The following is a 72089-nucleotide window of genomic DNA, read 5'->3' as shown; positions in this document are numbered from 1 at the left end:
TTCAATGACGTTCACATAAAGATGGGGCTTTGGGGATTTTTCTCCCCCAGTATTTTATGTTGGTATTTATTATCTGAATCACCGCTCCATCCAGAAAACAAATACACATTAAAAAATGAGGGAGGTTCAAAGAATGCACGACAAATCACAAACTCCACATGCCACTCTGCTGTATTCACATTTCCCTTCATATAGGCACAATATGAAGGGGGAAAAATAACCCTCAACACATTCGTTGTTAGCACTGACCTAACATGAACATTTATAATTTGAGACGTTTTAGGCAATGGTCCTTCTTCACGGCAAATAGTGAGTGTGTTATAAAGAAGGGACGTGGCCTAGAACGTCGCCTATTTTTTATTTGTTTCATTTTTAAAGCCACAATGTTATTGATACATTTGTGACGTTTTATAATTATTATAATTTGTGATTGTGCACCACTGCCAATGCAGCATAACCAAACCATCTACGATATGAATTTTCACTGCAGTGTCATGAAGGGATTTGCCACTGTCTATAGATTAATCAAACCAGAAGTGAACCTGTGGCGCTGTGAAATAGTAGCTGTCACAGTGGAAAGGTTATCGCACTGGACATACAATCCAGAGGTCACCAGTTTGATCTCCCAAGCGCGACAGTTTAAACAATGGTACAAGTGTCTTAAATCCCCCACCCAGCAGCATAAATGAGTTCACCACAGTTAGTCGACCGGTGGGGTAAAGTGTGGTGGGGTAAAGTGCGGTGGGGTAAAGTGTGGTGGGGTAAAGTGTGGTGGGGTAAAGTGTGGTGGGGTAAAGTGTGGTGGGGTAAAGTGTGGTGGGGTAAAGTGCGGTGGGGTAAAGTGTGGGTGCTGCCACCTACTCCAAGACGTCTGACCAGTGTGGTAGAGTAGGCCAAAATATTCTCCAGTGGGGCTCTGCAGAGCTCGTCTTAGCAGAGGCCCTTCTGCCAGAAATGGCGCGAGAAGGCAATTGCAGGGCTGCACCTTTTACCTTTTGAAGCATTCGCAGCCTTGTACATCTTTGCTTATCTCAGAACGTGGGCTGGATCAGACACCTGTCCACACAGATTATTTTTTCCAATAACAGCTCCCCTGGCAGCGCAGCACCGAGCGTCTACCGCCCGCCCTCTGAATCAAGGGTCCACATCCGAGGTGCGGTCAAACGCTGAGTGTGGGATATTAAGAGTACGCATGGACTCTCGCTCGCTCTGCAATTTTTCATTACAGTCACCCCGATTTATAATTTATGATCCTATAATATTTTATTATTGAGACATAAAGGCGAGTCATCAATATCAGCTCAACGATAGGTCGGCGGGACTTTGTTCTCAAATATTTTTGACCGCTTGCCACATTATTTCCCATTGCCAAACCCCTCCACCCCCCCCCCCCCAAAAAAAACTCAGCTGCCATCAATTTCTCTGCGGAGGATTGCACCTCAAATATTCCAAGGATGTGTGTGGGAAGGGAGGATGCGGGCTTGCTGGTCAGTACCGCCTCGTGCCAAAGCACTTTTGGCGAGTGAAGATGAACCGCACACCATCCCAGGACACCCTGCCACCCAAGAGTTTCAAATCACAACCTCTCCGTGCAGGAGGACTGGGTATATTCTAAAAAAATTTCCTTCCTCCCTGTGTTTTGAATGAATAAGAATAAATGCTCCCAAGTGGTTTCAGAAGGCCACCCAAACAATTCTATATGCTGATGGCATCCTGCAGCTTCTGCTGAAATGGGATGTGTGCACGAGTGCCGAGAGCGGAAACCCGAAGCTCAACAACGGCGCTTGTCAGGGGTTTGTGCGTGTGTGGGTCTGTGGGTCTGTGGAGCAGTGGGGAGACAAAGGCGGCCAGGCGTGGAGCTACCGCACCATCTCCTAGTGCACTGTGCTGGCCTTAATAGGTGCGTGCTAACAAAACTTGCTCCAGCTGTCCGTAAAGGCTACACGTGGGGTATCGTTGTTTTAGTCGCGTGCTGGTTTGCGCACTGCATTTCGCCTAAGCAGCCCAAGTGCGATTCTAGCTATGACTAGCATCAGTGGTGGGCATATGTATGATCAGGTTCTATGCCTCTCCTAGGTGAATTGATCCTTACTGAGCATCTTTTGCAGTATATATATAATTTCACTTCTGTTGTTTGGGACAAAAGTGGCCATGCATGTTGGCCAGCCACACCACCCCATCGTGTGCCATTGAGGCCTTACCAGTCGCTCGCTAACGGCACTTCTCACAACCAGTCTACAAGGCTATACGAGGGGCTATCTTTGTCTGTTTCGTACGTGTGGGTGTGCGTTCATAATTTATTCATTTGTATAATGCCTGGAGAAATGTTAATAATGCATGTAATCTTCAATTCGGAGAGCAGACGGTTTTCAACACAAATAATTAATGTCCTGTTTCCGAGACATAATTTAATCTGGTACACTTAGTGGGCTACCTGGGTGGATGAGAGGTCACTGTGGTGTGGCAGGGCGGGCACGGCTACTCCCCAGCGTCCACGTTTTGCCCTTTCCCCGGCAGGGTGACGCGTGACGAGTGCGCAGCGTAAATCCGCCGCGATGCGACGCGTTGCCACGTGGTTCACGGACGTGACACAATGTGACACAATCGCCCCCTGGGGGAGGAGGGGCGGGGGGACCAATTTACATAAACATGGATTATGCAAACCAGCCTGCCTCCGTGTTTGTCAGGACATGTTTACATATTTCATAACAGGGATTAATCAAATTTTGAAGGGTCGGGGGGGGGGGCGAAGATAAACATGGAGTGTGCGTGCTGCAGGGAAGAACTCGCCAACACGCGTCGTGATCGTTGCGATAGTTTTAAGAGCCTGAGATGAAATACATTTATAGTGCTTTTGTTTTGTGTCGGATCCATAAAGCCCGAATGAAATTTGTACCCTGTAGAAAAAAAGTCGAATAATGGGAGTTGTGTAAGACGGTCTTGTGTAATGCTACTAACAGCCTTGGAAAATTCTATCCCAGGGCAAATTTTAAATCGTTTTTTTTTTTCCAGAGCTAATAATGGCAATTTATAGAACCAATATTTAACTTGTCTACCCAAAGTTTATGTGGAGATTTAGCAGTGTTTTTTTTGGGCGGGCAGGGGTAGGGGCAAGTAAAATCCCCTTGCTTCGCCAAATTGCCGGCTTCTTAAAGTCCCACTGAAATCAGCCTCGCTTGACAATTGCAGCTGTATGAATAACCCCAAGGTTAATCCCCACACACGATCCTCCGTAATGGAAAAAATATTAATACGTCTTCTCGGCGCGACCTTCAGTTGACATTTTCTGCTCCGGGAATCAGACAGCTCATAATGGCGCATCAACAGCGTGAAGCCGAGGCAGACAATTATCTTTTGTCCTCAGCGCCGCTTCCACCGAGCGGAATAATGCACGTCCCCGGGCAAAATTTATGAAAAGCAATTCCTCTCTCCGCGCCCCGTAAATGAAGTCATGAATAATTCAGCGGGCCGCGTAGTAGCTGTCAAGAAGGCTCGTGTATTCACTTGCTTCCCGGAAGGTGCTCGTATGTTACAGCGCTTGCGTGTTGTCGAGCGGGCGGGGGGGGGGGGGTCACGGCAGATACGCTGCGATGGAGTGAGCTCGGGCAATCCAAACATATTCCGCCGCGCTAATGGGCACACGGTCTCACTTCATTTTGCTGCAATGGTCCTAATGTGTGTGTTCACTCCAGCCGTTAATAACGTGCGTGCCTATTGCCACTGGAATACATTTTTTTTTCACCGGAGCTTGCAGAGGGGGGCAGGGGGGGAGAGGTGGAAATAAGGGAAACGTGTACGTAACACTGGCCTGAATTGATAACCTACTTATCAGTGTTCACTACTCCCAATGAAATACGCAAATATATTACGCGCAATATTGCATGATGAGCACATCGCTTAATTTTAATATCTCGACCAGCCGTCTGCAATGTGCGTGCACCGTAAGAAGAGAGTGTCACTTTTAGCTTATTGTAGAAGAAGGGGAAAAAAAACTCCATCGCCATGTGAAGGGATACGCGGTAGCTGCAAGCTGTTGGACAAATGCGGTTCTTTTTTATTTTCCTTTCACGAATGGATTAGAGACACCACGTGTCACCCTGCCATAGATCTCTGTATTTTGTAGGGAGGAAAACGGTTGGCCTTGAAGCTGGGGCAGACCCCGTGTGAACTTTGTGATGGAGTCGCGTTGTCATGGCTTCACGGTTGGATCCCTGTCTCCTCTCGCAATGCCCTCTTAAGCCGATTACCGTTTCCTATTTTTTTGTGAAGGGTGAAATGTTAGAGGGGGGGGGGGTTGATCCGTAGGATGAGACATCAGCTGACATTGCGAGGCTCCGTTGTTTTACACAATGCAATTAATTGTAAAACATAAAAAATGCTCCAAGTTTCACATGGAATAAAATTTAGATTTAAAGCATTCGTGACTGCAGGGATTCGTCTTCTTGGTTCTTTCGGTAAAGTCACGTAGAAGGGAAATAATAAAATAAATAAAACATTATAAAAGTAGATTAATTTATTATTTCCTTCTACGTGACTTTACCGAAAGAACCAATAAGATGGAATAAAATGTTTGCCGTCGTGGTTTTTTTTTGTATTCATGGCTTTCAGTCTAACAGTCGTTCTGACACTTATTGAAAAGACTGGTCCCGGGGTGGGAATGACAGCGAAAAAGGCGTGGGGGGAGGGGGGCCTCACTTCGCCACACTGTGCATATGGGACGGGCAGATATTACGGAAGAGTAGTTTTTCACGTGTTTACTGGAGACCATATTTTTTTTTTTGCAAAAAAATTTCTCCAAGACGAATGAGACGACTTGCAATATCCCAGAAAACGCTCCCACTGGTGCTCATTAAATGGGTGCCACCACCGTTTGTTATCCGAAAGGTGGACAGCTCATGTGGCTTTAATCCATTTACAGCAACGCAATCGGAGCTGGCGAGAAAAGAAAAAAATAAGTTGAATGCGAACCAAGCTTGAAAAACGATGTTCCCGCAGTAAGTGTAAAATGAGACACTGCAGGGCACGGTTAAAAATTGCAGACGTCAACAGCATGAATGAGGATACAAAATTGCCTATTGATTGCAATTAACTTAGTGCCGTTTAATGCTACTGAAAACACTTGCGTGCTTAAAAGTGGTCGAGAGCTAATTCATTGGGTTTAGTTGAGCATACAGAATTATAATTTCGAATCAATCATTTAAGATGATGCTACACTTCATTGTGAGTAATTAGCGATAAGATTACAATTTTGGTTTCAAGGAAATGAGTTTCAGAAATTCCACAAATAATAAAGCAGACATTTCGCATGATTTTATGCTAACAATGACTGAACTTATTGTGTTATTTAATATTTGTGGCAATTATTTAATTTCCCCACAAGCTCACGTACCTTTATATTATTTAAATTGTGTTCTGTTTCAAGATATACAGTACAATATACTCGTGTTTCAACCTAAATAACAATGTTATAAATGATACGCATGCACGTATGTACGTGCCTTTTTTATGACCATTGCCTCTTAATAATGTGCACTCATTTTTAAAGCTAATCTAGCTGAAATGAAAAGCTAATCAGCCAAAATATAAGACCAGCTTGGTATGTAATTATAATTTTTTAGATTCAATATGTAATTAATTAAAGCTAGCAGAAGAGTTATGAATTCTTTTGTTGGACTTCGAGATAACTCTTTTATATGATGATCAACCAAAAATCCCTGCTTTATTATAGCCAAAGAAAGTGCACAATGACAGCTGAAGCCTTTATAATACGACTACTACCGTTTGATGTAAACTCTAAATCAGCGAGAACCAGGATAGGTAGTTTAATGTCACTGGGGGATGTGTTTTATGACTGTAATATTTTACAATCTTTAATCTACTATCAGAAGTCCTGAAAAGGTTATTTTTTTATGTACTGCCATTACAGGACACGGGCTGGGTGTTCGCTGTTGCTTGGTCAGTCAGATAACGATGGTGTAATAAATTGTTTTCATACAGTCGTGAAAATAACTAACAGGATGCATCTCCTTCCCGCAAGGGAATGGGGTGGGTGGTGCGGGGGGGGGTCAAACTCCTCCTTGAATTTATTTGTAACAAAACGCATCATTTAAAAGTTAGGTCTGTTATATATTTCTCTTTACCAAAGTGTTTTGATTAAATAAATAAAAACAATTTAAAAGTGATTTTAAAAAATGCTCCCCCTCCCCACACCCACCTTCCTTAATAATGTAAGGATAAAACATTTTTTCTCATTCCAGTCTCCTGAAATACCCACGGCGACACTTTTGTGTCTCACCCTAAATCACCAACGACTGCACCAGAGACCTTCGGAATCCAGCAAGTGAAGTCGGCTATTAAAATGTCAGTTTTATTCAAAAAACCTGGGCCTGTGTTTACGCGGCTCGGATCCCTGCTGTCGTGGGAGATGTGTTTCCTTTCTAATCTCCAAACGAGATTTGTCTTGACACCGTGACATCAAGCCCTGAGTGCCGAGGCTCTGTCCATGACAGACAGTGGCAGCATGGCCCATGGGCCACAGACCTCATCTCTGCCTCTCGTGACATCTTTCATTTACTGAAACAATTTCACGTTGACTTCACGTCGCATCAATGCATCGTCATGTTTTTTTTTTCTTGGTCAGTGAGTGATGTACGGATTATGTTGGAAAAAAAATCTAAATTAGAGGCATTTTTGAGGCTCGCTAATGAATGCGGCTTGAGGTTTTTGAAATTCAAATTTTGGCCACTTTGTCCCCGTATTCCAGTCCTCTTTATTGACAGTGTAGCATTGCTCAAATTTGGGTTATCAGCCACCGAATAGTTAATGCAACTTAGGCTTGGAGAACAGCACCAATCGGAGTGATTTTTGAAAGTGGCGGTAAGATTAGATTAGAAAAACTGTCTTCTTGAAGTTGTAGCGGGGGTGAAGCGTGGGACTACATGCGGATGATGGCTCCTCCCGCCTGGCAAAAATGTTGACTCTTTTTGGCATGCATTAATTAATTATTTCCGTGGCAGCCGGAGTTTATGTTCCACAAACGGTCACTAAGTGAGCGTGATAGTCAAAAGCACAACGCGATCGGCCTCGGCACCCGTGACAATGTAATCTTGGCAGAGATGCACGGCAGCAGTTATCCAAGGGGTCATCTAAATGTTAATCATTTCATTTCACATCCAGTAAACTATGAGGCAGACAATGCACTTAATGTCCCTTCCTTTCCTTCACCGGATGCTTTTGTTGGCTCTGGCTCAAGCCAAATAGACCGTTTGACAGCATCCTCGCTATGTCATGGAGCTAATTTTTTTCAGGAAATACAATCCGTCTGAGGGGGCTACCTCAGCTCATTGGCAGGATCCTTTTTTCTTCTCTTCATCTTCTCTTAAGAAAAAGTGCGTGCAGGATTTCTGCCTGCAGCCTTCGCACGAAGCGGCTGCTGTATATATATATATCTGCATATATTTTTTTATACCAAAGCCACGGGCTGGCCTTGGCCAACTTGTAGAAGTTTCAGGTAAGCATTGAGAGGGAGAGCCTGGCTCATGCTCAAAGAAAAATGTCTCTTGCGGGAATACAAATGACATGCTTGAGAGGAGGAGACTTTTCATTCTATGAAAGCTTGGTGAATTATATTCATTCGCAAGTTGGTCCAAGTTGCACGCTATTTAATAAAGCCTGCATTTTCACTTATTTAAACGAGATTCTATTTTACCTGCGTTACTTATTCACAAGCGTAATTTTTTAAGCTACACGATAGCTTAAAAAATAGATGGCATTTTAGAATGTTGCGAAAATGGTATCAATGGCCTGGTGTCTTCCAGCGCTGCAATTTCAAATCTACAAATGTAGACTGGATGTGTTATATCGTGAATGTGAAGTTTTAAAACATGAACGTAATTGATTTTAGCGTTTCGTTGGAACAAGAGAACATGATTTAATTATCACCCACGTTATAAACCAAGCAATCCTTCCAGGTGCCACGGTGGCAATATGTTAACTACCTTGCCTGGTATACAGGCGGCTGTGGGTTCGATCCAGACCCTAACATCTGTATATTTGGAGTTCGCATATTCTCCCTGTGGTCACGTAGATTGTTCTCTGGGTCCTCCGGTTTTCTCCTCAAGATTTAGAAACGTACGTTTCGAGTATTTGGCTGCTTTAAATTTCCAACATGAAATGCCACATCACATCGTCGAGCGATTATCTGTGGCCAGGTCGCTTCTGAAAAAGATCTATTTATCTCAGTGGGCCCTTACCTGGTAAATAAATTTCGTAGTTTTTGTTTAGTTTCAGCGGTTGGGCACATGTCTGACAATCGGAATGTTTTGATTTCAAATCCAGGTCAGTTTAACGTGTAGGCTTTCGCGACCAATATTATTAATAATTAAGGTTTTTGGAATATATTGCATCAATATAAATGTGTCGTTAACCGACCACCACCAGACACAGCCAATTAGTAAGGTTTGTCACGTGAGCAAAACGTGCCAATTAGCTGTTACTCCAGCACATTGGTGTGATGGCGAGTGACCCCACACCGTTGACATGGAATACATTTACGATTGAGCACTGAATGGAGTACTCAATTGTAAATGTTGTGGGTTTACTAACCCAAACATCTTTATTACGAAATCCAGGTTAGTTGGTTGACTCAGCCCACCATCCAACTGGAGTCAAATAATATAAGTACCACTTTTTGGGGAAGTCAAGAGTGGTTGCCATATGGATAGAATCATCCCAACCAATATTTTACTGTTTCTGCAATATTTTACTGTCTTTTCTTGGATTTTCTGTTTGCACTCAGTCACATATTCACTTTAAGATGTTTTTTGTTCATGTTTTTGTTTTTTGTTTGTTGCGGTTACACCCGATTCAAGAGCCGAATGGCTCACAGGGCTATACCAAATAAATGAACTTGAACGTGGAATTTTTGCCACAGGTTCAGGGCTGTAACCAGGAGCGAACTCAACCGCTCATTTGAGCAAAACATTTCCGTGACTTTTATTAACCTAGCACCTCGTACATTGGCATAGACAATGTTAGTATTGATTTACATTCGTCTATATATGTACACAGTCCGTAATGACATCTTCACCATGACCGGTTGAAAAATGTGAAACGGGAGCACGTGGATCGTAGAACAAATACAGGTAAGAGACACGATATTGACTGTTGATAAACGTAAGTGGGCCTGGGCAGAACATGACTCTGGAAGGGATGATTGCCGGCGGTCGAAACTAACAACAGAGTGACAGCCGATCGAGGGGGGACCGCACACAATGAAACGTCTCCTGTGGAGCTTGAGCAATGAAATGAGCTCATGTACAGGCTCTAGGTGAGTTACTGCATGGCGGGACTGTGCGAGACGGCAAAGGTCTCTCATCCAGCAGTGGATTGACAAACGACTGTAAATTATTATAGTTATTATTGCTTAGCTTCTTTATTCACCAAGCATTTAAGTGCAGCAGAAATGGAAATGTCCTGCCTCGGAGTTTGGTCGTCTCAACCCGATGTGTTCCAACTGCTGCTGTTAGACACGAACGGCAGTGCAGGGATTCATAGTCTTGGTTCTTTCGGTAAAGTCACGTAGAAGGGAAACAATAAATAATAAAAATATAAAACAATAATATTCTGCACGGAATCATAGTCTTGGTTCTTTCGGTAAAGTCACGTAGAAGGGAAATAATAAAATAATAAAAATATTAAAACAATAAATTAGTTTTTAATGTTTATTCTTTTATTATTTTCCTTCTACGTGACTTTAAATAAAACATATTTCTATTGTTTTATATTTTTATTATAGTATTTCCCTTCTACGTGACTTTACCGAAAGAACCAAGAATATGAATCCCTGCAGTCACGAAAGCTTTAAATCGAAATTTAGGAGTGCAGAAAGTTGTCGTTGGGTTCCTACGCTGCACACAGTCACTGCGTTAGAGACATCAGTAGCCAATCGCATTGACCTCTTAAATTGCCTATAGAGGCATCAGTAGCCAATTATATCGACCTCGTACAATACCTAAATAGGCACCAGTAACCAATCGCATTGATGTCATGCATTACCTATGGAGGCATCATTAGCCAATCCCATTGATTTTACGTAAATGGATATGAGTTTGACACGGTTACGCTATCATATCTGAGGCAATAATATTGTTATACAGCACTCCATAAACAAACATTTAGGAACTGCGTTGGCTGTCGTGCAAAAGCACAAATAAATACTTTAAAAACCCCACCACGATTCATCACCAACACCGCCGAATAACAGAAACACAAACATATATAGTAACGGTTGACGTTTTGGGCAATGGCCCTATTTAAAAATCAGTTGAGCCATTTCATGAAACTTCTGGCTGGTGTCAGCCTATCCTATACTCATCACGAGGCTATGTATGTATGTATGTTGAACGTCTTTCGCATCGTACGTAGCCAACCTTGCTAATCGGAGGTGTGGCGAAGGACAATAAACTAAACACAATGCATTTCTAAAAAAATGGAGCTTTCAATCTAGATTTAAAAGTGCATAGCGCCAGTGGTTTCCTAATATCTGAAGGAAGAGCGTTCCAGACGGCCGCAGAAGTGCATCTGAAAGTGCGTGATGCAGTGACTCTCTTTGTTCGATGGCTAAGCCAAAAGCCGCCGCTGCGAGGATAACCGGAGTTCGCGTGATGGGTTATGCTTCTTGACAAGATCGGCAAAGTATTGTGGGGTTCATTTGTGACAAACACTTTGTGTGCGATGAGTGCATTTGTTCGGAAACCGAAAGCCAATGCGGCTCGGCGAGCACTCGACCACTCGACGGACATGGTCGGATCGTGCGGTACCCGTCACGACACGTGCCAGATAATGTTGTCCATGCTGCAGCTTGGTGACTTTTTTTTTATGTCAGACCTCCCGTAGAGCGGCGAGGTGAAATAATCGAGCCTCGTCGATAACCACGCGACACGCCACCGTGTTGGGCTATGCAAACGGGTACCCGTACCCGGCCGTACCCGTACCCTACCCGTACCCTACCCGTACCCGGCTGGGTACGGGTAGGGTACGGGTATCGGGTACCTGATTGCGACCTCTGGGATGAAGCCATGTTGCAGGCGCGGGTGGGTTGATTCTAGGAACTTGAATTGTGAGAAGAGACAAGACGTTGGGAAATGAGTGACAAACTGTTACTCACCAGTGACTCACGGTCTACCCGTACCCGGCTGCACCTTGGTCGCAAACGGGTACCCGGCTACCCGTACCCGGCCGGGTACGGGTAGCCGGGTATCGGGTAGGGTACGGGTATCGGGTACCCGGTTGCGACCTCTGGTTCGTGGCCACGCACCCGGCCCCCTCCACGTGTGCGACTTGCGTCAAACGCCGAAGCGCTTTGCCGTGGGACCACGCACACGACGCACGAGACGCACCAGTGACGGACACACGAGGCTTCGGACCGTTCTGGGAATTCCATTGAAATACCCTTTCAGCCTCAGGCGCCGCCATTCATTGCTACGGCACCGTGCAAACGAGAGGGGGGGGGGGGTTAGCAGGTGATTGCCAACGCTTCACAACAATAGCACAACGATTTGCCTCCAGACTGCCCAGCCGTGTCAACGACGAGTGATAGATCGTCACGCACGTGTCGTGCCAGTCCCACAGCTCTTGATTGCTCTGGTTGCCTGCAGCATGTGTGGGGATTTTTGTTGACTTAAGCTTCCTTTGGCATGTATCGGAACGGCGGTTTCGCAGTTTAAATGTGTTTTACGTTAAAACATTCTTACGGTAACTCTTTTTTTTGTTCCCTTCAAAGAGAAAAAACATGTGACGCGTGTTTGCTAGAGCAGGGTTTATTATGCGCGGGGAAATGTAACCATGAACTAGCTACAGGATTTCAGCTGGTGGCTCCCGAAAAAAAAATCGTCTACACTTACCGCCGAGAGCCCGCTCATACGTAAACATCAAAACGACATGCACGTACACGGAGAGAGGGGGTGGGGGAGGCGGAAGGATAGGGTGGGGGGGCAGTATTTTCCAGAGACCAGCTGCCAGCTTCCTCGATCGCCACCGGGTCAAAACACCCGTGGTGCAGTTTTGAAGACGAAGACGAAGAAAAAAAGTGGAATGATGCCCAGGGGAGATGGCTGCGGTGCCCGTCTTGATCTGATTGCGAGGACTCCCGGCGGAGCGCGCTTTAGCGGCGAAGGGCCATGGTCGATGGGTGCAGGATGATCCTTGCAGCTACGGTCCAAGGACTTGTCGCTGCTCGGTCCGCCAGCTGGGAGGGCGAGAAAGTTGTTGAGGCCACGTGTGATTTCTCAGCGAAGACGGGGAGAGGCTGCACAGGAAGGGTCTGTTTTTTAAATCCTTTATATTAAGTTCACTTGCTTGCTTGCTTGCGCGCTTACGACCGTGCAAATCTTTCGGTCGTTTTTTAACCCACTTCCCGTGATCCAATGGAGCTGACATTTTCCACACAGACTCGTTGTGCGTGACAATTAATTTTCGTGAAAATTTTTTTCCAAAATGTTACACTTTTTAGGGAAAAAAAAAGATATTTAATTACCAATTGCTTAATGGTGGCAGACAATCATCTGACCCATAGGTGGCAGCCATCTCAAGCCAGAGGACGAGAGGACTCTAGCCGCCACGCATATAAAGGATTTATAGTGAAAAACTTAGTTTTTACGGGTTATACTTGTTTACGTTAAAGATCTGAAATCCGGCCACATTGGTGCAATTGAAAATATTTTAATTGAACGTGACGGTGCCAGTAGTGATGTGACGTCACCATGATAGTGGATTATTTTTACCCCTTCGTCCAAATTCACTTCTGTGAAGCGTGGAATTGCAAAATGGTCTTTTCTAAATATAGGATAAGGTTTGTTTTTTTTCTGTGCTATTTATGTACGATGCTGTAAAGCATCTTATAATTGGTCTACCCACCACAGCAAGCTGGAGCCAAGAAAGTGTGGAGTTCCTGGTTAGATCAAATGTTGACCACAGAGTGTAATGGTAAACCGTCTGGGGTATTACTCACTATATGGTTTCTTGCTGTAAAGACAAATAACTGAATCGAGTGCATTAACACTGTGCGGTTCGCGTTAAATAAATAATGAAGTAGTCGCCAAGTCAATATGATTGACATAAGCCACTGCTCCTCCATTAGCCACTAAGTGGGTTTCATGGTCTTCCTGACGGGGGAAGCATAAGGCAGCACAGGGGGCTGGCCCAGGTCCAACAAGGCTTCATTTAAATTTGCAATGGGGCAGTGGAAAGCCTTGTTTGCTAGAGTGGAAATTGACCAGGCTCCATTAATCCTGGGCATGAGCTCTGGGGAGTCTTTGTATCTGAATCTGAGCAAGCTCTTGCCTTAGCCAGGGGCTTGCAAACTAATTAAGGTCGCCCACCAGGGACCGCTGGATAAACTGCATAAAAAACTGATTGACATCGGTAATGGATGCATAAAAATGGTAGAAAAGCTTCTTGAGATGACCTTCACATCGAAGGGGTAATTACAGCCGAGACGAGCCACAACAGAGATTGGTCAAGAAGTAATGAGTCGAATAAACACGAGCCGCCCTCCACATGTTTCAAGGAAACAAGAGGGCACTCTTTTTTGCTCGATGTGCTCGTTTCACGAAATTCATTTTAATTGTGACAATAAACCAGATAATAATTTTTTTCATCCTACCATCTAGGGTTAAGTATATCAATTAAACAAAAATGAATTAGGTAAATTACGGCAAATGAGGAATGCACTGCTTGTTATTAAATACACAGATTACCTGCGATTACCATAATTATCTGTATATAACGTGCACTTGTGTGTAGCATGCAGACAACAACATGTTAAAATACGCAATCGTACTAAATACATATTTAGCGGTATATTTGTCAATCCACTGCTGGATGATGACACTGCGATCTGAACCCGATGATGGTTATTATGTAAGTGATGCAGTGGGGGGCAGTGGGGAGGATGACCATACTTCACCACGTTGGTCAGTGCAAGGTCGGTAATGTTGGGGGAGGGCCAGTTTTGTGAAGGTATCACTCATCACTGATATTAACCATGACCAGCAACAGGACTTAGGTCAAGACTTAGGTCACCAGGTTCAAAGTGCAGTGCATTATGCAGCACTCTCCTTGTTAAAATCAAATTAGAATTTACTCATTTCCCCATGTCACCCGCATTAGATGCAGACCTCACAACACTACACTAATATCTTTATACAGTATACACACAGGGTGGCCCAAAATTTAGGACAGTGTTATTATATTTAAACAAATCACATAGGGTCATTTATTTTATTTTAACAAATGTTCACACTGATTTCCTTTGGCATTAATGCGTGAATGATTTTTTTTATTTTTATAATTTATAACTTAAAAAAGAGAGAATAAATACATAAACGCTCATTAAACTCGTTCATCTTTCATTAAAAAAAATCTACGTTTAAATGTCATCTGAAAAGGAAGAATAGATATTAATGATAGGTAAAATATTAACTCATAAAATAAACAAAAAAAATGTTTTAATGCCAGCGTTCAAATAAATGCACTCACCATTGAAACCTCCTTTGCCAGTAGCAAAATATGATAATTGTTTTTTTACCCTTTTATCTGGCAACAAAACTGACACCTTTTTTTACAACTCTGATAATGTATGCACTGTCCGAGACAGCTTTTCTTAGAGCCTAGTCTCACATGGCGTTGGACCAGATGATGCCGAAAGGCACACAACTCAAATACAATGCACCATCAGAGTCTGAGAGCTAAGGGTAAGCATTTACACAATCAATTTCCAGGACAGTGCATACATTATCAGAGTTGTGTTTTTTGTTTGCATTCCGACTGCAGGTATTGTGGTCAATGCAAACATGACTCTTGTAAAAAAAAAGGTGTCAGTTTTGTTGCCAGATAAAAGGGTAAAAAAACAATTATCATATTTTGCTACTGTCAAAGGAGGTTCCAATGGTGTAAATGCTTCCCCCGAGCTCTCATCCTTTGATGGTGCATTGTCTTTGAGTTGTGTGCCTTTTGGCATCCTCTGGTCCAACGCCATGTGAGACTAGGCTCTAAGAAAAGCTGTCTCGGGTGTGGACCAATCAATTTCAAGGACAGTGCATACATTATCAGAGTCGTATTTTTTGTTTGCATTCCGACCGCAGGTATTGTGGTCAATGCAAACATGACTCCTTGTAAAAAAAGGTGCCAGTTTTGTTGCCAGATAAAAGGGTAAAAAAAACTATTCTCATAAATGAACTCATCCTGTTTGTCCTGACTTTTGGGCCACTGTGTAAAAACACTCACTTGCGTTAAGGCGTGCTTGCTTATATTTATGTTTAAAATAATAGGATTATAATGAGCTTTCAGGACATCATGTTGAGCAATGTTACTTTGTAGTTTATCATTGCCATGGTCAGTCCACTGCTGGATAAAGGCCTCCCAAAGCCTTCGGCCACCTCTCACGATCCTGGGATGTAATAATATCCCTAGCACCTGCACACGAGCAGATTTCATCACTCCATCTCCTCTTGTGAGCGTCCATTCATTTGCTGCAATTCCGTCACTATTCCTGGTCATCCTTCGTCATCCCTGCTCGCGATTTGTCCAGCCCAGACCTAATTATACTTTCATGAACGGTTGAATTATGTAATTAACGTGCGTGTGTTCTCTAATCCGTGCGTTCCTCTTTACGTGGAAATTGTGCAATTAGCGGCGCATTACACGAAGCATCAGAGAGCGTCAGGTTCGTTAATTTCGTGGGAACGTCTCTAATGTCCCGAGAGAGTCAAGCGGATACACTGTAACAAGGCAGGACACGAAGATGTGTCAAACTCACGAGAAACACAGGCGCTCACTGTGCCCGTTTGAACCTCGCTTTGTTGCCAAGTGAACTTGAGATTCATAACACGAACTTGAGAACTTTACTTAACTTCATTTACGCTTACATTCCTGAAGAAATGGAGAAAGGGCTATAACAATAAAAGTATGCAAAAGAACATGGCAATGCGATCATGTAATTACGATAAGATATAAAGAGGAGCACAAGGTATCCACTCGAGCGAGCTTAGAGAGCCCCTTTGGAGGGAATGTGGCCTACTCTACCATGATTAGTTGAGTTACTACGAACTGAAATTAAATGTTTGCTACAAAATGGGAACCTCATTTGCCAGTAAAAATATGATAATTGTTTTTTTACCCTTCTATCTGGCAACAAAACTGACACCTTTTTTACAAGGAGTCATGTTTGCATAGACCGCAATACCTGCAGTCATAATACAAACAAAAGACATAACTCTGATAATGTATGCACTGTCCTTGAAGTTGATTGGTCCACACCCGAGACAGCTTTCCTTAGAGCCTAGTCTCACATGGGTTGGACCAGATGACAATGGCCCAATAGTTTCAACCCAAGGCAGTTGTGATGAATGCTTGATATGGTTTTCTATTTTCGGACAGATGGTGTTTCAGATCTGCGTGTGAATGCACACGCAATCTGCATTGCAGTGTGTAAAGTGCACATGCGTAAACAAAATGTGAGGGAACTAAACAAAGGATGTATAATCGTCAAACATCTCGAGTGAAGCCGCGGTTATTTTTGGTGCATTCCAAACTGGAAAGTTTGGCGGCTTATTTCATAGCAATTCAAAACAATTACACCCTTTACAAGGAATAACCACCGCCGTGATTCCGACACGTGGAGAGAGGTGAGGAAGCTGTGTTACATGCTCAAACTGACAATACGATGCGGAAACTAAGTCTTTTTTTTTTAAACAGACCCCCTTTCTAATCTCAATCAAGCTGGAGACAGTAAAAAAAAAAATCAAAGAGGCTTTTAAAAAGTGACCGATTTTTTGGGGGCAGGAGTCCAGGCAGACAGGAAGGCTATGGGGGAGAAATGAGAGCCTCATGGGTAAATCGATACTTGCCATTTTTACAGCTCTTGTCGGCTTACTGAACCAAAATCGTTCAAACACGGTGACCTTCCCCCACTCGGTGCCACACACGCAGTGCTTTCATGTCCAGGGGACCGGAGCTAGGCTCACTGATCTATTATTTATTTACTGATAGCATTACAGAAACCCTTCTGAATAACTGCGATCGCAGTCTTTGTGTGACACAGGTAAAGTGCAGTGTCCCTGCCTCACAATACAGGCACTTAACGTGAAGAGAGAGAGAGAAAAAGCAAGCTAGTGTGTCTGCAACTTGCCAGCCAGCGATTGCAGAATTCTGTTACACGAATGACTTGACTTTTCCACGGGCTACAACATGTGCACAGCATTGCCACCAAAATCACAGAGCACTCGCCGTTTAATAATCACCACAACGATGCGATGTTGAAACGTAATCATGACGATTACGTGTGCTGTTCGCAGAGGTGTGGACTCGAGTCATGTGACTTGGACTCGAGTCAGACTCGAGTCATGAATTTGATGACTTGAGACTCGACTTGGACTTGCATAACAATGACTTTGTCCCACCTCTGAGGTGTGGACTCGAGTCATGTGACTTGGACTCGAGTCAGACTCGAGTCATGAATTTGATGACTTGAGACTCGACTTGGACTTGCATAACAATGACTTTGTCCCACCTCTGGCTGTTCGCAGTCCATTTGGCCGATGTAACGTCGTTGCTGTGTATTTACTTACAAATACCCTGCGTGTATGTTGCCAATACTGTAGTTTCATACCGCGGGGGTCGCCTTTTTTATAGTGCGGTTTGTTTAAATTGCCGACTCCCATTTCCATAGCAAAATATACAGAGCCGCTATTAGCCATTAGCTCGCCCTCTTTAGCTCCCTACATATCCCTCTACCCATGACAAACCACATAAATCCAGTTTGACTTTTCTCTCACTTCCTTACACAAACAGCGGGCGGGGGACGGTGTGAAAGGATGTTGACTTTCTCATGGTTCAACGGAGCGGTGCGGATTGTTTTGGTGAAAACAAACACGAATCTCCAGCCATAATCTCCAGAATGAGCGGCGCGAGGCGGACGCTCCTCAAATGCCAAAGGGCTCTGTGGTGCTCCAGCTTGCATTGGAAGAGGGGCCCATGGCTTGTTGGACCGAACAAATTCGGCACTCGAGTTTACTCAAACGTCGTAACAGAGATTCGAGCACTCTCTGCTACAGGAGGCAATGAGCAAGGCACCTTCCAGAGAACGGCACGAAAGTCCCTCTCCGCCCAATGCCTAACTTCGTTGTGAGCCGACGTTGTGAATAGCACGCCACTGCACTTTACACGACTCTTTTGGTGGCGTGTGCAGTCGCATGTAATGAGATATTTTGTAAGCCCGAGAGCTGAACATTGACGGCAGGCCTGTGGGGGGTGGAATAGACAACCTAAATAATTTATTTAATGATTTATTATTTATGTATTCCACCATGATTTTTGAGTACTATGCATCCACAACACAAACACCGCTGATTTTTTTTACTGCCTGTTTATTTATTTAAATCCTTTTTGGTATTCCTTGCAGTCGAGCCCATTTGCAATAACATCCTGTAGGCAAGCCGCAGTGCAGAGCATACAATGAAGAAAATCTGCGCAGCTTTTTAACGCACAATACTCAAAGGCTACCAGGTGAATGTTATTTTGTTTTGCATTTTTGCCACAAAATGTATCATATTCATCTTTTTTCTACATAAACCAATATCCACGTTGTGCGGGTATTTATTACTTTTAGCAGACATTTGTTGAAGCATAACATTTTAAGTAAATTTAGGTAAAATTTTAAGAGAATGTGCACACCTTTGCAATAATTGTATGTTTTTATTTTCATCTTCATTATTTAATGCAGAGATTTTAGGCCACGTAATTTGTTTTCTCCCAGTGTTGAAAGAAATACATGATCATGTATTTTCATACATCTCTGGAATTTTTATTGGTTTGCCATGAACGTTTGTTACATTTTACGAATGGAAACTTACATTTATTTTGGTCAATCTTGGTAAAAGCTGCATTCGTTCAAAAGAAAATCTGGCCCAACCAAATGTGGCTAGCTTTGGTGACCTATTCCCAATTTGCAGCGCGTGTTGTTCGGCACCGACGTCCGTCGTTTCACTCCACACGCGAAGAGCTTCTTCAGGAGCTGAACAGAGCTCGCTTCCTCCGCAAGCGAACAAAGTTGCCAGCAGCAGCATCCGCTCAGTACTTGCGCGCATGTACATGACGCTGGAGAAATGTCACTCATTATGCACGCAAATTGTTTTCTTTTTTTCGGGCAGTGTTATCGACAGACGTTTTTATTCGCGGGAAACACTCGAGTGGCAGTGCTATACACTGTTGGGTGTGAGAAGTGCAGAAGAGGCATCTGCGTAGGATGCGTCCTCGCGTTCATTCACATCATCTGTCCGTCTGCAACACCCAGGTGCTAAACAGTGTGGCCACCGTCAAGCTTTTACTCGGCGGCATCCTCCCAGCCCCTCCCTTGACCTCCCAGCCCCTCCCTTGACCTCCCAGCCCCTCCCTTGACCGCACGAGTGTCAGACCGCGAGAATCGCTGGGCACGTTGAGAGGCGCGCAAGAGGGCAAGAAGGGTTCTCTTCTAACGCACCAAGCAGCAGGTTCACCACTTTTACACCTCGCTTGTCTAAACCGCCTCCACCACCCCTCTCCCCCTACCAAAACAAACTTCAATTGGTTTCGTACTTGGAAGCGCACGTAAAACCCAGCCGAAAGTTGCATTGGGTGTAAGGTCGGAGCAACGCTGTGGTCTCACGCAGCTCCTGGCAACGCGTAACACTAACGGCGAATGCAATGAACCGACTCCTCTCTACACCACAAGGGCTATTCTCACCAGGTTGAGCCAGCATACAGAGCACTGTGAATATTGATGGAATGCTGTGTGAAAAAAAAATCTGTAAAGGTTATCGTTTACAAGTTAACCTAAGTAGATAAAAAAAAAACACTGCATGAGTTTAAACAGAAATTGCTTCGGTGGTAAGTACTATTATACAACATTTACAGCAGTTACATTTTATTGATTTAATAATTATGTTTTTGACACGGTGATTTCTGGAAGCCGACACTCGATAAAAGGTAAAGGGGCAGCACTGCAGCGAGTCGCTCAAGCCACTGCTGACAGAAAGGCCTCCAATAGGGGGACCCCTCTGGAGCCCCTATAGACGACATTTGGCCTACTCTTTCACGCCGGCCAGACGTCTTTGATAGAGGTGGGAGCACCCACAATTCATCCCACCAGACACAACCTGTCAATCACACTACTGCGGCGTGTATTCGTTTATTCCGATGGGTGGACAACTGCGGCACCGGGATATCGAATTGGACGGGCGACTTCTGAAGTCGAAAACCAGTGTACTGACCTTTTCAGAAATAACCGAGGTCTATATTGTAGCAAAATGAGTATACTCGCATTATAAGTTTAACACGGGGTTTAATTTTAAATTATCGTGCTGCGAATGTTGAAAAAGGCCCCCCCACCCCAATTCATTTTTGTTCCACATGCAAAAGACATTCAAACCCTCTCATTACAAAACAGATCACGATGGCTCCTTCGTCCAAACAGCTTCTCAGAAACACCACGGCAGCTAGCTAAAGCAGATTAAAGGATTCCATTAATCACCCGTTGCTAAAGCTTCTCAAGGGCTTATGCTAAGCCGCTTTCACACCAGTGCATGATGGGACCGGTTAGGATTTTGATCATCTGACCACCTCGGGGAATTCGGATTACGCCCAGGCAGTGCAGACAAGAACCTATCTCTATAATCCTACCTTTTGGCAGACTGCAGTCACAAAGCCCTACTTAAAAAGGTGGTTTTAGGCAATGAAATATTTAAGGACCATTCAAAGAGTAAGCTCTGTTCAAAGATGTTTTTGTTTAACCAACGAAACTGTAATGAATAGCCAACCTTCCCCGAATTTTTTTTACATTTCTCCCCCTATATTGAACGTCATATTGAGCAGCAAGTGACACTAAAGCTTCCTACTGTGATGATTCGCATCCCATCAAATACGAGGGTTAATTTGTTTCCTTGACAAATTCCACTTTTGTGTGCAGAAGCACATGTATTTTAGTTTGTTAAACTCAGAATTAGATCTGGCAGGGGGAGCTGGTTGTCTTTTGGCTCTTATTGACAAACACTTGGCACGAGGATATTGATGTTTTATATTATCATTGCATTAAATTAAGAATGGATACGTCAAAAATCCCATGACGTAGACTCCATCATCTGCAGTCACATGGTCTGCCCACACGCCTGAACAGAGCGCAGGATATTCAAGGTGCAATGTGGCATGTGCTTCAAAGCCACACATCCTGGGAGATCAGCACTCTTCAGAAACGACGAAATAAATAATGAAAGGCACTTGACGCTTTGTTAAATTATTTAAAGTTTGACCACAAGGGTTACGATTTGCATTTTGTGTACGAGCTCATGAACACAATGCATACACAAACAACACACCACAAACATTCCCTCCAATAGCAATCATAATTGTGCATGCATTTCGTCCTCTCATTTTAACACGTTTGCTAAGTTAACTCACCCTCGGACCAAATCGCCCAAAATGTGTCCAACGTCATCAGACCTTTAGGACTCTGAGCTGGTTTGAGCCTGGATAGTGCCTGGTGTTGGGTGACCGCCATAGAAAAAGCAGATGGTGCAGGCTGTTGTGATGTTTGTCAGAAGTGGAGTGCAGTGCAAAAATATCCAATATTCTTTGGGTCTTTCGGTAAAGTCACGTAGATAGGTTAAAATTAATGAAAAAAATGTTTACCTATCAACGTGACTTTACCCAAAGAATATTCATTCCTGCAGTCACGAAAACTTTAAGTCAAGAAGAAATGGCCAATGTTTTACGATGCTCCTATGTCTCCCGCTTCATGTCTTCGCCTACACTAAGCAGCATGGTGAAGTATGAAAAAATATTCCCTGCAAATGGTAATGGCTTGGGGCAGGCTCTCATCCAGCAGTGGATTGACAAATGGGCTGTGCATACAAAGTAATGCTGCGGTAGCCTGACGTCGCTCTTGGACTTTATTTATTATTATTTGTATATGAAACTGACACATACGTTTTACATGATTTACTTTTTTTTGTTGTTACCGCATTCTCCAGATTAAAAGACACACCCCCCGCCAGGTTTTGCTTTAAAACATAGGGTGAAAAGGTGAATCTTACAGCCTGTAGATTACAGTAATGTGTAAGTTGTTACACTACTTATAGCCCAAAATAGTAAAACATTCAAAGCTTAATAAAAAGGGTTCATGTTCCATGGTGCAAACCACAGCAAGCATGTTTTCAGCAGACACACTTCATCTATATAAATCCTATACTGTATTTGTGGCACACTTGCTGCTGCTGCTACTACTACATGTACAATATATTTCACACTGTTTGGGAAGTCGAATTTATTAGCCATGTGGTGACATCTGGGAGTTCAAAGCTGTTGAGAACTTTGAATAAAATAAAAATTTTGCTTTTCAAATCAATGTAAGTAAGACAAATGGAGAGAGTGTATCAAAGTTTAAATCCAGACATCAAAGTTGCTGCATACTGCGTGAAGTCATTATGCAAGATTGAAGCGATATATATGCCTATTTATTAGTTAAAACAAGAACGACAGAAATCACTATTATACCTCCAGAGGAAAGTATCGTAAACATGTCATTTGTCAGCGAAAGTGACCTTGCTTCAAGGGATAACATTCTTAAAACTACAGCAATGGTACTGGGGCATGCCCCTGGCAATAAAACCAGAAAATTAATCTTTTATAGCTGAATTTGGTGCTTGCCGTTTGCAGTGCTGGGGACAGATGTGTGAAATAAATAATATTAAGTATCTGGGTGCAGTTGGAATTCTAATACTTTCTGCATGTCAGGCATAGGCATAAATCTTAAGTAACCCCATTTGAAGACCATTAAAATATGAAAACTGGATTCAACGTTGTTGTAATGAAATATTTAATATATACATTTTTTACAGTAACAGGCAGTCTTTTAAAATATGGTAACAAAAGAAACTTCAACAACAATGCAGTTTGCTGCCAACAGTATGGAAATGTACAATCCAGACATCAGCTTTTGAGATACCAAAATGACTAAACAAGCGCGCACAGGGGGACACGTTCAAGTTTAGTGCAACAATAATAAAGATTCAGGCAAGACCTAAACAGCAGAATATCAAAGTTTAACCCACAATTAGATATTTCAAACTGTACACACCCAAATGGGAGACGCTCACAAATATAGTTAAACATTTTAGGCCTGCGTATACGCAACATAATTCAGACCATTATTTACAAAGAAGGTTTGATTTTAAAAATCTGAAAACTAAATGCCACTGCGCTGGTTGAATAACTGCTATCAATTAATGTTCACAAAGCAGTATTTTTTATATATATATTTTGTTCAGCTAGGAAAAAAAAGATCACATACCTATACATGTTTCTTAAAACTTCGAGTTGCTTAAATCACATTTAGTAAATTACTTCATACAGAGTAGCTTTCTTGTCCCCGGACCCAGTAACTATGTACTTGTCATCCACAGAGATGTCGCAGCTCAGGACTGATGAAGATTCCTTGGACTGGAAGAAAGAAGAAACAACAATCGTAGTTTTGCTGAACAATATAAAAAGGAAAAAACCCAAGCACTTTAAACACTGGATTTTATTTACGCATTAGACATCAAATTAGTTACCTGGAATATGCTGGCCCCGTAAGGTGTTCTCCAGGCATTGAGCAGGTTATCTTTTCCCGTGCTCACAAACCACTTTCCTGAAATGCAAAGCGGGGATATTAAATTCAGCTTGAATGCGAGGTTAAATGGTATTTAAGTAATGGCAATTTGCTTTCTACTATGTTCAAGTACATTCTAAGAGTTTTTTTTTTACAATAATGAAAATCAGAGACTACATCCCGGGATAAAGATTTTCGATGAATGAATGTAATCTACAGCATTACGCAGAAATCTCTCTTCACCCAAAGGTTTTGCTCGTAATTAAAACAACCTCCCTCCTCCCACCTCGCCAGCACCGTGCCGTGCCCTCACTGCTCACCACAATAAGCGAACTTGATGGAGAGGACGCAGCTCTCGTGCAGGTGCAGCTGGTACTTGTCGGGCTTGCTGTGGTGCAGCACCTCCACATTACTGCTCTCCATGCCCACGGCCAGCCACTCCCCCGTCGGGCAGTAGCCCAGCGAGAAGATCTAGCGAGGGCGAGGAGAGACATTCATTCACACCGCGCGTCATCGGCCTGCGTTCTTGGCCCGGCTTCGTGGCCGGCGTTAGAGCTGTCGGCGCTGGGTGTGGCTTTTCAACCAGGAGTGATGTTTGTCAATAGGTGAGTGGAAGTTAGCATAGGCACGGTCAATTGATTTGTGGCCAACCGTTTTGTTTTCCAAATGACACAGAATCCAACTGTTGTGCAAATTAGACAACAGATTGGGCTTCGCGTCAGGGAATAAGGTGGGCAAGGCAGCACACCTGCGAGGTGAAGTCGTGCTGCTGCAGCTGCCTGCCCTCCCGCAGGTCCCACGACCTCACGGTGTTGTCCAGGCCTCCCGTCCACAGCTTCGTGCCATCGTGGGAAATGTCGATGCAGCTCGCGCCATCCGTGTGTCCCTGGAACTGCCTGTGGGACGAGTCGAACCCGGGGCATGCACGGTTTATGAAGCCGGCGGCTCTGGCACGCGGCGTAACGCGGAAGTTCGTGTCTGCTGCTGGTGTCTGCTGGTGTAAGCGGCTGGCGACGGACCTGACGAGCGTCTGGTTGTGCAGGTCCCACACGGCGATGTTGCCGTCGCTGCAGCAGGAGAAGCACACCTTGGAGTCGGGACTGATGGCGAGCGCGTAGCACGCGGGCGCCGACGACGTGAGCTCCGCCTTGATGCGCGGGGTCGGAGCCGCGAGGTCCCAGATGGAGATGGTGCTCGCCTCGCCGCCCACGATCAGCGTGCGCCCGTCCGGCAGCAGCTTGCACGACCGGATGTAATTTTCACGATTCTTTTGTTTTACGGTGGAAACAAACAAAAAACATTCAAATACACGTTTACCACAAGTCGAATATAAGTACTCTGAAAATTAGTCGATTGGCAAGTCACATGTGGTGGGGTAAAGTGCGAGTACTCCTCTACCTTTGCCAAGACGTCTGATCAAACTAAACTTTTTATTTTAGCAGGTAAGGCCCACTGAGCTATGTAGCTCTTGGCCATAAATGATAGCTCAACAAAGTGGCTTATCACGTGGAAATGTCGAGGACAAATATCCTCTGGAGGGACTATCTTAGAGCTTCCTCAATTGGAGGTCCTCCGGCAAGAAGTAGCACGAGAAAGCAATTCTATATGGGACTGCACCTTTACGTAACTCAGTACGCGCCCACTACACTTCTTGCATTTTTCAAGTGTTTAGTTGCTTCATCACATTGGGTGGTCAATGAACGGGAGCCCCTTACAAGGCAGTCGAGCTGGGAAACGGGCGTCTTGGTTCCCGGCTGCCCGATGTCCCAGATCTTGACGCAGCCCTTGCCCCCCGTGTAGACGTGGCGCGTGGGGTTGCTGATGGTGACGGCGCACACCACCTCGCCGTGCGGCAGCGTGCTGATCTGCCGCGCGTGACGCGGGATCCCTGGGCCCATCAGGGCGTCCGGAGGGAACGGCACGGGCTGCATCTGCCCGTCCGCGCTCACGTGGAACGAGTACGCCCTGGAGAAACGAAAAACATTATTAAGCTCAAGTGATGTCAGAATTTAACAACGCATACCAGCCTTGGAAACAATCAACGTTGCGATCGCCAAGAGAAGATTACTACTCTCCGGTCATGTCAAACAGATACTGAGAGAATGCCCCTGGCCTATGGCGTCCAGAGCAAGACTGCGTGGTAATCGGAACTGTCAAAGCTGGCCACCATCATCATACCTGGCTACACCGGATTGAGATGGACAAGGGCCACTCTGCTCCAGAGGCATGTACCGCTGTGAATAACTAGCTGGGGTGGATGGTGCTACGATGCTTGGCCGGTCAAGCATAGGCATACATTTCAAAATGTAGATAATGAACCAAAAGTACTGAATGTTTATATATATTTCACAATTAAGCAATTGCATGTTTTTGTTTCTGCAAATCTGTTTGCTGTTACAATGATGTACGCAAGATGTTTTTTTAGTCGTGAAATCACTTACGGTTTTCCACTGGGTACTGCAGCTAGACTGGGAGGAATGCCAGGTGCTCGCATGTGGGGGTGAGGGTCAAACCCAACCTGCAATACATCCAACGTACGCACAACAAACGTCTCATAATTACAGAGCAGTAGAGCACACCATGCCTGTGAACAGGGAGACGCTCCCACACCGTTTCACGAGCCCTGTCATTGTGTGGAAAACACTGTATATTTAACATTGTGCAACTGGGAAAGAGTGTGTGAGTATGAGAGAGAGATGGATAACTTCCACAGCTTTAGCTCATTAAATCGCTAATGTGGTATGCACACTGCTCCTATGAACCCTCAGTGACCAGAGTTTGATTCCAGACCACAACTATCCTTGAGTGGCGAGTTAAATCTGAACCAGTCTTGGGCACTCCTTTTTCAACCTCCACAGACTAGTGTGGATATGTATGGTTAAAGAACCCTTATGAACAAATATGGCATGGGGTGGCCTTCATCCAGCACTGGATTGACCTGTACATTATTAGTACATATGCTGTTTTAGTTAAGTACTGAATTGCTCTGTTTGGCTATGCATACTTTTGAATGTATGAAATAAATGTACTTGATTTGCCATGAACACAAGAGTACTTTCTGAGCCACACATGGGGATTATAAATTGTTTGCTATTTATTGCAGAGGGTCGCAACAGCGACAAACGGCGGAGCACAGCGAGTGGTTGCTCTGCAGGAAGCAGGGCACCCACCATGCGCAAGCGTCCGCCAGTCATGTGACCATGCATTCGGCCAATACAGAGGGAGACAAAGGTATGACGAGTGCCACGTTACACCCACCATAGGCGAGCGACGCCCGTCATGTGACCACGCAGTCGACCAATGCAGAGCGTGTCGGGCACCCACCATGGGCGAGCGTCCGTAGGCGGCGGCCGCGGCCGCCATGGCGCTCATCTGCGGGGACATGCCGTGCAGGCTGGCGTACGCCCCGGGGCTGGCCAGCTCTCCGTTCAGCCCGGGGTGTGGAATCATCCCAAAGGGGTTGCCAAACGGCCCGCCAACTGAGGCCAGTGGGTTTCTAAGGCCAGCACCTGTACCGGGAAGAGCAAAACAATTTGTTACTCGCCATGTTAAACGTATTATCTTAGAAAGCACTCCTGGGAGGGTTCTGAGAAAAATACTTAATTGCAGCATTTTTTTTCATGTCGGTGTCAGCAGCTATATAGGGTTTCTCTTGATTAATCAAAATAAGCAACTTCCCCTGGGCACTTGACGCAAGCTGTAGGGAGCTTTTAGAATTAAAAAAACAGGCACTGGGCTCTCACTCTGACCACGCTATCCTGCACATTCTGAGGACCTCTCATTCGAACCCGTCAATGTCTCTGCAGTAAATCCGCCTACACTATATTCTCAATAGAACTAAGAAAAATCTACTAACATATGTAAAACTACTTTTTTTCACAACCAATAATCACTCTCGAGAGTGAGTAAAGTATAATTTTATGAGTACTGCTTAGTGACCTGTTCAAGCTTGGTGACAAGTGAACAGGTGAGGTCTTGAAAGTCAAAATTGCACCAATAGCTCACGTCTAACCTGTTAATACGCAACACCCAATATTGCACTAATTTTAGTAATGCAAGGTAAGACTTAATTTGTATTTGCCTTCACAGTCTTCCAAGTGACATGCCATTTTTTACATTTTATTTCCACATTAGCTAAAACAAATAAAGGGTCACACACCGAGATGATCGACTGCAGACAGCTTTCCAGGAACAGGCCTCAAGCCTGGAGTCAGGCTCGCTCCGGGGCCTGGCAATTCACTGCGTGGGGTTGGCGTGCTTGTCTTGGACACCAAGCTGCTTGCTTTATCATTCTAAAAAAGACACACACACCCAAACATAAAGATTAATACGATATCCCTGTAGACCTACAAACAAAAACGTGAAGTAAAATACATAAGAGCATCATGAAATAGTGATTAGCATTATAACCTTACCGTCTTTTGCAAATGTTTTTTGTGATAATGCACTGCATTTGGCAGCGGTGCATAAACACAAATAACAAAACTCACATTCGTCAATAAAGTCCCCTTAAAGAAGAAAAATATCTTCGGTGATATTTTGAGAAATGGCCATTCTTCATAGGGGAGACCAAAAGGGCCATCATCCAAAACGTCACCTATTATCGATTTTAATAATCTTATGGAATAATTTAAGAGTGTTTTTCAAAATTTATTCCACGCATCCTTGCTTTCATCTGCTAATAGCATGTTTAACCCATGGATATAGGTCCTTTGGGTTACCTGGGGTAGGTCCTTGGACTTGGATGAGGGGGTACTACTGGAGGAGGCCACAGACCCTGGGCTGATAGACGTGTCCTTCTTCCCATTTAGAGACCTGTCCAAGCCATTTTCACGAGGTGAGTGGATTGGACTGCCCCTTGGAGAAGATGGGTCCTAGAGTCCATGATTTGGAGAGAGATAAAGCACTTCAGTTAAATGTAATATTATTTTGCGTTTGATATTGAAAAGAAACATCTGAAGAAATAAGGACAAGTGTTGCTAAAAAAAACACAAACCTCATTTGAGACGTCTACTTCCAAGTTGTCATCACTTTTGTCCACATCGCTGTCCTGTAAAATTTGAAACAAACAAAAAAATAACCCCACTTGCTAAATGTAAACCACTCTTGAAAAATATCAGCCTACAACCAAAATATCTGAAAAATAAGAGAGGCTGCATTCATACTCACGTAGTGGTGGACAGAATCATTTTCTTCTACTTTCCTCTTCTTGCTGTCGTTGCTGTAGTCAACAGAGTTGCGATGCTTCTCGCTGCCTCGCAGGCTGTTTTGTGGAGATACAGACTTGCTCTGCAATAAAAAAGCAGAACAATAGAATTAAAAAATAAATCATCAACCCCTTGTTGTTAATTGGAAAAAAAGATCACATCAGGCTGTGAAATTAAGACTTCTGCAGAGATAGATGTGTTCATACATAGTATGATGATTAATTTTATTTATGAACAGGAAAAAGTTTTTACACAACAATTACTGTAATTGCCATCTTTGACTGAGAACAAGGAGCGCCTTTTTGGGTTATTCCTGTCATCTGTATATTTATGGTATGCAGCTCTGTTATAATCTCATTTTTAAATTAGATGCAAATACAGTTCACTTTAAAACACTAATTAACACTTTTTTATTGGCTCCCTCCGTTAATAGCGCATCAATCATGAGCAGAATCAAAAGTGAGATGCATTTCAATTGCTATCTTCATCATTAACCTAACAGCCATTAATTCCTCATCACCACTGATTCATAATCAATCATGAATTACCAAGTGTCTACGTAAATGTTTTTAGTTATAAATAAATCAATATATTGCATAAAGTGTTTTCATAGTGCCTTATATCACTGTTTAATCCATACTAAATGGAAGGTACATTAAATGTTGAAGATATCATGCTAAGGGCTTCTTCAATAGCTTAGTGATGGAATTATCTTTTTTTCAAAACCAATTAAAAATCATTGTCCAAACAAACGATTTGTCTTGACACCGATTTGAATGTTGCAATGTTGTTTTTGGTGCCAAACACACGGTGTCAGAATGTACTTGATCTACATTCACTGAATCCAAGCACGTATTAAAAATTGCATCCAAAGTGACATGAACAATGAGGCCACGTCTTGTTAACACCAAACAGTTTCCTTAATTAAGCCATATTTAAAAAGATACACAGACGCAAATTAAAAGCACAGAGTTCACATGCAGTAAATAATAACAATTCGCTGGCAAAATGCTAAGTGCGATCATTGCAAGCAACCACTGGTTCATCACAATTGTTTGTCGGAAAACATAATCTCTAGCAAGTTAATTTGTTAATCACCTCCAAGACTTCAAGCAGAGGCATTTAACATTGTAGTTTTTATGGCTCGTACTCAGAAGTTATCAGTTCCTAGGGGAGTACAGATTCAAATGGTCTATGCCAAATCGCATGATTAGGCATTGAAATATTACTGCATTGTATAAACAAATGTATTTCTATGAAAGAGTAATATAACAAGTCCTCAGCTGAGTCACAGCAATGTAATCATGGTGATAATTTCAGTGACAAAAGCAAAAAGCAATCATGTGATTCAGCTTAATCTCCTAAACTTTATTTCCAGATTAAAGCTAAACAATGAGGCATTTTAGGTTGGAATAATATTTCACTTAAAGGGCATCTTGATTATAGGCTTGTAAAATGTAATAAAAAGTTATTGCTGGCTCACTGGAGGCAAAGGATTAGCAGATTATGGATTATTGTTAGGTGAGGTACGGTAGAAAAATTAAGGTGCATCAAAAATTATTAATGGGGAACACTGGTTGTGCATGTTAATTTAAATAGCAATACATTTTAAACTGGAAACTAAACATTCCTGGCAAATTTGAAATGCCACACTTGAAAAGGTACTCAAGATGTTTTCATTACTTAATTATTTCTGGCAAACAACGCAACTGGACAATGGTGCGTCACTGTTTGAAAGAACATACCGCACAATTATTTTGGTTGGACGTTGAAGTCATGAAACCGATACATTCTTTAAAAAGGTATAATTTTCTCATTACGAAACTCAAAACTGCGCTAAATGTTTCACGCTTATACAGACATTTTATGACCACAAACACTATTCTCAATTAACAAAATTATTCATACAAAACGAACTGCTGAAATATTTCCATTAGGGTTAAACAGATCCGCTTATTGCTTTGATCATTTATAGATTACGCGACTTTGACCAAATCACTCGGAATGTGCCAAATCCCATCGGGGAGGAAAACATGTTATAGACTGCAGGGCCATATTGTAAGCAGAGGGGAGTGCAGCAGGTGCATAGTTATTCTGTAATGTGTCTGTGCTACCCACATTCAACAACCTGTGCTGACCATCATCGTGAAATACTAAACTAAAACTATTTATTTTTATTTTACCAGGTCAGACCCACCGAATCAACCTGGCCACAAATTATAGCTCAACAAAGTGGCTTATCACGTGCAGATGTATTGCTGCCAAACACTCTAAACGCATGTTTCTAAACATGGAGGGAAAAACCAGAGGACCTGGAGAAAAATCCACACAACCACGGGGAGAACATGCAAACTCCAAACATACAGGCATCAGGGTTGGGATCGAACCCATGGCGCCCTGCATACCAGGCGAGGTCATTAACATATCGCCACCATGGCACCCTCCGGTCAAAGAATCCAAATGAAATGCAAAACATGGGGGAGGCAATTTATCCAGCAGTCGATTTTGAACAGCTGTAAATGTATAATTCATCAATGTAATTCAAACTACTTTCAAACTGTTGCTAGATGTACGTCACATTCTACTGTCTATGGACACAGATCCTCATACCATTTCAACCCCACATGCACCCAAATTGCATTACTCTTTCCTCTCCTTCATGTAAACACAATAACATTCCTTTCAACCGCAATGATGTGGGAGGACAGGGTTAGGGATAAAATACTTTTTTCAGACAGTGAAGTAGGCATCACCATGGTCCCACAAAACATTACAAAACACAGAGGGCCCCCTGTTGCAGCACATCAACTTAAAACTTGGGCAATAAATCTCCATTATATATTACAAAAAAAATGTCCAACCTGCTTTGGTCATTCATATAAAAATGAAACAAAGAAATGCATGATTGGAATTACTCTGTGAAAAAGAGGACTACATTAATTAAAGAATACAGGCAGGTCAAAGGCGACTAAAGATTTGAAAATTAAGTGGGCTCGGGCAGGATACCACTTAAGGATGATGTGGCCGATGGTCAAGAATAATGACGGAGCATCAACCAAGGAAAATCAAATGCATACTGGAGGACGTCTACGGAACAGATATAGCGATTCAATCAGCTCGTGCAGGTGTATTGATACATTGCATTATCGCAGGAGATGGAGGAAACGTTGGGGGGGGGGTGTTTATCAAGCAGTGGATTAACCATGGCTGATGATGATTTTGTCCCATCACATGATCCGAATCCTAGGAGATTTAACATAACTGGAAGAACTGCACATGTATTGGCTTTCGTAGATAACAGGATTTGCAGATAAGATACTGCATATATAATTGCTAATATGTACTTTGTATAACATAATGGTAAAGAAATAACTATTTGCCTCAGACAGAGTGCCCACCATCATACTGCATGGGAGATATATCACATTACTGTGAGCAGTGGTCGCACAAACTACCACTGCCTCTATCACGATCTGCTTTCCCTCCAGACCCACGAGACCACTGTTGTCGGTTGCCTTCATACCAGTGTCCCCAAATGGCGGAAATGATGGGACATGCTCCAAACCCGCACCGGCACACTGGGCTTATTAAGGGTTTAGGAAGTTAACTCCCCCACCCCACCTCCACTCCCTCCACGCACGCACCCACAAACACCCCCCCCCATCACCAATCTCTAGGCTCCCTTCATTGGGTTGGCTGACAATCAAACCTTTCTTCATGAGCAACCAGGCGGCAAGAGCTGCCAAGCAACACCAACGCCTCCCTCCCCTTGTCCTTTCGCACACTCAGCCCAGCCGACCATACACCACCCTTCATCCATTCCCTCTCGCTGCCCACAATTCGGGCGGCTGCTCCCCACTGATCCCGAACGCTGCCAACAGCACGCTGGCCATGCAGTAGCACTCATTTCTGCGCTCGCTAGCTCTGAATGCGAGCGGCGAAATCCGAGCTGGCACCTACTCTAGCAAAACAAATCGCTGGCCGCAATTGACAGCCCACTCGCTGATGTTTACAGAAAACCCAGTGTCCAAATGCAAACTGGATGCAACAGGAGTTGTTTTTCCAGCCAAGGCGACCGTATACCCAACATGACGGCCCGCGGCTTTTCCAAGCCACTCCCGTAAATTTTGCCTTAAAGATAACATTTCGTATTTCTGCAATCATAAAAAAGTGCTGCTTTTGCGCATTTATTCAAACGTGTCCATTAAAAAATATAGCCAACCTTCTCAGTGCTGAACAGTGCACCCACAAACTGCTTATATTCTGCGCATGAATTCACGGTTTAAAGGTCAGATACAGAGAATTACACGAGCTCTGCAATAGCCTCATTGTGCAATCTCATGTGTGACATGACCCCTAACACACAATGGCAGACATAAGCCATCATACTGCTTTAATAGGTTTATGAATGGTGAAGGCATATTACCCAAGACCACACCTAAGAATGCACAAAGCTATGTAGTGCATAGGCAGAAGCACCACATTGTCATCCAGTAGATATGCATAAATACACATTAGGTATTTTAACATTGTTATCAAATAGGTATGTGACCTGGATTATTGTGCCATTTGTGATTAAAATCACACCGAAGTGGCTTTTCGGTACTAAATCTGGCACATGCGATCGTTTTGCCTTGGGTATATTTGCCCAAATGCATTTGAAATGAACCTCTCTTACGATGTGCCCATACGTTCCTGATGCCAAACATTTTAAATAGACGTGACTAACAATGGATGCGACACATGGTGTGAAATTTGCCAAAACGAGAAAAGTGGTTAAATGACTCGGCTCAAACAAAGTACTTTGCTGGCAGCGCACATGCAGCACCAGCTGATAACATTAAAGATACATACATGCCTCATTTTACACTCATAGGCCTCTGACATGCAGTAACACATGTCCATTATGCTAAAAAGTCTGGGCACCTGCATTTGCTAATTTCCTGGGTTGTTTATACTCGAAGCGAGCTGGGCTAGCCGAGTATGTAAACGCAATCCGCCCGAGTTCATAAATCAATGCAGTTCATAAGCCAGCGGCTGCCCCTGCCAGTGCGAACATAGCATGTTGAGCTTGTTAGCCGCAGACATTCAAAGAATGCCTTGTGGTCTCCACAGGATATCCACAAATGCTTTTTCAATTGCCCCCAGAATGGGACCACACCTCTTCCGCACTCATCCAGCTTAACCAGGAATTCGTCAACCACAATTACTGCTTTCATTGGGATACTGGCATTAGTGTTTTTCTATATATATAATACTACCACCTTTGCAGGAAGTCATTATAGATTATATAAATGCTACCAAGAAAATCTAAGAACCAAGCATATTAAGGATATTTAAATGTAAAGTGGTACTTCAAAGAAATACATTTACAAGTTAACTCGTCCCCATCTATTATGGTCTGGTCTTTGTCCAGTTGCTTTCCTTGGTGTGGACTTGAGTGCCGACTGTGGTGAGACCCCTATGGGTTGTGGTGCTACCCTTTTAAACATTATGGACACCACCTGCCAAACCTCTGCCTTTTGGGATGCCAGCTATACACTTGTGCTTCCATTCTTCTTCAATGACATCCAAGGATTGAAATATCCAAGCGGTAGCACATTTGGCTGCTTGTTTCAGACATTTGCTGTTTTGAGCCCAGGAGCCGTCCTTGTTAATACCACGGGCGAATTACTAAGAATATGCTACATCTGCTTAACAGTAGCATTAAAGATCCTGTGACATTTCTCAAAAAAGAATAGCTGAAATGCCATTGTGTTCCAATGTTATGAACCTAAAATTGGTATATACACGTTCTTTATTTTTAAAGAGCATAGTGAAAGCATTTCTCTCACAATATACAATGTTGTAATTTATTTCCTGAAAGAAAAAAACACAGCTGCCAGAGGACTTCTCATCCAAAACTAAGTACAAAATTGTATTAATCTCCGACTCTTAAGTACTTGCAGGCAACCACTTGTCGCATCACAGAAAAGGACAGGACCCTTTTGGTCACATCCTACACACAAATAGTAAAAAAAAAATCTTGGTGTGCGGCTGCGTGTGAATAAATATGGCAATGCGGCAGAGAGAACAATTGGCTGCACTGTAAAACGGCAGAAGCTATGTTGACTCAGTAAGTCATGGCCTGCCTCAACCCGGAAAAGATGTGTGAATCAAACCGAGAAATATACACATTAAAACGGTTCTTTCATGTGGAACAACGGCACTTTGATTTCCACAGAAAGGATCGTCTAGAGGGCTACATAAAGGATCGAAACTAAGCACAATTAGGCCCATAGCAATTACAGTAATTGACAAGCAAATCAAAAAAGGAATGTTCTGAAAGGGAAGTCTCTTGCAAAGCAAAGCAATTATATATTTTCAGTTTTATCTGTGAAGACAGTGCCACCTGGAATACTAGATCACCGTTCCTGTTCAATCAATCCCACAAGCAAAGCCTCTACTCGCGACATGGTTAGCTTTATTGCTTTTTTAACTACGGCATTTCAAACGATGCTGCAAGTGTTTCTGTAAAAATGTATTTCAGCTGTGCTGAAAAAACAGCCTTGCGTCAATGTCTGAAACATTTTCGAAACCTATTAATTTACGCAAGCAGCAGCGGCGACATTTATACCAATTGCAACTAGAAACATTGCAAGCATTTTTCACGCAGCAGCAGCAAAAATGGTAATTTTACAATCTATATAAATGACAAAAAGCCTTGGATTTTGGACCCCAATGAATTAAAACGTCTGAAAGTTCTTATTCTGCCCTTTTGAAATGCCGTAGCAAATATTTATTATTTTGGCAAAATTATACTGGGCATATCAACTGCCATTAAACAAACCTTAACCAGACAAATGCATATCCAACCACTACAAAGTGCATGCATTTTGTTGTTGATAAATTACTCTCAAAAAAATAATAAAGGAACTGTACTCAATGTGCAGGAAACAACAGTGTCAGTGTTTCATACAATGGGCCTTGTTTATTATTCAATTTTTATGCCACTTCCACTAAGTCCAAGAAAAATGTAATATCTAAAACCCCTGACTGCTGGATTATACTAAAACTGTCAGCAACTTATAAAAAATAAACTTCAATCCAATCCACAACAGCAGTAAACAGAACGCAAAAACACAAAGTCGCACGCACACTGCTGTTAAGATAACAGGTGATGATTTTAGCCCAATCCTAAACCAGAGATGAGCAGCAGCTGTCACATGTATGAAGTGTGTGCCAATTTCCAAGCCATGAGTTACTCTTTTACAAAGGATAACCATCACACAAGAGCTGACATTTTCTGTGGCCAAGGTTATTAATACAAACTATGCTCGCAGAATGATTATCCCCTAGACATCCATCACACTAGACTCATTAGGTAATTGCTGGCTGTGTAGCAATGAACCTGCGCTTTTCACCGATGTGTTTTTAAGACAAGCTTACAAATTGATGACGTCAAGTGTCTGGCAAAAAGCATAATTGCAATTTAACTCTCTCCCTAAAGAACCGCACGAGTTAAGAAAACAACATGGGTTTTGGAGATCTAATTACCTACAAGTCTCGGAAAGGAGTAATTACTTAGTCATTTATATGGAGCAGACTGCCCTGCTCAATATAAATGTTAATGGGGTTTTGGTTTCCTGACAAAGTACCAGAGGGGGTTGGCACCAACACCCTCCACAGTCATACTGCAATTACAAAGACAGAAAAAACAAGCTAGGGTTCAAATGTAGCACTTAGAAAAATATACCAAGTTGGCTGTTTGTTCGTAAATTGCAATAGATGTCGAGATAAATTTTGCGCCGAATATAATTTACTGGGTTTGATGTGAAAGCTATGGGAAAAAAAAATATCCAGAGCAAAAGCAGACTTCTTGTTGCTTTTGTAATAATTTAAAAACTCCCATACCATAATTTGCTTAGCGTGTCACTTTGGCAAATTGAAAACATTTTTTTTAAACTACATACATCTTACACGCCCTAAAATGAAACCCTGAGTGTTGATGTGTAAAAATCATATTTCATTTTTAAGCAGAGCTGTTCCTAGACTCTACATAGTCCCAGCAGAGTGATCTTAAGCCTGTTGTAACAATTCTCCATGACAAGTATGGAAAATACTTATTTTGAGAAATGCATTGCTTGGTTACAGAGCCACTACTCTTCAATTACCTCAATCTCCACCTGACGCTGGGATTTTTGTATAAGCCACTGCACATCACTCTGCTGTGTGTAAATGGAGTCTAGGTACAGCGCTGCATTTGAATGTCATTACTTACAGTGCTAGCTTCTCTGTCTGTCTCGGTTCGTTCCAGTCAGTTCACATGCAAAAAGAAGAACATAATCTCGAGTAAATGCGGGCATTGACTTATTTTAATACACATTGCTAACTTACAACCTCAAGATTGTATTATCAACAGTGGAGCCATAATACAAAATGTGAAATGACGACATGTGCAATTTCAGTGTGACGCCGCGAGGAATTAAATAGGTATACAAGGTCAACTTGATATGGTTAACACAGATAACCTTCTTCTCAAATGTTCATTTATAAGCAATCACAGTTTTATTCTTTTTAAATGACTGTATGAAAGGTAAAAGCTTATATACATATAGTTCAGCAGCTTCATGTGATAAAGGAGCTCAAGGGTTGCCAATGTGAATTTGTACATTTTCATCTTGCAAGTCTTCCTATATGAACAACACAAATTCTGTCGTGTGGCAGACGAACAAGTTAACAACACATCAATAATGCAAGCAATATCAACAAAGGAGACAGCACTAATGGATAAGAGACAGCCGCATGGCCAGGGCACTCGGCACGGGGGACATTAAACAAAACATGTTTTTCAATGTTCTGCCACAATTTCAGCTCCTTTACTCACACTGCTTGACTTTGTGATCCCCTCTCAGTTCCATTTCCCAAGTTCTTACAACCTTGCTCAATTCAATAAACATACTGCCTATTATCTATCACTCCTCCAAAAGTACTGTCTGTTGCTGGCTGCATGCCGTTTCTGAGCCTGTGCTCAAGTAAGTGCGATACTAATTTTTATTTTTAATACAGAAATTGCCTCCGTGACCACAAACCTCTGTGGTTGTTGTTGTCCTGGTGGTGGTTCTTGTCCTCCTTGCTGGGGATGTGCGGAGGTGGCGCCAGGGCCCCCGACAGGGCCAGGAGGCCCGAGCTGCCCACGCTCACCGGCGGGAGGCCGGGCGGCTGCAGCCCAGATGGGTGCGGGGGCAGCGGCACGGGCGGCGCGTGCGCGTGCGCCAGGTGCTGCGCCTGCAGCTGCTGGTGCTGTCACCGAAGAGAACAGAAGCCAGAAAATAAATACGGCGATACAATATTGATTTACAAAGCAGCGTCTTAAAGCAACGAATCTCTTGAAGATGTACAGAAACAGTGGCACATTTATTTTGTAGAAATACGGGTATGTGTACGAGTCAATGGGTTCTCTATGCGAGTATATAATTTCCGTGCATGTCAATCCGATTCTGTGCGAGTCAACCCAATTTAGTTTGTGGATTTATACAGCATCTATATAGCGTCTAAAAGCGACCGTATCGCTCGACGATGTACAGAAAGAATGTGCATAATTATTTAGTAGACACAATCATAGTCTACGGGTATGTATACGAGACATTGGGTCTCTCTATGCGAGTCTATCATCTCGATGCGAGCCGATGGATTTCTGTGCGACTCAATACAATACAGTTTGAATTTATATATTGTCTAAATAGCGTCTGACAGCAACCGCATCTGTTGATATCCAGAAAAAATGTGTGCATGTCGTGCAGAGGCAATCATACGCAGAGAAAAAAAATGAAGGCCAAATAACACCAGCTTTGCGAATAAAAATATAACACATTATACAATTCCAAAAATCCAACATACAAATTTATAAACACAGAAAAAAATACATGATATATAACATCACATTTTCCTAAAGTACTTTCAAATACATTTAAACCGTTTCGAGAGTCCAAGAGGGTGATATTGAATCATTTCAAAAGGTTTTTTTTTTAATATCATAAACAAATCTTTAAAATTTGTGCGACATTAGCAGCACAAATGAATTGTACGTTGCAATTGTTTTTTCAAGTACCATCATTGTCAAACTTAAGTAATGAGGGACATACCCCGATGATAGCGTTGAGCTCTGACATAGTCACCTGCTTAGCTCTCTCTACAGCCTGGATCACCTGCTGTTGGTGCTGCAGTCACAAGAAACAAACAACAAATTATTACTGAAGCTCCCGCACAGCATGTCACTTTATTAGACTCTCACTGCGCTTGGGAAGCATATGTTTGCTTTTGCATAGCACTTTTTATTGTGCCCACGTCTATATTTGTTCGATTCCTTCATATTTTGTACAATGTTACGTGGAGATAAATGAACACAAATTGGCCACTACAAAGTATATATGTAATATTTATATATCAAATGAAAATTCACTTCATGGTGGAAAAAATGTATTACTCCATGCTTTTGCTCAGTTGTTATTTGTTCTAACGACTATAAAACTGCTAAAATCATGCGTCTGAAATATGAAATCACTTAGCAAAAAGCAAACACCATCAATCTAAACTCTCAGGAGACTAGTAAACTGGGTTAGAGTCATTACAGTACCTCTTGTGAGAGAAACGGGATGACCTGGGCGCAGATTGCATTGAGTCGCTTCACTATTTCAGTCTGAAACAAGAAAAAAAACAAGCCCAATTCAATTATATTTAATTCATTACTGCATTTCAATTTCATTTTTTCTACTTTTGCAGCTCTACACGTGGTGCCATGTCAAAAAAATCAATTGCCCATTAAGGGATTACACAGTTGGTACACACGGGCTTGCCAACACGGCATCTGTGGTGCCGATAGTTATGCTTTCACAGATAGGCTTGTGCAAGCTGGGAAGATTGCTGCCAATTTGAGGGCCTTCACTGAAGGCATATTCTAACATTGTAGAAATAGCAGACCAAGTTGAAGACATTTTTTATTACGAAAAATAACGTAAATACGTACAGGCATTCGTTACACAGGGTAAACTAGAATTCACATTTTTATTTACATATACATATACTCGAATATTTATGGATGCAGAGACCACAATTAAATGTTCAAGCCAAGTCTTACAATATATATAAATAACTCCCCAGGGAAAATATGCTCCATTTAACAACACAGTGGGCAATCATGTGGGCAGAGCTTTTGTTCCAACAGACGAGAGAATCAATAATAACCAAGTTCTGCACCCTGCAGTATTTTGACCCAACAAACGGTACAACCCAACCCTAGAGACGGTGGCACCAAACCCATCGCACGCCCGATCCGATGACTCTTAATAAGCTTGCTTCATAAATAATGCAGGTGGGATGAACCCACATGGAAAGCAAGACAAGGCACCTTTCTCTCCCAGTGGGTTACTATAACCACATTAAACACATTCTCAGATGTTCCTGTACTCATAAAAACACATTTACACAGGTTTCCAGTTTACTCTGTCTTAACATAATACAAATGTATAAAAATGTACCAGTTACTGTCAAACTGTACCCATACTAAAAAACAGAAACCTAGAAATAATGGCAAGGAAATGGTTTTTGATATTAAAATATCCAGACAAATGATGCTGCATAACCAGATCATCATTTTCATCGTTATTAGTTTTCTGAGGCCGTGTCTTGATTCTAATATAATTAACACCTGCTACTGTCTGCCCTGGCTTTCTTTAGCATTTGCAAATGGGTTTAGCAGAAATTTAATAAGAGACCTATCTTTGATCTTTATTCACACCATTTTTATACACGATGCTAATGATCAGCTTCTTTAATCTTTTTTGATTGCGGAGTAGCGGTTGAACACATTCTGGTTTGACTAAGTGGTAAAACTGTCTGTATAATTTCTTCGTAATAACGCAATTAGAGATGTAAGACTTAATACAGTCATCTTGCACACACCTCTAACCACCTGAACAAATAAGCTTTATACCTTAGAGCTAATCACTAGCAAAGCCCTTTGTATCTTATCTACAAAGGGCGGGTGGGTAGGGGAGGCGAGGAAAATGGATGTCGTTAGAAACCTGCCAAATCCCTGTTTCAATCATCCTTACTGGAGAGCTGCAGGCACTGGATTTTTTTTCACGCAGCCACCGCCCCCCCCACCCCATTCCACCACCCAAGGGTAGGATGGGGGGGGGCCCTCACAAAACAGCCAATAAAATCCCATAAAAGTAAATCGATCAGCGCATGAAGCGGCCACAGGCGCCTGCGGGAGCCGCTTGCTGAAACAGCTGAAACCCAATTTGGCGAGTCCCAGGCTGCAATAACTCTGGCGCGTCATCGGACACCCGCGAGTCAGGCCCTGGGTTCGCCCCACCCCCAACCCCTGAGATCCCAATCAAATAATTGAGCAGATCAGAGGTGGCCTGCCGAGGCAAAATCGACTAGGCTGAAGGGTAGCTCGACTTTTATCTCCCGACAGCTGCAGATATAACACTTTGTCACATAGACAGAGTATTGTGGACAGGCTACACAGATTAATTTAATTGTCTTTATAATGATTCAGCGAAGCACTTTTCTCTCCATACTTAAATGTGCGCACCAATTTTATCCATGACACTAAGCTTTCAAAAACGTCAAGTTAGTTATTTTTCCTAATACATTTTTTTTTATAGACGATACATTAATACCCATCTTTTATGTTTAAAACCAACAGCTTGTCAAAAAGCAATGTTTAGCACCCTCTAAAAATGGGAGGATTTGGTTTGAAAATGTGTCTGATTTGCGACACATTCGGTCTGGCTACACGGCTAACGATCAAGATGTCATAAAATGCTATTCAAACAAAGTTATAGTGCTAATTGTACATCATTATGTAAATTGCAAGCCAGAACTTTTTAAAATCTCTTTCAATATGCACATTTCTAAAATAATATATATTCTACACTATCCAACCGACCAATTCACAGAAAGCAGTAAATATTAGCGAGTGTGGGCAAAAGCCTCACAATCTCTGGGGGCTTGGAAAATCTTCCGTAGTCATCACAACCTTTGGCTCCTAGAGAGAATTCATTATAACATAATGAGATGCAAACGGTCTGTTCCCCAGCTAACTAGGCAAGCAGGGGCCAGAACCGGCCCACTCAGCCGATTAGTCCCAGTCTCCGAGGCAATTATACTCGGAGCACTCCAGCTGGGCTCTGTTAGGGATCTTGGCTGACAGCACAGGAGGATCCATCATCCCGCTCCCAGGACACCATTACATGTTCATTAATCTACAGACCTCTGCCCCGGAGACCTCTCCCCATGTGAAAGGTCAATCCATCGCCTGCCCTCCGGCCTGTGACCTCCATTCCTACCACCAAAGTTCTTCTTGGTCCAGCAATCACAGTGGCTCGCCTGTGTCAGCAATTCACCTTGCTGGCATCAAACGTCAATATCAGAGCATCTAAAAAAGAGAACGGGCTTGGGCGCGCTCTCTCTCTCTCTCTCTCCCCAAGGGATTAAAAGGGCTGATGAGCTGTGAAGCTGCAGAGTGTTGCATCGAGTTAAAAAAAATGGCAGTTAAAGATTGAATACCTCTTTTTAGCCTGACCTTTCTTTTTAATCCCTTCAGCTCAAAACGAAGTGCCACGCGAATGAAGATCGTCACAAAGATCAAGCGAGTTATGAGCGCGTATACAAAAAAAGCATGTCATATTTAAGCAAAGGGAACATCATTCATGTTAGAGCAATGTTTACATTGCAAAGTGAACGTGGAAGCATCGAAAACAATTAATTTGATCATACCTGTACTAAAAGAGTCATTAGGCAATTCCTACCTAATTGATGTAACCCACAGTAATGGGTTCACACGTGCAGTCTAACAGTGCCCCCTACTGATGTCGGTGATGGAGCCAACCACAAGTCCTCTGATCTTCTCGTGCCCTGCCTTAATCTGCACTTAATCCGCCTCTAAACCGACTCCGGTTGTTTTCAATTCATTTCATAATCCAGTGCCAGCGACATCATCTTCAGCTGCACTAATCTGTGCCGCGACACTCGCAGTGATGAATTGTCGGCCTTATCCGCCTTCTCACACCGCTAAATTTCAATGCCGCACCCCCGTCACCTCCCGTACTTTGGCGAGCTTTTGTACCTCAATTGCAGACGTTCACCACCCATACACCGCCACAAACACTCATCAATGTTGGATCGTCTCCATCTGGCATAACCACTGCTCATACTCACAGAACATCACGCACGCAGCTGCAAATGACAGCTAGTTCGGTGCCAACCAAAAAGCCATGCAAGCGCTCAACAAACCGCACCGGTTCACATACCTGCTTGTGCATCTCTATATTGAGCCCGTAAGACATCTCGTAGTACTGCAGACACCACGCCACAGGGCACACAGCGTCAGATCAAGCCGTGCACAGACAGAGAGAGACAAGAGGGCATTTAAAGAGCACATTTTGCTGGCAGTGATACAGCTGAGCTTAGTGCCTTCCATGGGCCCTGCTCGATCAAAAAACAAATTTACATCGGCTGCTGCATCACAAGAGGCACTTTTAAAATAAACCATTAACCATAACTATAGAGCTTTTAATACTGCAAGTTAAAAAAAATAAGCCTTCAGGCACACACTCGCCAATTTCCACGGGACTAAAATGGCCGAAAAATCCGTTAGACCAATTTGTTGTGTGACGGACTTATCTGCGCTTCTTACACGAGTGTCATTTCACCATAAAAGGCACTCTTTTCTTATTTTCGCAGCACACTCGACCAAGCCCCATCTTGCACGCACAAGTGTGTCCCCCACTTTGTCTTTACCAATCACTCCAACCTCTCTAACCCTCCCCCCCAACCCACCATCCCTTCCCACTTTTCAAAATCGCATTCCCACGTCCAACATTACATTTCGCGGACGTGCGCAAAAAGGCACACCAAATTATTACCACGTGCACATATATCGTTTTGTACATGCACGTATATATGTGTACACATGTGTGCATGTGTATATATACATAGTTTAATTATATATGTTATGAGAGAGCGAAATCCCACCGCTACCCCCCCATACCCCTACCGCGCCCGCCCCGGCTGTCGGCGCTAATACAATTTAGCGAGGCGCCTTCTCCACTAAACGCGCCCCGCAAGTGACAGCCATCTGCCACCGAACGCGCTGATCAATTAGCCGCGTAATTGTGCACCCGCTCCCTTTCGCCACAAGCCTTTGTTGTTCAGCCGCCTGGAGCTGGGAGCCGAGAGAGCACGCGGGGTAGCCGCGAGACTGGAGCCGAGACCTGGAGGGAGCCAGGCTAACGGAGCTCCCCCTGCGATGGAGCAATAAGGACGCGCACCGCTCCCCCATGGCCAGCAATTCCCGGTTTGAAGGGCCGAGTTGGTTGCCAAGTGCTCACCATGACATAGTGGCGTTGCATTTCTGTCTTCTCGCTCGCCAGCTTCTCGCATTCTAGCTTGAGGCTGCGGAATGAGACGAGGCGCAATTGTATAGGCGTACACGCAAATATAAATGTGATCCGCACATGCATACATATACGTGTGCGTCGTCACACAAATGTATAGACACAAGAATAATACAAATACATGCAGACGCAACACAAACATAAAGGCATAAACCCATATATGTATGAATATATAAGTTTACAACACATATATAGAATGCACATACAAAGCGCATATATAATCTACACATACATACGCACATACCTACACACAAATCCTACATAACACAGGCATGCACACACATACAACGCACAAATATAGATAGACAACACACACGCAGAATATACACTTAAGACACTCTTGCTAACATAAACATACAGCACTCTGAAACGCATACATAAACAGCACGTCACTTTCGTCCCATCTGATTTTCAATGTCAGCAAATAGAAGATGTTTTGTTATGCTTTTAAGGACACGTCCGTTTGCCTGACCAAGTTTACACAGTCATTCTGTGAATAGTGTATACATCTGTATAGGGCGCTAGTTATGTCATTCGTGTGTGTGCTGTGTGTGCCGCGTGCTGCGTGTGTGCGTACGTGTGGTGTGTCTAGTGTGCGTTACGCGCGGTGTGTGTGCCGTGTGCGTTGTGTGCCTTGCGTCTGCTGTGTGCGTTGCGTGTCATATGTGCGTTGCGTGTCGTGTGTGCGTTGCGTGTGGTGTGTGCACGTTGCGTGTGGTGTGTGCACGTTCGTGTGGTGTGTGTGCGGTGCGTGTGGTGTGTGTGCGTTTCGTGTGGTGTGTGTGCGGTACGCGCGGTAAGCTGTCAACCGTGTATGTGCGTGTGGTGTGAGCCGTGTGCGTTACGCGCGGTGTGTGTGCCGTGTGCGTTGTGTGCCTTGCGTCTGCTGTGTGCGTTGCATGTGGTGCGTGTGGTGTGTGCGGTGCGCGTTGTGTGTCATGTGTTACGGTGCGTGTGCTGTGTGCGTTGCATGTGTTGCGTGTGGTGTGTGCTGTGTGTGCGGTGCGCGTTGTGTGTCATGTGTTACGGTGCGTGTGCTGTGTGCGTTGCATGTGGTGCGTGCGGAGTGTGCGTTACGCGTGCGGTGCGTGCGGTCTGCGTTACGCGTGTGCACGTGTGACGCGCGTTTTTCCGTCTGGAGCGTGCCGAGTAAGTGTCTGTGTTGTGCTGTGTGTACGGTGTGCGCCTAACGCATGTGTTGACACGCGATGTCTCGGATCGTACCTGTGGTACTGCGCCTGCAGAAACTGGAACTCTTCTTTGATGCGATCGCACGTTTCCGTCACCGTGAATTTAAAGGGCTGCCCCGCCTGATGGGGCGCCTACAAGACGACACCACACACACAACACACGACGTCGTCACGTTCCGACGTATTCCACCAGAAATCAACCCGAGGGCCGTTCTCTCCCGTCTCCCCTTCGCATCACAAAAACAACTTTCACCACTCCGTTTACCGTGTAGCCCTTGCCAAACAACTTATAACACACACACACAAATAATGACCCACGGGGCCCATTTGCAGTTTTAACCTTCAGAGTTAAATGTTTGTCCCCCCCCACCCCGCGCCACCGTGTGGGCGACTTAATGACTTAGTCGCACTTGTATTTCAGCAACAACCAAAACGACAAATCGCATTAAACAAACGTCTGCCAATTGCTAACATCTACGAGTTAAATCGTGACTCGCGTTTGGGGGGGGGGTGACGATCGGTGTGGGAAGCGGAAAAAAACACAAATTCATTACGATGGCAAATGTCGCAGCAACATCCGTGGAGCGACTAAAGTTGCGGTCAACTGTGGCACGTGCAGCAGCGCACGTCCAACGTGGCCTCGTGGGGCCGTGAAGGCGAATTGCTGCCAAGGAGCAACTCAACTTGTGGTCGGGCAAAGGTGCAAGAGGACGTAGATGTGGCCACTGGCCAAAAGAAACCCACGGCCGTCTTTGCCTACCCCTAACACACCCGATTCAAGCGATTCTGCCCCTCTTAGCGTAGGCGAGGCCCGTGACGGGTTCCGATAACCCCCTTGCCACCGCTGATGCTGTCCGTGGCCGGGATTCTAACCCATGTGGCCGACACGGCAACCGCAGTTCCCGCGTTGAGCATCACAAAAGCCACCTCCCTCGCCATACAAAGCCACCCTACCAACCCCGTTTAGCCTCATGGATGGCCGAGGCAAGTGATATTAGCGAGTGCCCATGACTACTCATACTAAACAAACAGTTTAAACACGCAGCGGGCTCTGAACAACATCGTCGGTCATCATCAATCTACGGCTGGATGAAGGTCCTCCAACAACGACCCCCCCTCCTCCTCCTCCTCCCCGCCACCATTAAATGCGAACGTACAGCGTCGCTTCGAGCTCGCTTCCGAGAACAAAGTGGCCTTTCTGTTTCGTACGGGTGACAAGAGCCCACCACCCCCCCTCCTCCCCATCTTAATCAACTTTAGGCAACGCTCTCCACTCCGAAGTACGACGAAGCGAACGGCGAGGTGAGTGGACACGGTGGGTGCGCGATCACGAGCGGGTGGCTGGGTGAGTGAACGAGCAGTGAACGCGTGTGGTGGGGTGAGTGCGCCGGGTGAGTGATTGAGAGTGTGTGTGGGGAGGGTGGTGGGTGTGGGTGAGAGCCTGGGGTGAGCGAGCGAGAGCGAAGTGAGAATGCCCCGACAAGTCACTTACCGGGTGCCTCCCCTGCGGGTACATCACTACGACCGCCGATGTCCGCCGCCGCCTCCTCCGCCGCCGCCGCCTCCGCTCTTGTTATTGTTGTATCCTTTATCCCGGGCGCGAGACGTTTCCGCAATGTAGCGAAGACTGAGCGCGCACACGAGGGCAGCAGCAGCAGCAGGGCCCCCTCCCACCCACCCACCACAACCCTTGCCCCCAAACTCCCACCCACACCCGAGCACACACACCCCCACCACCGCTGCTGCTGCTTAACTTACAACACGACGAAAAGCCCCACCCCCTCCCACACCTCCTGTAGCCCCGCCCTCCCCCCCCAAGTCTCCTAGCCCCGCCCTCCCCCCCAAGTCTCCTAGCCCCGCCCTTCCCCCCAAGTCTCCTAGCCCCTCCCAAGTCTCCTAGCCCCGCCCACCGCCCCTCCTCGTGTTCCTCTTGGTCGCGCGCGCGTGCACTGACCCCACCCCTCACTAGCCCCCCCCCACCCACCTCCCGCCAACGCACCCTCGCGCCTCGATCACCCGGCTTCCCCTCCCCTCAAATTTACCCCGCGAGTCTCGCGCCGGACGCTCTTTAACGCAACTCCCTCCCCCTTCGCCCCCCTCCCCCTTCGCGCCCCTCCCCCTCCGTCCCCCTCCCCCTTCGCCCCCCCTCCCCCCACTCCCTCCCCCCCACTTCGGCAGAGAGGCGCGCGCGCGAATTCGGACGCAGCGACGAGAGTTCTACCGCCACCGGTGGCGGTAGAACGGCGTTTCTACTGAGGGAGGGGTGAGAATTAAAAAGTAACGTTGTACACGGGACTTGCCAAGCACGCCATGTAAACTGCTACAGCCACAACATGGTCCCGCCACAAAACTCACGCTACGAAAACGAGATTTTTTTAGAAAAAAAAAACACCCCCTCACCCACCCCCACAATGAAATCACGACGGCTAAAGCTTGCTAGCCGTTGTAGTTTAACAAGCCTATTCGAACGTGTACGAGACAACGCAGACGGGTGAGAAGAGAGCGGTAATGAAGGCGTTTGCTATTCACGTCGGCGGCGGGGTAAACGAAGCGACGAGGAAGCAGCGAGCGAGCGAGCAAGAGGGGAGGAACGCGGCGGCCGCGACCGCTACGGGCGGGCGGCTGAGAGACCACACGCGGAATGATCACCCCCCGCCAGCGCCGCGCCGCTTCCGAAAACTCACGCCGTCAAGAGGGGGCGGGGCCTAGGAGAAAGTGGGCGGGAAGTTTGAGGGGCGGGGCTTAGCTGCGCTGTTGTGGGCGGAGCCTAGTGCGGAGGTGAGAGGGAGGGGCTAAGGCCTCTGATTTGCATGTCGCAGACGATTCTGACCAATGCCGTGTCCGCCTCGCGTGTCCGCCCCCACGTGGGCGCGTGACGTACGCGCGCAAACTCCCGCCAATCGCGTTTGATGAGTTCCGCCCCCACCCACCCTACCCCGCCGCCGTCGCCGTGGCTCCGCCCTCTAGCCCCGCCCCCCTCGCATAGCCCCCGCCCCGGCCTGCCCCCCCCCCCCGCCGCCCTTGCTTTCAGAAACGTTCGGGAAACATTCGGCAGCGGCTCTGGTCTGCTAGACACCGTTGCTTTGCCACTGATTGGAGTTACAAAGTGCAACGCACTTGCAACGCCAGTTGCGCAGCGAGCGAGAGAGCGTCAAAGAGAGAGAGAGAAATAAGAGTAGAACATTTAGGAAATATGAATAAGCAAATCAAATAGTTTTGTAGGGGGAGGCTGGGGAGTGGTGGAACAGTTGCTGGGGTTGGGGTAGGATGTCTCCCGGCTCTATATAAGCACTTGGCTGGGTGTCAGTCAAGGTCACTGGGGGTGCCGGTCGTGTTGACAAATAGCCGGCATGCCGAGGACCAGACTCCAATCGCCCGCGGAACGGCAGCTAATTAGGTTTCGATGCTTTACTGGGGTGTGTGCCCGCCGGCGAAGGCAATCTGTCACGTTTGGTCTCCGGTTAAAGAACGCACGCCTCGCACACACAGAGACACACACGCGCACACACAGATACACACACGCGCACACACAGAGACACACACGCGCACACACAGAGACACACGCGCACACACAGAGACACACGCGCACACACAGAGACACACACGCGCACACACAGAGACAAATGCGCACACACAGAGACAAACGCGCACACACAGAGACACACGCGCACACACAGAGACACACACGCGCACACACAGACACACACGCGCACACAGAGACACACACAGAGACACACACGCGCACACACAGAGACACATAAACACAGACAGAGACACACGCGCACACACAGACACACACGCGCACACAGAGACACACACAGATACACACACGCGCACACACAGAGACACATAAACACACACAGAGACACACACGCGCACACACAGAGACACACGCGCACACAGACACACGCGCACACACAGAGACACACGCGCACACACAGAGACACACGCGCGCACACACAGAGACACACGCGCACACACAGAGACACACACGCGCACACAGACACGCGCGCGCACACAGAGACACACGCGCAGACAGAGACACACGCGCAGACAGAGACACACGCGCGCAGACAGAGACACACGCGCGCAGACAGAGACACACGCGCACACACAGAGACACACGCGCGCAGACAGAGACACGCGTACGCGTTTGCTCGTATAGCCATTGACTGTTGCGAGGCAAGATCTGTTCGCGGGGCCACCGATCACGGTCCGGTTTACCAGACACGAAAGGGAACCGGCTTAGCGCCACGCCCAGCCGCCTTTGTATCCCCACAAATGGCGACGGTTCAATTTAAGGCTGAGTCGACCGAGCGGAGGAGCGCACGTGACCGGTTCGGATATTCGTCATCCCCCCACCACCCATCAGCAGAAGCTGCCATCCAAAAACACAAAGAATAACTACAATTTTACTGCCAACCTGCCGTGCCCGGAACAGTTGCATCGATTGAGGAAATGGGCCATTTAATGTCCATTTTAATTACAGTTAAAACGTGCAAGTGTCTCGGAATTGCGTGTGGTCAATTAGCGACACTTGCTTTGTGTTTAGAAAATATACGTTGTCTTTATTGCAACCCTCTTGGCAAATTGCAAAGGCCGATTGAATGAATGTTTTCAACGACATGGTGGAATGAATGGCGAATCTTCACAGATACAGTCAGTCAAAGCCGATGTGACAGCCTTATAATCTGCAATGGAGACCGAGGTGCGATGGTACAGGATCAGACACTACGCACGGTACATCAGGGTCATCGTTGTTAGCGATCACCTATTAAGGCCAGCACAGCTCAGATAAATGGTGATGTGGCCAGAAAAAAATATCTTGGCTGCCTTTGTCTCCCCAGTACAGTACTGATTGCAGCAGACGCTAATTTAAGGCTGAGTCGACCTATCGGAGGTCCAGGACTGGTTCAGATATCATTCCGCACAGATGGTAGCCATGGACAAAACTCGAACTCAGGTTCCCTAATTCGTACAATCGTAGATGACGCTTACCGCTTTGACACAGACATTGCAAGAGAAAGATCCCCCGTGTAACCTGAACAGACTGTTGGGGCCAAATGCTGTTATAGCGAGCACCTAGAGAGGCCGAGACGGCACACGGGGGAGTGGATGACCAGCACCACGTCCGGCCGCCTTTGTCTCTTTAGTGGCGATCTTTAAACTTCATACCAGGTACGGTACTTCTTTTAAGTCTAAGTCTACCTCGGGGAGGCCCAGGACCGGTTGAGATAATCGTCTCCAGTGGTTGGCCGTGAGCGGGAATCGAACTCGGGTGACCGAGGGGTTCCTAGTGCAGCGCGCGCTAACCACTGCACTAGCGCTCCCCACACACGCGGTGCACAAACGCGCAGATCACCCTTCCCAATGTTGGCAGCGATCGCTTTGTGGTCTGTGGACGTTTGACCACCAAACGTCCCGCACGACGACCGACCGGTGTTGAGGTACCACCCCACGGCAACAAACAAGAGACAGATGTACAAGCAGAAAGAAGAAGGCGAAAGCGATGCAGGAAAACTGACGTGTCACGAGACGCATTTATATTTTACGAATGACGCGCACGTGATCTACTGCTTTGTGTGAGTCCACCGCTGAATGAGAGGCATGCAGTGTTGGTTTGGTCATGGTGGGGTTTTTGTTGTTGTTGTTGTTGACCAAATACTTCGCGGGTCGGTTGCGGACTACCTCTTGACATTGATGTTAGCCGTGTATTTGGACAACAACCGCCGGAAATTTAACTCACGTCGCTGGTTTCATAGCGCAGTGCGCTAACCACTGCGCCACCGCTCCCCCCCCATACAATGACGCATGTGGCAGCATAATTCTTTGCGCAAACAGACGGCGCCACCTAGAGACGGGGATCATTGACGTCTTGACGCGGCATCTTCCTGTGGAAATAACACAACGCGATAAGACCTCGCTATCAGTCGCAACCTACAGCGTGTTCCTCCTTAAATAAATAATTAGCCGAAGTTTGGAGATTCACACGTCAAAGTCAGTGATGTCCTGCTCGAATGAGCATTGAGGTGACGGCTCATCTCCTGTTTACAGCCAGTGGAGTGGAGAAAATGTCACATACCTCTGGCAAGGGCGAGTCTTACCATAGTTGACTTATCCCACAAAGTGATGCATCGGAGGTATGATGAGGTACGATGGGCTGAGTCAAACAACAACCAGAATTTTAACTCGTAACCTTCAGATTGCGAGAAGTTCGCTCTTCTGCTGACTCGTCTGGCCTACGAATGGATACTGGTGAGATGTGAACTCCGTGTGGAACCATAAAGGTTGCATTCTTAATTGTTCGGACGTTTTGAAAAAAAAACTCCGTTATGTGTCTCCGTGTATATATACACAAATATTTTGGTCCATCAGCCTATTGGGTTTCCAGTTCAACAACATTATCGAGGAGCAATTTGTCAAGTAAAGTCTGGACCAGTTTTGACCTGTGTCTCATCAGAAGAGTCTGACTGCTGGTGAGACCCAGCAAAGATGTCTGGATTATATAGGTCTGGAAAGACGATAGGCCGATGGACAAAAACCTATCTTGTGGCCATACAGGACGGAGTTCTGCTGAAATATGTGTTTATCCACAATGCTCCGCAACAATGCATAACGATTTAGTTTTAAAGAGATATGTTTGTAGAGTAGTTAGAATTATTTGCCCATACTTCGCCAGGCAAAAGGCAGCAGTGGTACGCACACAGTCTGATGATACAGACGAACGACCTGCGTTTGATTCGCAGACCACGACCAACGTCAGTGGCGAACGATCCTGCATTCGATTGTGAGTGAGCTCGCAAACTGGAGGGGCCCAGTCGTGCCATGCTACCCAGGGGGGCGGGGGCGGTGGGGGATTTGACTGGGGGCCACAATTTCATTGCCTGCACCGGGGCCTGTGCCATCCCTGCGAAGCTTACTGCCCAGGATCACCCCGCTGGACATGCAGCTAAGATGACAATATCATCCCTTCAGCCTTCATCACACACAACAACAAATAACACAGCTCATCTGTTGTTGATGGTACAGTCTACACTGCTGTATGTGCAGCATGGCTAGTTTGTTTTTGTAGTTGTATCGTTGGTTTATTTCAACAACGATTATGGCAGCGCATGAAGGAAATCAATGCTTTTTTCTCAGATAATCCAATAAAGTGTTCTTTAGGGTAAGGCACAATTATATGGCCCTGCTTTGTTTGGCAAACTATAGAGATTGCTGTAATTGCATGTTATTTGCTATTTATCGTTTAATGGATACCATTTCGAGAAAATTCTATGCCATAATGTACTAGAAAAAAGAACACAATGCTCTGTGTGTTTCATTTAGAGAAAACTTCGTTGCGTGCTTTGTGGGTTCAATTTTAACCCCACTGCGTCTCTCCCAATGAACATGGACTCGAGTTTTTCAAGTTCTGCCATATTTTAGAAAGTGGGCAGGTGTCCAAAAGGGTTTAAGGGGGATTTCATGGCGGCCTATCATACAATTGAAGTCACGGCATTAACGCGAGGGGTCACAATGCAAAGCCCAAGCAGGAACATTCATTTTAATTCCCTCGTTTTAGCTCACCAACCAACGAATGAAAGTAAATATTTATTTTTTTCCCCCCCATTTTTTCCGGAGCTTGTGAAGCCCTCTAAAAAAAAAGCATCACGCTCGAGACGTGCGCAGGGAAACGCACACCGACCCCCAACAACACAGCGAATAAACAGTTGCCTGTCACTTTAACGTAGCCTGCCGATGGCATGTCATTAGCGCACAATAACGGCAGTGTTCCGGTGGATGCAGCAGGTGTGTATGAATTGCTGTGATTAAAATGGAACGGTGCAAGGAAGGCAGCCGAGGCGTGAGAGGCAGTGAGTGCCTTAGCCTCTCCCTGATCTGGCTCATTATCCGCCGCATCCAAGCGAGCGAGACTCAATTTCCCGGGTGTCAGGGCAAGCCCGTGTCCCGAGCACAGCCAATCGGCCAGGCGAGACGCCCCGCCCTGCTCCCAATAGCACAAAGGTCCCTCCCAAGCCCAAATGTGAAATTCGGGTTTTTAAAGGGCGGACATAGGTCAAAGAGGCTGGAATTACGCTGCCCTACCGATGCAACCACAGTGATTTGAAGGAATCTGAACATTGCCGTATTCTTAGAGGCTCCGCTAAAAATATATAGCAGTCCTATAGTTAGGCTGGTGTTAGCGAAGCTATATGTTTTTTTTTCAAGATCAAGAATTTGTGGCTATTAAGTGTTTCAGATTTAAAGCCATGGAAATGAAATAATTGTACAAGGTATAATCAATCATAATTACCATCAAATGCTAGCTAAAAGTAGAAAGTTAAATATGAATGTTATATCCCAGGTTGATAAAGATAAAGGTTACACAGTATATGTGAAATGAATATTTTATTTCTGAAAGAACTGGTATTGCCATATTGGTTTATTTCCACAATTACACTATACAAATTGCACAGGGAGAGCCCACACAGTCTCATTCATTATTGAGTTCATGTTTAACTGCCTGCCTGTCAGATTGGTAAAAAGCATCAACCACTAAAGTAATAATTTCTGAAGACAGTGCTTGGGTATATGATAAAATTCATTTTATTGCCTGCCCTAAAAAGTCCTCCGAGAATGCGCAGCCATATGTATGCCTTCAAAATTGAACCGCATGCTCAGAGCGAGGCTTTTTACGGGGTGTGTTCTCTGGGCTGAAAAGGTCACCGCAGCGCGACAAGTGCCATTAATGCACACTTCTCCCTCTCGAGTGGAAACAAACGGCAATGGACGAACAGTAAATGGTCTGCATCTGTTAGTTCTGCCAGGAAACAACAGCCATTTACATTACACTTGAAGGACCGTCGTAAGTGAGGAGAAGAAGAAGAAGACAACAACAAAAAAAGCTGCCTGAAATTAACACTTGATGAGCGGGGACAGGGCAACAGACAGCCCCTACAGCTAATACTCAAACACACTCTGGCCCCGTGATCGCCGAATTCTTGTTGACAACCCTGATGCAGTTGACCGACTCTGTCTGGCGATGGAGCTCCGATGCGGGAATTGTTGCAGCCGTGGATTTTATTTCCAAGAAAAGGCAATCTGGAATATGGAGTCAAGTGTATAACAGGTAGCAGGCGTGGAGCGGTAGCGCAGTGTTTGGAGCACTGCACTCTAACAATAATAACAATTCACATTTGTCGGGCACATTTCATCCGTAGATCCCAAATTACCCTACCAAAGATGAATGTGATCCCCGGCGACCGCTAACATCCGTAACGAGTTATATAACTTTACCAACCCCACACGGAGCGGTGTGATGAAGCATGGTCGTACGTAAAAAAAAAGTGCTGTCGGCTGTGGCGGGGCTATATTGTCAGCAGAGGGCACTGCAGCAAACTAAATTGCTGCACTGCACTTCTACGTTTCCACATCAATGCTGCCCCGCCTTCACCGGTGGGCAATGACCAGCAAATGTCGAAGTATGGTCATATAATCCCCACTTACCTGACCGGTATTAGGGGAGGCCCTCGTCCAGCAACGGATTGACAGAAGGGCTGCGTGTGTGTACATGATTTAGTTGGGGCATTGAGAACGAGGAGGGGGCCAACACCCTCGTCCGAGAGTAGTGGACTCCGAGGCTTAGTGTGGGGCCTGCCGTTCGTGACCTCGATAGGATCTGCAGTGACCATCTGGGTCGCTGCCACTTGCCATCGGCTCCAGTCCTGAGAGCCTTCCCCCCCGACTCCTGCATCCTGGTGGCCTCCATCAAGCCCCCCCCCCCCCCCCCTCCCAGAAAACCATTTATTTTCAACGTGAAAAAAAAACCTGTAACATTGTGTAGAGGTGTAATTGCGCATGGCTACGAATGTTGAGGTGTGATTATGCATGGCCACGGATGGCCAACAAACACAATGGGCGGGGTTACGGCCGTACACAAGGGTGGCGCTAGCACCGACGTCCGCATGTGTATCCCCCACGGGCCCCCCCTCGGGGGCGAGTCCTATAAAAGGTGATGAGCTCGAGGGCTCGAGGTCGGGACTCAGCTTTAACCAGAGAAGACGGAAGACCAGCTAGTGTAGGCCCCAGAGCTCCCCTGGCTCGCTGTCCTTATAAGGGCCGACCAGGGCAAGCCGGTGGCGTGGCCCCGAGAGCCCAGACGAAGCTGGTCTGGTGACTCAGGGAGCCGGGATCCCAGCTTAACCAAGCTGGGACAGATAGCCTCCCCTAGTCCCGTAGTGGAGGAATTGGTATAGGTTAGAGGGGTTAGCTGTCGAGAATCCCTGTAGCCAAGTGACCTGTACAACTGTGTTGGTGTAATAAATAAGTGTGCCTCCGATCCTGTCGTCAAGCCTCCATATATACTTACTACATCTGGTGTCAGAAGTAAACGTCCAACGATGGACACACGAGGGACGACACGTACCAGGGAGTCGGAGATGGAAGACGCCGCGGCCGAATCTCCACCAGTGATGGCCGGGGTCGAATCGGAGCAGCCGGGGCCGAGTACGCCCGCGCCGCTACGACAGGAGGAGGGGGATGCGTCGGCCGAAGGACTCCGGCTGGCCCACTCCCGCCTGGCGGACCTGCTCTACGCCGCGGCCGCCGCGTTGGAGGAGATCACGCGGCTGGGGGCTGGAGGAGCAGCGCGGGTCGACGACGGCAGCCGGCGCGGGGCGACGTTTCCCGCCACCCCGACGCGGCTCGCGGTCAAATTTCCCGCCATCTCTACAGTACGAGCGGAGGGCGGGGCCGGCCCGCGTCACGTGTCTGCTGAGCGCCAAGCACAAGCCGTGACATCATCAACGCCGGCCGGCGCGTCAACATCAGAGCGACCGGCGATGCCATGTGCACGGCCCGCCCACACTGTATCATCGGCGGGGAGCGACGGAGAGCGTTCTGCGGCCACGGACGCCGCCTTACAACAGCGTCTGCCGCCTCTTAAAGAATTTGTCGGCGCTGACGGAGACTGGGGCGGCTTCAAGAGGCGGTTCATCGCTCATCAAGAGATGGCGAACTGGTCGGACGCCGAGGCTCTACGCGCGCTGCCAGCGATGCTGGACAACGACGCCCTGGCTACCCTCACCTCGGCGCCGAGGGAAAAGCGCGCCACTCTACACCTGGCGTTGCAGCTGCTGTCAGCCGTCTATGGGCCGCCTTCGGACTGCAGGCAGCTGTTCCACGATCGGAGTCGGGGCGCCAACGAGTCACCCCTGGCCTTCCGGACGGCTCTCCTGGCTCTGGCAAAGGCTGCTTTCCCAAGGATGGACGAGGAAGGAGTGGATGCCATGGTGGCTGAGAAGCTGCTGCTACTCGCTGACGAGCTGGACGTCAACGTCTTGGCTCAGGACGACGCGGAGATGTCGTCCCTGCTGGTCGCGCGCCACATCCACGGGGGCTTGCGGTCCCTGCGTCGGAAGGCGGCAAAGGGGGCGGCCGGCCATGCCATGGCGACCACCGCCCTCCCATCGGAGGAGGTCTGCGGGGTGGAGCGGCGAGGGGAATGGAGATCGGCGGCACCGCAGGCTCGGAATGGACCGAGCCGCCAGGAGCAGCCCAGGTCATCTGGGGCGCTCACACGCTGCTACAACTGTGGCCTGCAAGGCCACGTTGCGTCTGGATGCCGGGCTCCCCGTCAGCGCGGGGCGACACCTCGTCAGGACGCCACGCCGTCTCCTCCCAAGCTCCAGCAGAGAAATACGGCGAGTCGCGGCACCTCACACGTTTGGCCCACGCACACATCCGACACACACTCACGCGCTCAACTAAACAGGGCTCCAAATTCCCCGTCCGTCGCGCGCGATTGTTCGGTAATGCGGCGAGCGCTCCAACCGGGTCAGTGGTCGGAGCTCGCCCATCGTGTCGTTGCTGCGTCGGCGGGATCATCGGTCGTGGTCGGTCACATTGATGGGGTAGAGGTGCGGATTTTAATTGACACAGGGGCATCGGCGACCATTATATCTGATTTAATTTATAACATCCTTCCCGTTCAAAGTCGTCCCTTGCTCCCTGTTGACGTGCCGTGCTATGCCGCTAACGGGGGCTCTCTGGGCATTATTGGCCAAATCCGCGCCACTATCTGCATTGGGGACATTAAATTATCCGGCCCTGTTTTGGTTTCCTCCTCACTCGCGGTTCCGTGCCTGTTGGGGACGGATTTTCTGGCCAAAATGCCCATCCGTATCCTTATTGACCAAGGGTGCATTGAGCTCCCATCGGGCCGACGCGTTACATTTCTGTCTTCCCCCACCACGGAGCGTCGGGCGTTTGCCACCGTGCAGGCGCTCGTCACAAAAACTGTGCGCGTGCCTCCGGGGGCTCAGATGCTCGTCCCTCTTAGGTTGCGTCGGCCGTTTGATGCAGGGGTTGCGGATCGGGGGGTCTTGTTGGGTCCATCTCGGGCCGGGGTCAATGGACCCGATTTGCTCGCGGCTCAGACTATGGTGAGAGGGGATGGGGACCCCTTCATTGCAGTCCTTAATGTGGGATCGCGAACGGCCGTGGTTCCTCAAGGGACCGTGCTTGCACACGCAACGCCGGTGCCCTGTGAGGAACCACTCGTGGGTCAGGTATCCACCGATCCTCCGTCGCGACCGCATTCGGACTCTGATGACGGATGGCTGGATGCGCTTTGCGCGGGTTCAGTGGACCTGTCTGACTCGCAGCGCGCGCAGCTGCGAGTTCTCCTGAGCGAATTTGCTGACGTTTTTAGTCAACACAAATTTGATATTGGTTGTACAAAATTGCTGCGACACCATATTGACACGGGTGACAGCGCGCCAATCCGCCAAAATCCCTTTCGGTTGAGTCCCGCCGAAAAGGATCATGTCAAATCGGCTGTTGATGACATGCTAGCCGCCGATATCATTTCCCCTTCCACCAGCCCGTGGGGCGCGCCGATCGTTTTGGTGAAGAAACACGACGGCTCACTGAGATTTTGTGTTGACTTTCGGCGTCTCAACAAAATCTCTGTGGCAGATGCGTACCCGCTTCCTCGGATGGATGAGTCGCTCGACGCCTTGGCCGGTGCACGATTCTTTTCCACCCTTGATTTGCTATCTGGATTCTGGCAGCTTCCTCTGGATGACGAATCGAAACCTAAGACTGCTTTTCGTACACCGCAGGGCCTCTTCCAATTTAACCGTTTGCCGATGGGTTTACATTCTGCGCCGGCAACTTTTCAGCGGTTAATGGAATTGGTCTTGGCAGGTTTGCAATGGGATTCGTGTTTGATTTACTTAGACGATGTCATCGTCTTTAGCAAATCCTTCGAGGAACACCTCCAGAGGTTGCGTGCTGTTTTTCTCAAAATGCGGGCTGCCAATTTGAAATTTAAACCACAGAAGTGTCATTTACTCCGCGAATCGGTGCGATATTTGGGTCACATTGTTGGGCGCTCGGGGATATCCACTGATCCCGCCAAAACGGAATGCGTCAGCTCCTGGCCGACTCCCACCTCTGTGGGAGAGGTCAGGAGTTTCATTGGGTTCGCGTCGTATTATCGGCGATTTGTGGCTGACTTCGCTACGATTGCGAAACCATTGCATGCCTTGACGTCCAAGGGAGTCAGGTTTCATTGGGGGCCGGAGGAGGAGGCTGCTTTTCGCGCCCTCAGAAATGCTTTGGTGGGAGCTCCGCCGTTGAATTACCCGGATTTTTCACAACCCTTCCTGCTCGATACTGACGCAAGTAACACGGGCATCGGGGGTGTGCTGTCCCAGCTCATCGGGGGCGTAGAGCATGTGGTGGCTTACGGTAGTCGGGTACTGTCTCCAGCCGAACAGCGGTACTGCGTTACCCGTCGGGAATTATTGGCCATTGTTTATTTCATTCAGCAGTACCGCCCGTATCTGTACGGTCGGCGGTTCACCGTCCGTACAGATCATGCGGCCCTACAGTACGCCCTGCGGGTTCAACAACCATCGGGCCAGTTGTCTCGATGGTTGGAGATCCTCCAAGACTATGACTTTGTCACCACATATCGTAAGGGTGTCCGCCACACGAACGCTGACGCCCTGTCACGATTGCCACCCACTTCGGAGTGCGCGTGCCTGTTGGGTTCGGGGCGTTGTAGGCCCCCGAACGTCACCACCGATTCGGTCCTCGTGGCCGCTACCGATGCACCTTCGGCTTCGGGTCCTATCGAGCAAGAAGGGAGGGATTCGTTGCTGGGGTTGCCGGTCGCGGAATGGGGACGCCTCCAAATGGAGGACACCTCCCTCCTCGCTTTGCGCCGTCGCGTCGGGGGGGCTGGTCAGGGGGTGGAAAACGTTGACTCGTGGGGGTTGTTCCAGGGTCTTTTGATGCACTGGGATGGAAAAACCCGGCGCCAGCGGCTTGTGGTGCCTGCTGCTTTAAGGGGTAAGGTGGTATGGGCTGTTCATGAGCGGCTTCTGCACTTGGGGGTTCACAAGACCTTTGCCACGCTCCAGCTGGATTTCTTCTGGCCGGGCATGGAAAAGGACGTGGGGGATCTCTTGGGGTCATGCACGCAATGCGCGCAGAGGAAGCCGCCTGCGAGGGGGTCCAACCCTCCGCTGCAGTCCATAAAAGTTTCCCGGGTTAACGAGCTCGTCGCTCTGGACATACTTGGGCCATTTCCCGCTACGCCCAGGGGCAATAGGTATTTACTAACGGGGGTTGAATACTTCACGAGATGGCCTATGGCCTGGCCCCTGGCGAACCAGTCGGCAGCAGCCATCGCGGAGGCCTTTGTCCAGGGCTATGTCCTCGACAAAGGTGCTCCGGAACGGCTGCTTACTGACCAGGGTAGGAATTTTTCTGGTAAACTCCTACGTGAGGTGTGCGACCTCTTGGGTACGGAGAAGGTTCGGACCTCTCCGTATCACCCACAAACTGACGGGATGGTGGAACGGCTGCATCGGACCATCACGTCCATGCTGTCCCAGCAGGTGTCGGTATCCCAGACGGATTGGGACCTCCGCATAGCCGGTGTGTTGCAGGCCTACAGAATGGCTCCTCATGCGGCCACCGGATTTTCCCCTTTCTTTTTAATGTATGGGCGCGAAGTTAACCCCCCTGTGGCGACCCAGCTGAAGCTCTCGGCGCTCCCGGCGAAGTCTAATTTGTCCGAACACATTAAATTTAACATCGCTAAATTGTCTGAGGCGCGGGAAGCGGCCGTGCAAAATTCTGAACTCCGCCAGAAGGCGAACGAGAGGCTTCGGTTGGGGCGGGTGCAGGTGGTCAAATGGGAACCAGGGGACAGGGCGTGGTTGCACTGTCCTCAGGTGCCGCTGGCAACCTCGTCGAAATTGGTACGGCCGTGGCGGGGGCCAGTGGAGGTCGTGCAGGTTTTGCGGCCGCAATGTGTTCGCGTCAAATGGGGGAGGCGCCGGTGGTATGTGCACCCCTCAAGGTTAAAACCATTTGTCGCGCCGCCCCGTGGTTCACACACACACACGCATGGCCAAACGTGTGAGGGTGTCGCCGACTCCCCGTCGTCGCTGCACTCGCCTAACCTGACGCCAACTGTTCCGTCCCCAGGTGAAACAGGAGTGACGGGTCCACACCCACCAACCCCTCCCGGAGGGGTCGGGGGTCACTCGGCAGCGACGCCTGACTCTCTTGCACCCGGACCGTCAACAACCGTCACTGAGCGTGCCAGGACGGGCCCTTGTGATGGGCCCGCCGCGCGGACGCGCGCCAAAACGCGCAGACTATTGTGAGGTCGGCCGTTGGGGGGCCTTGCGGACAATGGGAGGGGTGGCGTCCGGAGTGTGTGTATATATGTTGGTTTTGGGGTATTTATTCGGGGGGGGTGCGTCGGGTTATTTTTTTTTCCTCTCTCTCTCTCTCTCTTCCTGTTGTTGTTCTTGTTAAGGTTCTCTTGTTCTTGTTAAAAATTACGCGAGGCACACACACGGGGTTTTTGTGAGGGATGCACCTTTTTCTGATTTTTTTTTTTTGCAGCCAGGGACGGCTGCGAGCTGTACAAGGGGGGGTGATGTAGAGGTGTAATTGCGCATGGCTACGAATGTTGAGGTGTGATTATGCATGGCCACGGATGGCCAACAAACACAATGGGCGGGGTTACGGCCGTACACAAGGGTGGCGCTAGCACCGACGTCCGCATGTGTATCCCCCACGGGCCCCCCCTCGGGGGCGAGTCCTATAAAAGGTGATGAGCTCGAGGGCTCGAGGTCGGGACTCAGCTTTAACCAGAGAAGACGGAAGACCAGCTAGTGTAGGCCCCAGAGCTCCCCTGGCTCGCTGTCCTTATAAGGGCCGACCAGGGCAAGCCGGTGGCGTGGCCCCGAGAGCCCAGACGAAGCTGGTCTGGTGACTCAGGGAGCCGGGATCCCAGCTTAACCAAGCTGGGACAGATAGCCTCCCCTAGTCCCGTAGTGGAGGAATTGGTATAGGTTAGAGGGGTTAGCTGTCGAGAATCCCTGTAGCCAAGTGACCTGTACAACTGTGTTGGTGTAATAAATAAGTGTGCCTCCGATCCTGTCGTCAAGCCTCCATATATACTTACTACAATTGTAAAAAAAAAAAAATTTGGTTTGGTAAAGTAAACCTTATAAATATCATGCTTATTTTCACAGAATTCAAAGTAAACTAGTTTTACATTTACAATGTACAAAGTAATAAAAAAAATCGCTGGGGGTGCAGTACGTGTGGTCAGAAAAAAACGAATAATTTTGTCTGGGTGTGTATAATCTACATGTATGCCGTAAACTACACTTAAATATTTACAGTACTGCATATATGGTACGTTAAAAAAATGTGAAACAATAAATTCACGGTCTTTGCAATATAATGTCAAAATACTCTCTTTTTTAAATTCTAATGATGGGTAAACACGTTTTTACCGAATCACTGCATTCATTCCCGTCAAAAAGATAACATATTTGTACATCAAGAGGTATGTCTGTACCTCGTCATCAACATGATATGCAGCACATCTCTTGCACACTAAATTAAACGGTCGTCCTTTGACGAAAAATATTACAAAAATGCATGCGCAAACCCCTTTTTCAAATTTATAATTTCACCTAAAGTCGGCGCCATATATCGCCTACCTCCTCAAAAACAGCGAATTAACTGTTCATAGGGGGGAGGGGGGGGAGATCACACACAGTTGGACACATTGTGGCTTGCCTGCTTTGCCTGAAAAAGGGAAAAAAAAATCAGTGTGACCGGCATGGGTGTAACAGGCAGGCCTGCCTCATTTAACACCTCCAGACGCTAACGATGCCACCGAGCTTGCTGTTATACAGCCAGACTGTCAGGGCCGTTTCATGGGATGGCGGCCAGCCAAGTGAGGAGGAAAATGGAGGAATATTGCAAATGTAACAGCGTTAAAAGCCCTGACAGCGCCGTCCCAATGTGTTTCACATCGCAGGGGTTGGCGCACCCCCTCCATCACCAGCGTGCCGTGTAATTGAAATCGCTCAGCGTGCAGGGCTGGATTTACGCCGTGCCGCCAGGACAATCGCAATGTCAGCCACCCTGCTCGGCTCTCCGGCGCTTCGCCTTGTTACAGCAAGCGATAGAGCATTGTTTTATAGGCGCATTTTCACGGGGGGGGGGGGGGGGCTTGTCTGTGAAAAAATAAGATTTAAAATCCCTCGGATTAGGAAGTGTATTGGATTGTATAGCTCTCTGGATGCAACTGTTTTATAAATAAAGTGAAAATCTTGGGAAATCCTACAGACCGCACGGCTTTATGGGCGCAGTGATGTATCTGTGTGTGTGTGTGTGCCTAGTTGTAGATTGCGACTCAAAAGATTTTATTTTATGATCCAGGGATTGCCTTTGTATCTTGTCCCCCCCCCCCCCGTCCGATGTGGTATTCAAGCTGCACTGGTGCCATGCGATCCCAGCTCTTGTAATCTTTGCTGGAAACCGCTGAATTACAACCGACGGTGTACTTTTTGTGACATTCGACAGTAGCATTTTAATACGTGAGTGCTTTAGCAGCAACATTCAATAACAGTAAATATGCCAAATTCACTTCATTGCTTTGAACACGACAACCAAGCCGACACGAAGACAGTTTGTTATTTTGCATTCAACGTTATTGTTTCTCGCTCCTAATCAGAAAATAATCACTCAACATGCTCTCAGAGATATTTTAAACTTTTTTTTAATCCGGTCATTCGTTATCCTTGTACACTTTATAAATGATAATAACATTTTTGTACACCGTCATATTAATGCGAATTACACTAAAATTTTAATCTTTCCCCTCCAATATTTAGTCTTTGTTGCGGGATAATTTTGCTCCATTTGACACACTAATCTGTCACAGGACTAAGCACGTTAGACACGCGGCAATAATACACTTCGAGTGAGGCTGTGCAACAAAAGAGGCTCAAGCAATGGGGGGGGGGGGGGGGCTTTTTTTTTCCTCTCGCGGAATTAGGCGGCTTGCTGGGGAAATGGCAGCCGTGCACGTCAACACCAAGGTGTAAACACGCGCGCGCCCACTCATGATGTAAATGGGCTGCTTGACAAGACAATTAGACAGTCGAAAAGCAGCAGTCGCCCTAGCTGGTTCATTCGCACATTGTTATGCACGTGAAAAGAGGGTGTTAATTTGAAGTTCAACAGATAATACAAGGGAAGCGCAACTTCATTTTTTAACAGCGTTAAATTTCATATGTAGCTTATCTAAATCCAATTTTACATCTACAATGTCGCTTAGCCTCGCTTTGTAATTAAAAAAATGAAAACAGCCTTTCTCCCTGCTGGCAGCACTAATGAGTTCATAAAAAGCCCAGAATTGTGCTTCCAGTGCAGCGTGTTAGAAGCATACTCAATCTGCCACAGTGGTGCAGATACAAAACGAACGAAACATGCATTCATGGGTGTTGCAATCCATGTCTACATTACTGAGTTGGGGGTTTCCCATCGTATCAAATGGCCCTTCTACAAGTTTTCCTTTCATCAGTGAGATGCAATGCAGAATATCAGAATTTCGCACTGTATTTCACCACGAGATGCCAAAAATGTGTCTTTTGCGCACACAATGCTGTACAGTTTCGGCTCGGAAGGCAAATTTGTATGTAAAACTACCAAAGCAATTACTTTTAAATGTGTTATCCAAGCAATTAAAAAAGTGGTAATGTCACTGGAAATGCAATACGTTTTGCCACAGGTTTGAACGTAAAAGTTACGATAACAGTTTCTGACGACCATTCATTATAAAAAAAAATTGCGAAACTTGATTTAAACCAAAGAGCAACTGGGGAAACATTAAAGCGCATTAAATGCTTTAAAATAAATAAATCGAAATGCATTTTTCCCTGAATTTAATGACATTTGAAAAAAAATATTACGGCATGTTTAAAATGTCGCCAATTGGCATAAACTCTGCGATACAAAATAAAAACACACACACACGTGTATGATAAAAAAAATAAGCAGTGATAAAAAATGTCAAGTGCATCATTTCCAACAAAAGCGCGCCACGCACGTGACTGCTTCTCACGGCCGTTGCACCCCTCGTGCCAACTTGCCCGAGACGCCGAATGATCCGACGGACGGAGCGGATTCCGTCAAAAGGGATGACGCTGTGCGCGCCCGCGACGCTCTCCGTGTCCACAACTCGTCCAGGCGGACAGACGGACGGGACTTCGCTTTCGTGCCACCAAGCCGCCTTGCGATCCGCACCACTGACAGCGCGCGGAGGGGAGGGGTGGGGGTGGCGATCGGCACGTGCCAGCACGCCACGCAATGGTTGTTGTTGTTGTGGCGAGGGGAGGCGGGTTAGGGTCGGGTGAGGGGGGGGTATTAAGAGAATGGGTAAAAGGGGGGGTTCTTTTTGGGACGGGTGGCGTGGAATTGCGATGAGAAGGAGGGTGGGGTTTGGCAGGGACAGCATGTGACAGTGGCCTGCCGCTGGGACTAAGACAGCGGACCATTAGTGTTGCCGGCTTGCAGCGAATATCGCTTGGCATCAGCTCCAGTCTCTTCAAAAAGTGCTCTTGTGGGACCGCACTGCCCGTCACGGCGGGCTAATCACACCAACAGAAACAAGAAGTGCTCTGCAGGCATGCGGTCCCTGGATGCTTTTTGCACCAGCAAAAAATGTTATAGTTAAACTTTCATTGCTTCCCGCGCCCCCCCTTCGCCATCTAAAAGAAACTTGAAATTGATGTGTCCAATCTTACAGCAGCAAACTAGTCCCCCCCCCCCTCCTCCCCCCTTAAAATAAGTTACGAGTTCAACTTCATGAAAATGCTTACTCTGTCATCATCAGTGACGTGTACTTTCACCACAGTGGACGTTGAAGAACTTCCATATGAAAGCGAAATGCGAATTGACACGAGGACTTCACACAACACAACGGAAACGAAGCAATTAAAACACTGAACCTGCAATTGTGCGTACAGTTTGCTCCAAAACAGAGTTCGGACCTGCCCTGTTTTGTTAACCGACTCGTGGTTTCATTTGCAATTCTAGGCTGTACTTTTTATTTAAATCTCTTAAAATTGCAACCTCGTAAACGTACCCGGTGTTCGCACAGCACACCGTTACGTGCAGGGGGCTGTTAATACAATGCTGTATATGCCGAGTTAATAATCTTGGCTGTCCAGGAAAAAGTTTGTAATGCTCATTAGAGTCATGCGAAAATTTAAGTTTGTTTTCTTGGTGTACAGCTCACTTTTTTCCTCTCTCTCTCTCTCCCTCTACATCTGTGCATGAAATCTAAAATGCTTTTTTGCTAAATTGGAGGATTCTGCCCAAAACTGGCAGTGACATTCTGATTAGGAGACGCGGGGAATGTCTTCTATGGTACCGCTTCGATAAAGGGCACGTCAATCTCTGCATGTTAATTAGGCGCGTAAACACGCAAGCGTGCTTCTGCAGACTACCACTGCTTGTTGCAAGTGCAGTGCCGTGGGCCACGGTTATGGGCTGAGGGCAGGGGGAGTGGTGCGAATTCGTTTTAACTATGAATAGATTTTAAATGAAAATGTAACAATTTTTTATAACATGCTTTAATATATGACGCAATAACACCACAATATTACACGGATGGGGGGGGGGGGGGAAGAGTAAAAAAATATTTACGAGCAATAAAACGAAAGGGAAAAAAATCTCGCCCGGGTTTCATTTGCAATCAATCGTACAGAAATAAGTATGTAATATTGTCGAGAGCACTTCCACTGACAATGTATAACCTTACCTGACTGTTCAGCCCATGGGCCTATCTCCCAATAGAATTACATTCCTCAGCACTGATAATAATTTTCAGGGACATCCAAAAAAAATCCCGGCATTTTTCCAAATGGATTTTTTTTTTTAGTTTTCCCCTCAGAAAAATCTGAAAGGAAACAAAAACAAAATGGATTTTGACCTTCCTGAGGTTCATTTATGGGAGAAAAAGAGAGAGAGAGAGAGAAAAAAAATCCGTGTTAATGGTGGCGCTGCAATTGGAGAGGGCAATTGGCTGCAACGCGCCGCTTAAACTCCTTTGGAAACAGGGCTCAGCTGCGTCTGCTGCCAACTGAAACCTACCAATTGCCAAGCAGCCGTGCGGCCGGTGGTGGTGGGTCAGTCGCACGGCTCCGTCCGTTGCGCCCAAGCCCGTGTGTGTGCGTGCGTGCGTGCACGCGTGCGCGCGCCCGTGTGCCCACGTCATGATAAATCTGCCTTCTCCGCAAGACGGGGGCCACCATCCATCAGACCCCGCCGTTCGCCAATGCGCGACTTCTCCAAACAGCCTCGTAAATTTCTCTCCTGGACACGCCGCGAGCTGGCTGGGGCCATCCATAAACAACCTTATCATGATAAATTATGGCCCCGGGGCGGCTCTCGCTTGATAATAAAAACAATCTTTCAACCTAAACTCCCTCTGACAGAGCGGTATCTGGGACACCAGCTTATCTATCTTGCTCCTGGGTTCGAAAGCTTCAACTGTTAGAAAATCCATCAGCTCTGCATACAGAAAATTCCTCTCCTTTTAGGCTCCGCAGATCTAACTTGATTTCCATTTTTTTACTTCTCAACAGCCAATGAAATTACTGTAAATACGAAAAGGCTTTATTGTACATTTCGAGACAAAATATTTGCTCAAGACTTAAAATATGGGTGCGTAAATAAAGACTAGATAGTGAGCAGAGAGCAGCATTATGTTACTTTTATGAAACACCACATTTCAATACAGTACTCGTATTTATTATTTTTAGATTATTTCATTCGTTGCTTTATTTATGTTACAATAAACATTGTGCATTCTTGCGGCAAAAAATCGGATTTGCAAAAGAAAAACTATCACGCTGCTTTAAAAAAAATCTGCGAGCCTTGGTATAATTGCAGGCTAACATATGCCAAAACCGCTCTCTGTTCTCTAAAAAAAAAAAGAGAAAACATCGCTGCAAAAACAGATCAGGAAGTCAAATATGCAGACACATTGCATTCTCACCATCGGGAAGTCTAATGGGGCATTTGGACCGCAAAGGACATTTTTTTGTAAGGCAGCATAGGGGGGAAGGAAGCGCTCATTAAAATCTGAAAAAATAGGAAATGTCAGCTTGATCAATGCGGTGTGGTGCCAAGTCTGTAATATCCCAATGATGATGATGCTTGTTCTTTATTATTTCCCACGTTGTTTGCGAGGGCTGGGGTGAAGGAGGTTCCCCTGGTGGTAGTGGCTATGGTGGCTTTGGTGGCAACGCTCCTCTTTATCTCGATATGGACTGCTGCCCGTTTACCCCACGCGCCAGATTCGGTTCAGGCAGCACGCCGCCATCTGAGCAGGAAAATGACCCACCCCCGCTCCTACCGCTCCCAAACCTCCCCCCTCCTCCACTCCCCCACATACCTTGCCACATCGCCACGTTTTAGTCGCCGATACGCATCTGCACATGGATAACGACCAGGGATGCAAAGGAAATTTAGGCAACGGGAAAGATTACCATTTTCCTGGCGGCCAGCACACTGGGAATGCAAATGGCTGGAAGCAAATTGGAAGCATCGCGAAGGAACCAGCATTGGGGCTATGCCTTTAAACAGCATTTAAATGTCAACATATGCAAGTTGTGGCAAAAACGAGACGTTAAATGCATTAAATTGGCACTGCCGCAGCTTATTTGCTTGGATAAAAAAAAAAATCTCACCAAATAAGTGTTTGATTTATGCAATCAATACGCGTGTGAAAATGTTAAACGCTTTTCATAAAGCACGTCCCCATCGTGTCATATACGGTTGAAAAGGTTTTGCACTATTTATAACGGTTACCAAGTGTGACAAGAATATATTTATTAAGAATAAAGAAGAAAACCCCGTAAATGATTACTTTAGATTGCAATATGTTCCCATTACTGTAACTCAAAAAACATTAAGGTTGTGTAAAGAGTTAATAGACTGCAAAGGTTTGGGAACATTACGCTCCATATATTCAGAAATACGAACCAGGAAGAAATGTACGTCCGCGTTTCACCTAACTGTAATTTACTGCATGGGATTACCACTCAGCCCTGTGCGAGGCACGCAGACACATTCCCATGGCAAGAACTAACCATCCGTCAGGGTGAAGAAAAGATGAAAATAAATTACCGTGGTGTCAATCTGCTGGCTTGGTGTTTAAATGAAATTCTCAGGAGTCAGGAAGTTCAATAGCACAGCTCAATAAATGAGCCTCTGCCAGGCTAAATGCTGCCGGTAATGAGAGAGACATTATTCAGGGCCTGATCTTCACTTGACGCAATTTTACTAAGGTAACTGATGTCAGACTTTATGAGACCAATGCCGACATAAAAATTTGTCAGATGACAAATGGGACCAACTGAGAGGCTTAAAATATACGCCGAAAAGCCCCTAATATAAATCCCATCGCCTGATCTCTGGTAATTGCTTTTCTATCTGAATTCTGGTCAAGGGATTTGCATCCGCTTAATATATAATAAAAATCACATCAGAGCAGTGGATATTCATTCAAATTCACGGGGCTTTTTTTCCACATGAAGCCATATTCCCTTTTTTTTACAGACCCGTTTTCCTGTTAAAGTCTAAATTATATATATTTTTAAACTTTAACCAGCCTCACAAAGCTGTGTTCCCGTGCACAAACACAGTGCAGCAACCGTGTTCACAGATTATAACGACTGTTTGTTTACGTTGACGAATGTTTTTATTTTTTAAAAATCCAATTCCTTTCCTGTAGGATTACGTGGCAGAATGATTATATATAAATAAAGTTACAGTGCAAATAAATACAAAGCGGTTGCATCGTATACAAGACGTGCCGCGTACAGTCAGTAGTACACTGTGTATACCATCGTTAGTCAAAGTAATGTCTCTGTTGAAATGAACATTGAGGCCGTTCTCATTTTCCATTAAGAGCCCCTGAGGCAGTGATGGCAATTCCACATTCCTATGACAGTTGTGAGTCGATCCGTAGAACCCTTGTTGACTGTCCCACAAGGATTTGAACTCACAACGTTATTCATAATCAACGATTTTTGGGTTTAGATCGCGTTATTTATAAATGTGTCGTAACCCTCCACCACCCGACACGGCCAATCAGTAAAAAAGTGTCACGTTGACGCCAGAATTGCCCGATGATGCTGGATGCAATTACCAGCGAAACGTCGTACTCAAATTGTAAATGTTGTGGTTTCGCGCTTCAACACACAGGTGGGCTAAAGCAGTGAACTAATTTGTCTTTTGTCAACGTGACACTCTTTTACTGATTGGCCGTGTCGGGTGGTGGAGGGTTACGACACATTTATAAATAACGCGATCTAAACCCAAAAATCGTTGATTATGAATAATATTGGTCGCGAAAGCCTGCTACGTGTTAAACTCACAACGTTATGGCTGCGAGCCTCTCGCTCGACCACTGAGCCATGTGGACTTTCCAAGGAGTCACCTTCTCTCATAATCCTGTGATAGAGCAATCCTCCTAGCACCTGCACGTGAGCTGATTTCATGGATCCATCTCTCCCCAGTGGACGTTCGCTCAGATGTATTCGATCACTGAGCCCCGCACCTCTGATAAGCACGGTTGGCTACGTATGGTGCGAAAGAAGTTTAACGTACGTACATACTGTAAGTAGGTCGGTTATATTGATCCTATCTGATGCGGTTTGTGCATTATTCGCGAATTAAGCGTCATCAAAAACAACCTACGTAAGGACCGGTTTACTGCATCGCCTTAGCACTGCTCTTCACGTGTGAAAACGGTGGGTGTCGCAGATGATGTAATCTTGACCCACCTTGCTCAAAGCACTTTCCGGATCTATCTGTAATGCCAACATCACTCAACAAATGCCAATAGATGTTAGGGCAGAGAAAATGTATCGGCGGACTGGTGGAAATATGCACGGGTTGGCACAAGAGGCGGACGGGCGTGCGGTGAACGGAATTGACTCACGTAGCATGTTTAATTTCTGCCCCATCGTCGCATTTTATTGACATTCATCAACGCCGACCCCCCATGGTATGGAGTGCTGGAATGAGTGAAATGTTTATCCTGCAACGCGCAGATTGATTGAACGCTTCGGTACTAGATCAGATCAAAATCTATTTCTCATTGATATGGTTTCAAAGGATGATTAAAAGCCAGGCTTCCCTCTATTAGGGTGTGTGATTTTTCTTTGGAACAGCAAGTGAATAAAAATGAAGGTTCTTTTGCTGATTCTATTAGGTGCGCGGTGTCATAACTTTGAGTGGGGGGGGGGGGGGGAACGAATGACTCAATGCGTAATCTAGCACAGTGATTAATGTTGTCATTATTATTATTTAGCGAATACGCAGCAGTGTCAAAACAACCCAGCTGAATTCTCAAAGCATATATATATAATGTTAAAATCAAATCGTCATTTTGTTCAAAGAATATAATCGTACGAACTTATAGGCATTAAATAATATAATTGTCATCATCAGCCCTAGTCAATCCACTGCTGGATAAAGGCATCGATCCTCAATATATCACCATCCCAATCCGTTTAGCGCCTGCACACAAACAGGTGCCCTCACTCCATTTCCTGAATATTATAGAAGACTACGAATTGGAAAGTATTTAAAAATGCATCATCGTTGACGTTCACAAAATATCACATCCAGCTATGTTATTTTTCACTCTATCAAAATCTCATGTGGAGCCGCAGTGAAACAAACCCTGCACATTGTTGTGCTGTGCACATGTGCCACCAGTTTGCAGCAGTAGCGGTTAATTACTCTCCTCAATGTGTTTTTATTTTCCTGCTTGTATGAGCAATATTGGAGAAACCAACAAACACTTGTTTGAGGACGGCTTATGTAACGGATACTTATGCCGACATTTTGAAGAACCGCAAAATTATACCGCTTGCAATTTACTTGGATACATCTAAATTATCCTTTGCACAATTGAGATAAAAACAATCCTACAGTTTTTCCCAAAAACCTCTTCGAGGCAATTTTCATACAATAACAATGCCATCATCTGCTGGGACATTGAATACGGAAGTATTAATTTACACTGGGCCGTAAATCACGAACTGGCCAGAAAATATATTGGACATATTCTGTAATACCTCTGCAAGAATGGCTATTAATTTACTGTGGTCATACCTACCTGTCAAAACTATGGTTGTAAATGTAGCTGCATGCACTGCAGTCCATT

The 72089-nt window shown here is 46.1% G+C and overlaps 2 protein-coding genes across 6 annotated transcripts; one reads left to right on the top strand and one right to left on the bottom strand.

The window, feature by feature from the left end:
• Positions 1 to 22889: 22889 nt before the first annotated feature.
• LOC133343763 (transducin-like enhancer protein 4) lies at positions 22890 to 47171 on the bottom strand. 5 transcript variants are annotated; one of them, XM_061553565.1, is made up of 20 exons: positions 47019 to 47171; positions 45561 to 45658; positions 44271 to 44334; positions 43191 to 43235; positions 39503 to 39565; positions 39012 to 39086; positions 37959 to 38169; positions 37148 to 37164; positions 28850 to 28969; positions 28677 to 28730; positions 28402 to 28554; positions 27840 to 27972; positions 26939 to 27189; positions 26122 to 26198; positions 25396 to 25645; positions 24700 to 24947; positions 24429 to 24576; positions 24001 to 24151; positions 23643 to 23719; positions 22890 to 23529 (listed from the first exon to the last, which is right to left on the bottom strand). In XM_061553565.1, the coding sequence occupies exons 1-20, from the start codon at positions 47040 to 47042 to the stop codon at positions 23422 to 23424; spliced, it is 2367 nt and encodes a 788-aa protein (XP_061409549.1). In that variant the 5' UTR covers positions 47043 to 47171; the 3' UTR covers positions 22890 to 23421. The 5 variants fall into 5 exon arrangements, with proteins under 5 accessions (XP_061409549.1, XP_061409552.1, XP_061409550.1 ...); XM_061553568.1 differs by having other exon boundaries at positions 27005 to 27189; positions 47019 to 47166; XM_061553566.1 differs by having other exon boundaries at positions 39045 to 39086; positions 47019 to 47166.
• An 8183-nt stretch (positions 47172 to 55354) lies between these two features.
• Positions 55355 to 61133, top strand: LOC133343762 (uncharacterized). The gene is made up of 2 exons (XM_061553564.1): positions 55355 to 57207; positions 61013 to 61133. The coding sequence occupies exons 1-2, from the start codon at positions 55906 to 55908 to the stop codon at positions 61025 to 61027; spliced, it is 1317 nt and encodes a 438-aa protein (XP_061409548.1). The 5' UTR covers positions 55355 to 55905; the 3' UTR covers positions 61028 to 61133.
• The last annotated feature ends 10956 nt before the right edge of the window (positions 61134 to 72089 follow it).

Source organism: Lethenteron reissneri, chromosome 18, assembly GCF_015708825.2.
Source record: "Lethenteron reissneri isolate LAM-NWPU_2019-01 chromosome 18, ASM1570882v1, whole genome shotgun sequence".
NCBI lineage: Eukaryota > Metazoa > Chordata > Hyperoartia > Petromyzontiformes > Petromyzontidae > Lethenteron > Lethenteron reissneri.
The sequence above is the reverse complement of the archived record's forward strand: the minus strand, read 5'-3'. Positions and strand labels throughout refer to the sequence as shown.

Coding starts and splice junctions, on each gene's coding strand:
- LOC133343763 (XM_061553565.1), bottom strand. CDS start 47,042: ATGTACCCGCAGGGGAGGCACCCG. Junction 28,555..28,676: donor AAGTAGACGTCTCAAATGAG/GTTTGTGTTTTT, acceptor CATGGACTCTAG/GACCCATCTTCTCCAAGGGG. Junction 24,577..24,699: donor CACAACCAGACGCTCGTCAG/GTCCGTCGCCAG, acceptor CTCGTCCCACAG/GCAGTTCCAGGGACACACGG.
- LOC133343762 (XM_061553564.1), top strand. CDS start 55,906: ATGGACACACGAGGGACGACACGTACCAGGGAGTCGGAGATGGAAGAC.